Source organism: Vicia villosa, linkage group LG4, assembly GCF_029867415.1.
Source record: "Vicia villosa cultivar HV-30 ecotype Madison, WI linkage group LG4, Vvil1.0, whole genome shotgun sequence".
Taxonomy (NCBI): Eukaryota; Viridiplantae; Streptophyta; class Magnoliopsida; order Fabales; family Fabaceae; genus Vicia; species Vicia villosa.
In genome coordinates, this window is record NC_081183.1 from 20,769,410 (window position 1) to 20,834,726 (window position 65,317).

The following is a 65,317-nucleotide window of genomic DNA, read 5'->3' on the forward strand; positions in this document are numbered from 1 at the left end:
ATAGCGGAAAGCAACAAAAATTTTGGAAATATTTATCCGGGATTTATCGTGTCCACGGAGATGGTGAGAATGCCATTCAACAGTTTCTACGGTTTCGAGCTCGGGTTTGGATGACAAAAGTATAAGAATGTAAAAGTAAAATATATGAACATAAAAGAATTCATTCTTCGGAAAGATAAAACTTATCAAGCTTTGCATATGATCTACTTCTTACAAATTTAAACTTGTCGACCAGTTATACTCAACCCACGATATCTGCCTATGTTATAACGTATCTCTCACGTAAGTGTTCATCTCTGAAGCACCTACGAGACAATTCACAACTAAGGTTATCTCTAACGCAAAGTCGCGAGAACATCCGTATTCTCGCTGCTCAAACACCAAAGCATTAAGTACAGATACCCACAGTGATTGTTAGCTCCAAATTTATCTCTAGCGTTCAGAAACTAACATTTAATTATCCTATATAAGGATTCATGAAGTTTATCTCTAAAACAACCCAAATCCAAAGAACAAAGCAATAATCTAAGACAACAATCAACACAGATTTATAAAGCAAGTTTTATATAATGCCATGGGCGACAAATATACACGAGCTCAAAGTAAATACATACACAAAACCCAACTATAAAAGAAAACACAAAGAGGAAGAGAAATGAACCGAAAATATCCTGGTTTGTCAGTTCTGATCAATGATCAATCCACCTCCAGTCATCCAAATGCAAGCTCCTTAGTTGTTTTCTAACCTAATCTATCATAAGAATGAAGGTTTGGTGAGTTGGGAATAAATACCCCCAAAAAATCACCTAAACAATGTGATTTCCCCCTTTTAAACGGGTAGCAGAAAAAACCAAATTTTGTTTTCGCCATAACTTGAGAACTGTGACTCTGAATTGCGTCTGGTTCGAAGCGTTGGAAAGCTTATTCAATGCTCTTTCTAACAATGACTAAATAGAAACCAAATTGATGGTTTTTATCATCCTTATTTTGAGCCTTATTCTTTGATGAATTGGTAAAATTTGTATTCTTGAAGCTTAGCCTTTGGTCTTTATTACTCAATGTTTCAAATATGCATGAATACCTATAAAATGAATGGAAAACTATTAATTGGTATAAAAATTTATCAAAAAGACAAGCATGCACATATTTACACAAAAGTTAGGATTTTATTACAAAAACATAAGAATAGAATCGATAAGTGCCACAAATATATACTCAAAATATCGATATTTTGGCACTTATCACTAAGCAATTGATTATGCTTTTATGTAATATATAAATTAATAAAAAATATTTAAGCTTTAAAATAAATTTTCGTAATTAGTTGTTGATTACTTGAACAACTTTCATTACTTAAACCAAAGATGTATAGGGTGTGGTACCCCAATTTTGTTCCGCATAGAAAAATTTTCCTTCAAATGTGCACGCTTTGATTGCTTTAATATTCCAAATTTAATAAAAACTAAAATTAATAATTGAGTTCGAATAATTTAGATATTCTGTTAGTTAAGAGAAAATTCCAAAAAAAATGAGTAAATTATGTTATCACGTTTAAATAAGGAGACAAAATCTAAGAAAATATTTAGTTTAGGATTAATTTTAATTTCCTAAAAAATAATAATTGACACAAAGGTAGAATGGGTATGGGATCAAATTTTCAAAACTTAAATAACTATAACTAGTATCTGAGTGGATAATTGAGGAAAAAGGCAATGAAAAAAAAAGGAGGCGGATGTTTTAAAAAATATCATATCTTCCTTTTTTCACTTAAATTCATAAAACAAAAAATAGAGATTCATCCCCCTCTCTCTCTCTCTCTCTGAAACACCTCCGCAAGTCTCACTCTCTTTTCGCTTCTCACAACCAATCTCTTATCTATGTCTCTCTATTCATCGGCGGCCACCAAACAACAACCAGTGAACACCCTCCTTCCTTTAACCACACAAACTTTCACTAAAAGTCTTCCCTCCGCCAGCACTTCGACATCACCAAGTCAACCACTACTTCCATCTATTAGTCCTCACGTAAATCACCGCAAAATAGTTTGAAACACCACCAACCAACACGATTTCCTCCGCAACACAGGTGGTATATCAGTTTTTTCTTTTATGATTTTTGATTCATTTCTTTTTAGATTTTGATTCACTTGTTTGGTTTAAAAGAATTTCTGACTGTGGTGTTTGAAGAGTTGTATTGGTTTCGATTGTGATTATGTTGCATCATTTGTAAGGTTGTAAATATGCATGATATGGTGCTACTGATTTTGTTTCTTATTATGTTGAAATTGGTTCGAAATGTATTACGCACGTTCGACATTGTATGTTGGTTGTCGTGGGGTGTGTTGGTAAGCGACATTATGTTTCGCATGTTGTATTGCGTCGTGACGATATTGCGTGCATTATTCCAACTCTCGCATTATGTGAATTCGTGCGTGTTAAAAATATGCGCGTTACATGTTGTATGTTTTTTATTTGATTGTAATAAGCGCATTTTGCGTTAGCAATTTGCAGTTGATTTTTTTGTTTACGCGCGACATTTTGAATCCGTTGTCATCGCGTTTAACTCAAATATTTATATACTATTGGTAGTTTTGTATGGCATCAATTTGCATTTGCTTTTGCTATTATGTTTTTCGTCACGTGACATTGCTTTTCGTTATGATACGATACAATGCGTTTTGTTTTATTCGCATTTCAATTTGACTGTAATGATTGCTTTTTGCGCTTGTGGCTTGCTGTTGATTTGTGTTTACATGCAACATTTTAATTCCATCGCATTTAAATAGGATTTAAATTTTATGTTTACGACTTTGTATTTGTGCCCTCTCCCTACGTCAACTCAATTCACGTCCATGCGTAACGTGAACTCAATTCGCGTCCTCACGTTAACTCAATTTGCACGAAACGCCTTTGCGTACGTAAACCCACCATATGCGACTAACGTGTTGTGAATTTTTTCTATTCAATTGAGATAAATGCATGTTGGCTCTGATTATTTTGTATGCGTGTTTATTTTTCTAGTTGTTAGCTTGCAAGTTTGCATCAACATTGCCTTACTGACCACTAGAGATTTCATCACTTCGACCCCGATCTCTTCCAACACAGATTTGACCCAAATTTCTTGACATGCAGCATAGGATCTTTCTATATATTCAGCCTCATACAATGACAATGTCACCACAGGTTGCTTTCTCGAGCAGATGAGATTGGGGCACCAAAAGACTTGAAACCTTCATGTGTGACATCCTTTGTTCACTCATGTATCTTCTTAATAATCCAGCTCCAAAACCTATATCAACTCGACTTTTGCACACATACCTCAGAGATCCAAAAATTTGTTTAAACAAAGTTACATCAACTTTGTCTTCCTCTTCATGCTTCTCCAATTTCAAATTCGGTTTGACAGGCAAAGATGTAGGATTCAAATCATCCATCTTGAATCTGTTGAGTATCTCTTTGACATACTTCCTTTGATGTAGAAACATACCTTGCTTCGACATTTGAAATTCCATGCCTAAAAAATAAGATAACTTTCCTAGATCCAAAATTTCAAATTCTCTCATCATCATCTCTTTGAACTTCGACAAGTTCTCCAAGCTATTTCCAGTTACCAATAAGTTATTTACATACAAGCAAATGATTGTTATATCTTGTGCCACAACCTTAACATACACACCATACTCAGATTTTCATTTTAAGAATCCCAATTCTATTAAGTATGAGTCGATCTTCTTGTTCCATGCCCTAGGTGCCTATTTGAGGCCATAGAACGCTTTGTGCAACTTATACACCTTACTCGTTTCCTCCTGAATCACAAACCCATGAGGTTGTGTGACATAGACCTCTTCGTCTAAATGACCATTCAAAAATGCTGACTTCACATCTAAGGGAAATGTCGACTAGCCTTGCTTGCATGCCAAGGCGACAACCAATCTGACATTCTCCAATCTAACGACAATGTGCAAATACTTCAGATTAGTCGAGTCCTGCACTCTAAGGAAATCCACGAAATACAAATTCTTCCTTATGTCTTGCTATCGACCCATTATCATTGTGGTTCAACTTGAACACCCATTTCATATTGATAGCTCTAAATGTAATTTGGGTTATTTAAAGTGTGCTCTAAATGTTTAGTAGCTTTCATCATGACATCTATGACTAACATCGTTGTGTTTTATTTTTTTCATTTTATTTATCCTTTCTTGCCATGTAGGGCATCTGAGATAATATGCCACTCTACTTTATTTAATGATTGATACATATTGCATAATAAATCTGCAATGTTGAATTTTCTGTTTTCCAGGAAGAATTTCTACAGAGGCTTCAGAGTCGTATAAATGTTTCATATGATAGTTCTATCCCTGAACATTAGGTACCATTTCTATAAAAAAAACTTCAAGTCTAAGTGTTGTGAGTTATGATGTAAAATAAATATGAAGTCCATCATAGAATTCAAGCCGCGTGCCTATAGTTTTAGGTGTAACTTATGGCTTATTATCATATGTACAAACTTATTTTTCTTAGAGTCTTAAGAATATAACTTGGTGCTTTTTATGTATTATCCTAGGACTCCCTAAGGGCTTTATGGAATGCTTCATTTCCCGAATAAGAGCTCAAAGGCTCAATTTTATAGCAGTGAAAGACATGGGATGGAAACAGGAAGGGTTCACCAAGAAATTTTAGATAGACATTATTCTTGTCGATTTCATCCCTTGTCTTCATTCTAATTTTTTGTCAATAATGATTTCTATATCTGCATATCATTGGCAGGGGTGGTGGTTACATATCCACATACCACAAGTGCAGACAAAGGTTTTTTACCTAACTAAATATCATTTAATGGCTGGAATCATAGAATGAAGTTGATTTAGTTAGGGTGGATGAGGTAATTAGTTAATAAATTGTTTGAATTTGTAATTGTCTCAAGAATCAAATCATGATGTGGCCCCTCTTTTCTCTTAGGTCACATATAAATTGAAGGGTCATCATATCACGTATTACTGGTTTATTTTTCTCAACTCATCTAAACATCTTAGTTTCATCTTTAGTCGATGCTCATGTATGCTCAGGTACACCCATGCAAGCCATGTTATGTTGACTTTTGAAGTTTGAATATAGCGTCCGTCAGCCCCTGCTAAAAATAATTGGTTGACTTCTAAAGTTTGACTTTATCCCGGGTTTGGCACACACTGTTGTATTTTGTTGATTTTTGAAGTTTGACTCTAGTGTTGGACATCCCCCCGCTAAATATGATTTGTTCACTTCTTAAGTTTAACTTTAATGTGGGTGTTGCCCACGCTATTGTATTTTTTATTTTTTATTTTTGACTTTAGAATCGGTCAAGCCCCTGCTAAATAATTTGTTTACTTCTGAAGCTTGACTTTAGCGTGGGTTTGGCCAATACTATTGTACTTTTTTACTTTTGAAGTTTGACTTTAGCGTCGGATAACCCCTGCTAAACATGATTAGTTGACTTTTGAAGTTTGACTTTAGCGTTGGTTAGGCTCACACTAATAATTTTTTTTTACTTTTGGAATTTGTATTTTTAACGTTTTCTTCAGTTTAGCCTCGACATAGACTCAGGTTGGCCTTGGCTACCTTAGACACGACTCTTTTTGGTCGACGCTAAATTGATACCTCTGAGCCATTTAACCTTAGATACGATTTTTCTACTTATAGTGTCAAAAAACAGCCAACGGTAAATACTATTTTTTCTAATAACGAGACATAAAAATAGCACACAAGATACAATGGCTCAAAAAGTGCTCAACAATTTCTACTATTCATACAAGGTTGTAAGGAATTAACCTGACATAATAAAATAATACTCAACGACTATATTCCCAACAAATATCTGGTACAATAATTCAACCAATGGAATTACTTAAATCAAAGGATGACTCAAGGAAAAAAAATCAAATAGAATAATTCTTGAGAAAAATGTAAAATGTAGTTTTTAAACAAGCTTATGAAAACTAGTTCCACACAAATCAAAAAGAAAGAAAAAAAAAGTATTTTTAAAATCAAACGATTAATTAAAAAGGATAGATATTTTGAATGAATATAAGCTTTTTTTACATTATTTGTTTGAGAGTAAACCAAGTTGATCATGACGAAATCATAAGTGGGGTAATACGACCAAAATATTTTTTTAATAAAAACTGTTAAATTATTGTGTTTTTTATTTTATTTTTAATTTTTTGATTTTAATTAATTATAAAATTTGTTGCCGATTGTATCAGAATTTTCATACAGTTATTTGCAAATTTCAGAATAAATGCATTTATTCGTTGTTATCAGATTTTTTAAGAATCAATACTAAACTTTATCCAGTTTTCAAATATTCAATAATATATTGTATATTATTGAATATTTTTTTAATTGTCTGATTTACCTGAATAATTTTTTGCATATTGTATACAAAGTTCTGCAAGAAATACTTTACATGTAGTTTTAAAATATATGTATTTTTCATTTTTATCAAATTTTTAAAAGGTTGGTGGTACCTAATTAATTTTTGCATTTCTACCGATTTTTCTAAAATCTAGTAAAAAAAAATTTTTAAAAACAAAATTGACATTATGCATATTTTAATTGTTTGATTTAACTCATGCGAAATTTTTGCTGCAGATTGTAATTATATTCTGGAAAAAAAATGTTATTTGTGGATTTTTCTGATTTCTGAATAGATGTTGGAATGTAGACATAAACTGATAATCACTTTATCATTTCGATAAGGGTTAAATATGTTATTAGTCCCTATAAATATTTCAATTTTAACTTTTAGTCTCTATTAAAAATATTGATTTTTAGTCTCTATAAAATTACTTTTACATGCAATTTTAGTCTCTGTAAAGAAATTAAAACTGTGTAGAAAAATAATTTTATAAAAATTAAAAGTTAATATTTTTTTATAAGGATTAATAGTCAAATGTGATAATTTTATAATATTTAATCTTTCATTAATTATGATTTTCCCAAATGACTAAGTTATATCCATATTATTTAAGATGAAAGACTAAGATATATTTTCTTAATTGTGTGGGGAAATCTAAGGCACACGTAAATTTTGGCCTAGGAAATATCTTACTAAATTTTTAATCAGTTGAGTTATGGTAAAAGTCTCTCAAGCGTAAGAAGGTAACAATGAATTATAGGGTGAATTAAAATAATTATTTTCTATTATTTCTACTATCTCTCTCTAACAATTTTGTTAAAACTTATTTTTATATTAAACCAACGATTAAAAATGTTAAAAATAATTTCAACACCATTCAAACCATTTTTGTTCACACCTTTAATATGTATCATCATTTATTCTCTCCATCTCAGAAGGAGGAACAATTCTGGACACAACTTTATACATAGATTTACACACAACCAATTATATTTTTTATTAATTAAAAAACTAAAATAAAATTATTTCTCTCTATTAAACCAACCACCCTCCATGATAGTAATTAAAAACGGAAATAAATTTTTAATAAATATCAGTTTTCTCACTTTTAGTTAGTTATGTATAAAAATATGGATTTAGGTTCCTATCCATGCAAGTATTTCTCATTGAAGAAGTGTGTTGAAATTTTAATATAATATGATTAATTAGGATCCTTGGAAATTATGAAGGTATTGCAATCTAATTTTAATTAGAGAATTTCTTTGCCAACCTCCCTACCTTCTAGTCCACCTCTGGTGAAAACCCCATACTACCCCTGACTTCGGAAATGCATTTCTGAAATGTAAGAAAAAGGTGTTTTCGGAGATGCATCTCCGAAAACGCCTTTTTTTTTTTAAAAAAATTGTCTTATTTCGGAAGTTCATTTCTGAAAACAGCATTTCGGAAATGAACTTCCGAAATACTGCGCGTTCTGCAGATTTATCAAAACACTCCCCTTCCCCCATTCATTTACCCTAACTCAAATAAAAAACAAGCAAAGGCGAAAATTTGTGCAAACACACTTCCAAGGCTGCATCAAGGCTCCAATCACATTGATATACAACATTCAAAAGCCCACAAATCACTCAATTTGTAAGTTTTAAATTTGTTAGATTCATTATTCAAATGCATGTTATTTAGGGTTTCAATTGCATAAATGATATATGGACTGGTTGTTAGTAGTATTTAGGTTGTTTAGAAGCTTTTTGAATTGGTTTTATGTTTGATTTTGGGGTCTGCCATGGAAGTTTCAGAAAACCCCATCGCAGGGATGTTTCGGAAGTTCATTTCCGAAAACACCTCCATCCCAGTTTTCGGAAATGAACTTCCGAATTGTATCAGAAGTTCAAATTTTTTAGTTTTTTATTTTGTCTCGCATATTAATCGATTTCAATTATTTATAGGAACATGTCAGGCAACCAACCAGCACGCATCAGACAGGGTAGGGAGACCCAGACCGCGTCAATTACACAGGGTAGGGAGTGTCCGTTTTAATTTGCAAGTACTTTATTTTTAACACCTTTGTTTATTGTGCCTGTTTCTTTGAAGTTTGTGTGCATGCGTTCTGACTTCTTTGACGGCGTGTCGCTGGTTTCCAATGTCTTTGTTCTTTAATGAATTGTCCGTTTCCCAAGAGTTTTTGTCCCCTTTCTTCTTTTATAAAAAGAGGTCTCATGGACCTTTCTTTCTTCATTTTTACGCAGGAATGGGTGGCGCTAAGGGGAAAAAGGAGGTGAAGGAGAAGAAGAATGTTTCGACCGGCTCTACTTCGTGCTCTCGCGGAGTGAAGGAGGTGAAGGAGAAGAAGAAGGTTTCGACCGGCTCTACTTCTCGTTCCCAGGGGGCCCGGGACCCGGATGCTCAAGCTCAACTATCTGGCGTGAGAGTCGTGGTTGATGCTGATGGTTCTGAGACTGAGTGGGATGAGGATTGATATCAGTATCTTCATTCGGAGGAGTTCGCTCGTCTGGCAGAATAATGTGTTTTTGTTTTGTTTGATGTGTATTTTGTAACGCTCGTTGGGCAGAATAACGTGTTTTTAATTTGTTTGACGTGTTTTGTTTTGTTTTGATTTCGGATTGTATCTTTCGCACAGTGTTTTTGGATTTTATTTATCATATTAGTATTTTCTGTTTATATGTCGCTTATTTTATTTGCCGTTTGCGTTTAATTAAAATGCGAGACTGTTTAAGAAAAAACATAATAAAAAAACCAGTTTCTGCATAATTCGAAAGTTCATTTCCGAATTCACCCCCCATGAGGTGTTTTCGGAAGTTCATCTCCGAAGACACCCCCATGAGGTGTTTTCGGAGATGCACTTCCGAATTGTGGAAATTTTAAAAAAAAAATGCGCTTCAGAAGTTCATTTCTGAAGCAGGGGTATTTTGGAATTTTCGCTGGGGTGACCCCCATAGGGAGGTGGCTAAAGAAATTTTCTTTTAATTATACCTCTCAAAATTTGCTTGTTTCAAACGTTTCCTTTATAATAAAGATGTTTGTTTACGGTTAAGTCTTGTTATGATCGCTTCAAAACTTATCTCTCGGGCCCTCCTCTCAATGTAGGTTTGGTTAAAGAAGTGTCTTTTTTGTGGAATGTTAAAGCCCCCGCAAAAATTCTGTTTTTTGGTTGGCGTCTTATACATAATAGATTAGCAACTAAAGATCAACTCTTCAAAAGAGGTGTATTGGTGGATGCTAATGACTTGATATGTGTTTTGTGCATGAAAAAAGAGGAGAATTTACCTCACCTTGTTGGAGGTTGCGAGATAACTTCCGGAATTTGGAGAAGGGTGTTCAGTTGGATTGGTCATGGATTGGAATTATCTTTTGAAGATTTTGTTGGATTCTTTGCTTCTTGTGGTAAAGTGAAGAGTCTAACAAAGAGGACTATTGCGGCGGTGATATGGTTGGCAACCGCTTGGTGTTTATGGTTGAAGCGTAATGCTTGTCTTTTTAGAAAAGAGTCGTTTAGCTTTTCTGAGTGTATGTCGGAGATTATTCTCTCTTCTTGGAATTGGCTCTTAGCTTTCTATGAGTTAGGAGTATGTTGTAATTATCACACATGGAATATCCTTCCACTCAGTTGTTTCGAGTGTTAAGGAGTTTTCCGTTTGTAGTGGGCGGAGTATCCCTTATGCTCCTTTATTAATTCCATTGCTTATTAAAAAAAATAATAATAAAGATGTTTATATTCTGATGTAACAAAAAACTCAAGTTCAACCTTTGGTGCATGTGTAGTAAATTATGTAATTTTAAAATAGAACAAACAATTTCTTGTGCGTGTGAAAATATAGAAATTATGAGTTTAATTATAACAAGGAATAAGAGAGAAACTTGAAATAACGTAATCCTGAAATATTAGAATGAATTCTAACAACCATCAAGAGACATTTGAAGAAATGTAATTTTTCACAGTATAAAATAAATATATAAATGTATACTTCAAAATGCATAAGATCAGAGAACATATGGCACAAATTCTTAAGTTTGTTAGTGTCATAATTATTTTTCTTTTTGAATTCGTTGTTGTAATGGATGGTATCATTGTAACATATGGTAAATTCAATTTTTTAATTTATTTTCAAAAATTATTTTAATTTTTGGGTTAAATATGTTGGTAGTCCTCCTAAATATTTTATAATTTTTTTTAAGTCTTTTAAATTTTTTTTCAAAGATTGGTTCTCTTAAATATTTTCATCCATATTTTTAGCCGCTTCTGTAAATATTGTCGCTAATTCAGCCGTTAAATAATAAATTGTCACTAAACTATCGCTAAAATTGTCGTTAATTTTGTCAATAAGTTGTAAAAATTGTCATTAAATTGTAGGAGAGACTAAAAATATAGATGAAAAATTTTAAAAAGACTATTTTTCAAAAACTAAAACTAAAATATAAATATTTATGAGGACCACAAAATATTTAATCGTTAATTTCGTATACAATGTTTCATTATTTATTATTATTATTATTATTATTATTATTATTATTATTATTATTATTATTATTATTATTATTAATTTGACATCACACAGGAGCTGTTAAATGCTGGTCTGATGGAGAATGTCGTAAAGCAATGCCGGATTGCACTCTTCCTAAACGTCCAAGGTGTATATCAGGGATATGTGATTGTGTGTCATAGTAGGAATAAAGTTCAAAAATAATTTCAAAAAAAATGTGTAAATTAGGTTATCACATTTAAACAAGGAGACAAAATCTAAGAAAATATTTAGTTTAGGATTAATTTTAATTTCCTAATAAATAATAATTGACACAAAGGTGGAATGGGTATCGGATCAAATTTGCAAAACTTAAATAATTATAACTAGTATCTGAGTGGATAATTGAGGGAAAAGGCAATGAAAAAAAAAGGGAGGTGGTAGTTTAAAAAAATATCATATCTTCCTCTTTTTCACTTAAATTCATAAAACAAAAAATAGAGATTCATCCCTCTCTCTCTGAAACACCTCCGCTAGTCTCACTATCTTTTCGCTTCTCACAACCAATCTCTTATCTCTGTCTCTCTATTCATCGGCGGCTACCAAACAACAACCAGTGAACACCCTCCTTCCTTTAACCACACAAACTTTCACTGAAATTCTTCCCTTCGCCAGCACTTCGACATCACCAAGTCAACCACTACTTCCATTTATTAGTCCCAACGTAAATCACCACAAAATAGTTTGAAACACCACCAACCAACATGATTTCCTCCGCAACACGGGTGGTATATCAGTTTTTTCTTTTACGCTTTTTGATTCATTTCTTTTTAGATTTTGATTCACTTGTTTGGTTTAAAAGAATTTCTGACTGTGGTGTTTGAAGAGTTGTATTGGTTTCGATTGTGATTATGTTGCATCATTTGTAAGGTTGTAAATATGCATGGTATGATGCTACTGATTTTGTTTCTTATTATGTTGAAATTGGTTCGAAATGTATTATGCACGTTCGACATTGTATGTTGGTTGTCGTTGGGTTGTGTGTTGGTAAGCGATATTATGTTTCGCACGTTGTATTGCGTCGTGACGATATTGCGTGCATTATTCCAACTCTCGCATCACGTGAATTCGTGCGTGTTAAAAATATGTGCGTTACATGTTGTATGTTTTTTATTTGATTGTAATAAGCGCATTTTGCGTTAGCAATTTGCAGTTGATTTTTTTGTTTACGCGCGACATTTTGAATCTGTTGTCATCGCGTTTAACTCAAATAGTTATATATTATTGGTAGTTTTGTATGGCATCAATTTGCATTTGCTTTTGCTATTATGTTTTTTGTCACGTGACATTGCTTTTCGTTATGATACGATACACTGCGTTATGTTTTATTCGCATTTCAATTTGACTGTAATGATTGCATTTTGCGCTAGTGGCTTGCTGTTGATTTCTGTTTACATGCAACATTTTAATTCCACCGCATTTAAATAGGACTTAAATTTTATGTTTACGACTTTGTATTTGTGCCCTCTCCATACGTCAACTCAATTCTAGTCCATGTGTATCGTGAACTCAATTCGCGTCCTCACGTTAACTCAGTTTGCACGAAACGCCTTTGCGTACGTTAATTCACCATATGCGACTAACGTGTTGTGAATTTTTTCTATTCAATTGACATAAATGCATGTTGGCTCTGATTATTTTGTATGCGTGTTTATTTTTCTAGCTGTTAGCTTGCAAGTTTGCATCAACATTGCCTTACTGTGCACTAGAGATTTCATCACTTCGACCCCGATCTCTTCCATCACAGATTTGACCCAAATTTCTTGACATGCAGCATAGGATCTTTGTATATATTCAGCCTCATACAATGACAATGTCACCACAGGTTGCTTTCTCGAGCACATGAGATCGGGGCACCAAAGACTTGAAACCTTCATGTGTGACATCCTTTGTTCACTCATGTATCTTCTCAATAATCCAGCTCCAATACCTATATCAACTCGACTTTTGCACACATACCTTAGAGATCCAAAAATTTTTTTAAACAAAGTTACATCATTTTTGTCTTCCTCTGCATGCTTCTCCAATTTCAAATTTAGTTTGACAGGCAAAGATGTAGGATTCAAATCATCCATCTTGAACCTCTTGAGTATCTCTTTGACATAATTCCTTTGATGTAGAAACATACCTTGCTTCGACATTTGAAATTCCATGCCTAAAAAATAAGACAATTTTCCTAGATCCAAAATTTCAAATTCTCTCACCATCATCTCTTTGAACTTCGACAAGTTCTCCAAGCTATTTCCAGTTACCAATAAGTTATTTACATACAAGCAAATGATTGTTATATCTTGTGCCACAACCTTAACATAGACACCATACTCAAATTTTCATTTTAAGAATCCCAATTCTATTAAGTATGAGTCGATCTTCTTGTTCCATGCCCTAGGTGCCTATTTGAGGCCATAGAACGCTTTGTGCAAATTATACACCTTACTCGTTTCATCATGAATAACAAACCCATGAGGTTGTATGACATAGACCTCTTCGTCTAAATGACCATTCAAAAATGCTGACTTCACATCTAAGGGAAATGTCGACTAGCCTTGCTTGCATGCCAAGGCGACAACCAATCTGACATTCTCCAATCTAGCGACAATGTGCAAATACTTCAGATTAGTCGAGTCCTGCCCTCTAAGGAAATCCACGAAATACAAATCCTTCCTTATGTCTTGCTATCGACCCATTAGCATTGTGCTTCAACTTGAACACCCATTTCATATTGATAGCTCTAAATGTAATTTGGGTTATTTAAAGTGTGCTCTAAATGTTTAGTAGCTTTCATCATAACATCTATGACTAACATCATTGTGTTTTATTTTTTTCATTTTATTTATCCTTTCTTGCCATGTAGGGCATCTGAGATAATATGCCATTCTACTTTATTTAATGATTGATACATATTGCACAATAAATATGCAATGTTGAATTTTCTATTTTCCAGGAAGAATTTCTACAGAGGCTTCAGAGTCGTATAAATGTTTCATAAGATAGTTCTATCCCCAAACACTAGGTACCATTTCTATAAAAAAAACTTCAAGTCTAAGTGTTATGAGTTATGATGAAAAATAACTATAAAGTCCATCATAGAATTCAAGTCGCGTGCCTATAGTTTTAGGTGTAACTTATGGCTTATTATCATATGTACAAACTTATATTTCTTAGAGTCTTAAGAATATAACTTGGTGCTTTTTATGTATTATCCTAGGACTCCCTAAGGGCTTTATGGAATGCTTCATTTCCCGAATAAGAGCTCGAAGGCTCAATTTTATAGCAGTGAAAGACATGGGATGGAAACAGGAAGGGTTCACCAAGAAATTTTAGATAGACATTATTCTTGTCGATTTCATCCCTTGTCTTCATTCTAATTTTTTGTCAATAATGATTTCTATATCTGCATATCAGTGGCAGGGGTGGTGGTTACATATCCACATACCACAAGTGCAGACAAAGGTTTTTTACCTAACTAAATATCATTTAATGGCTGGAATCATAGAATGAAGTTGATTTAGTTAGGGTGGATGAGGTAATTAGTTAATAAATTGTTTGAATTTGTAATTGTCTCAAGAATCAGATCATGATGTGGCCCCTCTTTTCTCTTAGGTCACTTATAAATTGAAGGGTCATCATATCACGTATTACTGGTTTATTTTTCTCAACTCATCTAAACATCTTAGTTTCATCTTTAGTCGATGCTCATGTATGCTCAGGTACACCCATGCAAGCCATGTTATGTTGACTTTTGAAGTTTGAAATTAGCGTCGGTCAGACCCACTCTACACAATTTTGTTGACTTTTGAAGTTTGAATATAGCGTCTGTCATCCCCTGCTAAAAAATAATTGGTTGACTTCTAAAGTTTGACTTTATCACGGGTTTGGCACACACTGTTGTATTTTGTTGATTTTTGAAGTTTGACTCTAGTGTCGGACATCCCCCCGCTAAATATGATTTGTTCACTTCTTAAGTTTAACTTTAATGTGGGTGTTGCCCACGCTATTGTATTTTTTATTTTTTATTATTGACTTTAGAATCGGTCAAGCCCCTGCTAAATAATTTGTTTACTTCTGAAGTTTGACTTTAGCGTGGGTGTGGCCAATACTATTTTACTTTTTTACTTTTGAAGTTTGACTTTAGCGTCGGATAACCCCTGTTAAACATGATTAGTTGACTTTTGAAGTTTGACTTTAGCGTTGGTTAGGCCCACACTAATAATTTTTTTTTACTTTTGGAATTTGTATTTTTAACGTTTTCTTCAATTTAGCCTCGGCATAGACTCAGGCTGGCCTTGGCTACCTTAGACACAACTCTTTTTAGTCGACGCTAAATTGATACCTCTGAGCCATTTAACCTTAGACACGATTTTTCTACATATAGTGTCAAAAAACAGCCAACGGTAAATACTATTTTTTCTAATAGCGAGACATAAAAATAGCACACAAGATAAAATGGCTCAAAAAGTGCTCGACAATTTCTACTATTCATACAAGGTTGTAAGGGATTATCCTGACATAATAAAATAATACTTAACGACTATATTCCCAACAAATATTTGCTACAATAATTCAACCAATGGAATTACTTAAATCAAAGGATGACTCAAGGAAAAAAAAATCAAATAGAATAATTCTTGAGAAAAATGTAAAATGTAGTTTTTAAACAAGCTTATGAAAACTAGTTCCACACAAATCAAAAAGAAAGAAAAAAAAGTATTTTTAAAATCAAACGATTAATTAAAAATGATAGATATTTTGAATGAATATAAGCTTTTTTTACATTATTTGTTCGAGAGTAAACCAAGTTGATCATGACGAAATCATAAGTGGGGTAATACGACCAAAATATTCTTTTAATAAAAACTGTTAAATTATTGTGTTTTTTATTTTATTTTTAATTGTTTGATTTTAATTAATTATAAAATTTGTTGCCGATTGTACAACATTTTCATACAGTTATTTGCAGATTTCAGAATAAATGCATTTATTCGTTGTTATCAGATTTTTTAAGAATCAATACTAAACTTTATCCAGTTTTCAAATAATCAATAATATATTGTATATTATTGAATTTTTTTTAATTGTCTGATTTACCTGAATAATTTTTTGCATATTGTATACAAAGTTCTGCAAGAAATACTTTACATTTGAAAGCATAAAAAGAACGTTATGAAGAGAGAGAAAGGTTTACGCTCTCCCACCTCTCTCTAGCTTTTGATTTTGTTTTTTCGTTCAATGGAGTGGAAGAAGAAAAATAGGAAGATTTTCAGAGGGTTTTCCTCTAAATGGGACGTTTTCCCTTATGGAGGTAAGAAAGGCGCCACGGCGGAGATATTGGAAACAATTTTCTTTTCGGATTTTCCTGAAATAATCAGGGCAAAAGATGTATTCGGACTTTTCGGTTGTCATGGTAATGTGGCTGAGGTGATGATATCCCCAAGGAGGAATAAGTTTGGTAGGCGTTTTGGCTTCGCAAGATTCAAAGGAGCGGACGATGTTAGAATGTTGGCAGTCAGACTCGACAATATCTTGATAGATGGGAAGAAAATCCATGCAAACCCTCCCAGATATGAACGAAACGATACAACAGACAAGACAATGGCTAAACAGTTTAACTCCACAGGTGTTAACATTGAGAGGTTTCATTTCAAGAAGGGTGATGTAGGAGGTCCGGGGGCGGGTGTTGGAAGGCCGAAGAGCACCAGATCATATGCTGAATCAGTGGTTCTGGGGGCATCACGTGGGAACTCTGAGGCTCTAGCTTCGGTTAATTATTCTTCTAAACCTGAGGATAGAGATAGATGGAGTAAGGCGTACATCGGTGAAGTTCTGTTCCCAGGAGAGTCATACAACATCCAAACTCATTTTGAGATTGAGGGTTTTTTCTCAATAAAGGTTATCCCGCTGGGAGCGAATCTTTGCTTGTTAGAAGAAATGGAGGAGGGTGTGATTTCAGATTTGATGAGTGAAGGCAATACTTGGTGGAAACAATGGTTTAGAACCATTAAACCTTGGCAACAGGAAGCGGTTGATGCGGAACGAGTCACGTGGATACGGGTTCATGGCGTGCCTTGCCATGCATGGAACATCGACTTCTTTGAAGCTCTAGCCAACTCCTTTGGCTGCTTTGTCAACATGGACGAGAACTTCAAAGAGGGCAAGAACATGGATATAGCAAGGATTCTTATAAGGGTTCCTCTGTGTTTTTCTTTGGCAGAGAGAATATCGGTGAATATAGACGGGGAGCTTTTTAGTCTTGTACTCCGCGAAGATGCGTACGGGCCGTTTAGACTCATAATCAAGGAGGCTGCTACCAAGGCAAATAGTTGTTCTCTTTCCAGCTCTGAGGAGTCTTGGTCGGTGCCGGCAGGAAGCGAAGAAGGGGAGATGGACGGCGACAAGCTTTGGGAAGTGAACTCCACGGAGTCCATCAACAATGACGTTAGTAGTGTGGGGAGATGCAAAAATCCGGACAAAGGAAAGAACCATTGTGGAAACGTAGAATGTGGAAAGCTAGCTGAGGGTAGTAAAGATTTGGACCTTAATATTTGCTTCTCTTCTTTCGATGAAGCTTTACTGACAGCAAAAGGAACAAACAATAAAGAAACTGAAGGCGCTTTACATGAAAAGGTTTGTTTTGGAGCTGACTCTATATCCGACCCTATATCAGACTTTAACTCTTTGGGAACAAGAGTCAAAGATTCTTTTTATCAAACACCTGCTGGGCCCTTTAACGTGGTTTGTGGTCCCACTTTGGAAGTAAATGTAACACCCCAAATCTACCCGATAATTTATACAGAAAATCAGAGTATCTTAAAAAAAAAAATCATACGATGAAATAGGATGTCACATTCGTCATTTAATTCACTTACGGCAATTACGCCTCCACATAGATACGTAGCACTTAAACAAAAGCGGACAAATCATAACATTAATTTAATCCTCAAAAACACCTCATCAAATAATTTACTTCGCAGCGGAATCATCAAACTTCATAAATATTTAAATCAAGTCGTAGCATCTTTGCACGGTAACTTTAAGTTACAATTTAAATCAAAACTAAATAAAATTCAGCAATTAAAAACAATAATAAAAACAATCGTTTTATCCCCCCGAGTGCTACGTATCAGAGCGACAACCGACTCAACTCGCGACAGCTAATCCTTCACTCACTAGCATCACCTGCACGTTACCAGTATAAAGGCAACGGCGAAAACAAGCAAAGGGTGAGATATCAAACAATATAAATAAAGTCATGATAAAGAGTATATTACGGTTCAAGTCATAATATATATATCTCACGTCTCAATTTCAATCACAAACAATTCAAAAATCAAAATCATATAATCACGCACAACGTCACAATAAAGCACATGGATGAGACACGACTAATGCATCATGCATGTGGTACCCAGGGCTTCAGCCCCCATCGCCAATTGCCAGATAAAAGAGGCATCAAAAACAGGCATAGGCCTTCGTCGCTGTTTTGCCAATCCAGGCCGTCGCTACAACATGCAATTTATGAGACACTATGAAATGCAACAACCACAATCGATCACAAAACAACGTCGCATAAGGCATTTGCCTACGTCGCCAATATATATCAATCATTATTGATAATTACTCGTCACTTTAATTTCCTGCAACATCGCAAAATTCACAATATCTCAAAATATGCAACAAGTCAAAACATCCCCGAAAACGTCGCCCAAAAATACTCTACTGACAACTCTTACCTATAAGGGTAACTCTTATGAACCTAATTGACTAATGGTCTGACTCAAGTAATAATGAAACAATTCTAAAAGGTCAACTACCTTTAATTTTAATCTTTACAACTTATCAGATTTAACTCTAAACAATTCGAAAGTAACTCTAACAACCCTATTGACAACTCTAACAGGATTGAAAAGTAATTTAAATTAACTTTTATCTCTAATTCATATCTCTCAAATATTATTATTATTATTATTATTATTATTATTATTATTATTATTATTATTATTATTATTATTATTATTATTATTATTATTATTATTATTATTATTATTATTATTCATACTAACAGGGCCGTCTCAATTTTTTGGAGGCCCTGTGTAGGTTAGTCATGGTTCAACCACGACAAAATAATTATAGGCCCTATTTAACCATATTTTAATAGTGGCAAAGATTTATGAGGCCTATTTAGTAACAATTTAACCATAAAAAATTTGAGGTCCTGTGCGGTAGACCGTCTTGCAAGCCCTCAAAGACGGCCGTGCATACTAATAAAATACTTATAAAATGTTATAAATTAGTAAACTGAAATAAGATTTTTAATTTAAACGTGAGTTTATATAAGTGCCAAAACTATAAACATGATCCTATCCATTGTTATGTAAATGACGCTATAGTGTTTTACCAATTCCCATATCTATTAATTGTACTATCTACCCAATTGTTATGTCTAACAAAATATAGGCTGCTACAGTGTCAACTCGTTACATACCAATGGTTATATCTATTAAAACATGGGCGGTACAGTGCTAATAGAAAAATGATAATAGTACAACATATATATATTGATGAACTAAGAACATGATGTACCAATACTACCAATTGAAACGTGGTATAACTCATGTATTGCTACAGTATGCATATGAGGGTGTTCCCCTCGGCACTATGATAGGTGTTTCTCGTCATAGCAAGGGGACGGTCGTTCCTCTACGGCGTCTCAATTCCAGAAAATTATTATTACAACATCACAAATTTGTCCTCACCACAGAGAATATTCGTCAATCATAATTTCAATTCAGGCAAGGTAGTCACCGAACACTAACCAGCAATATCATTAAAACAGAGAAATTTCCAACCCAAGAACACAAAATTATTCATACATAGCAGACAAGTTTTCAATCAAAACACAGAGAATAAAATTCCCCAAATCCACATACAATCCATCATGTCCCTATTTATAGAGCAAGAACCCCACCCTTACCTTTGGATCGAAGGTTGCTCAAAATCGTCCCGATCGAAAATCCCCAAGATTCCTCTTCCTGAGTTCACTGCTATGCTCTCCTAATTTCTCCCTCTTTTGCTGGTTGTTCTTCTAATTGGTGTTATGACTCAATGTTTCTAAACCTAATATAATACTTCTCTAATATTCAATTTGGGCCACCTCTCAAAACACACGTGCACACTTACAGCCCAATAATTTTATTTTATTAAAACTCCAAATTTACTCGTTAACTCTTATTTTACGGTCTAATTTTATTTGCTCTGAAAATTTCCAAAATAATACTCGACACTCTAATAATATTTCTAATACTAAAAATATTAAAAATCTCGATTAATTGTCGAACCGCTATCCCGAACTAATACCGACTAAATTGTCCTAAAATACGAAAATTTCACTAAATACTCCAAACGTCTAAATTAAGCGAATAATCGAATTTTCGGGCGTTACAACTCTCCCCCACTTAAAAGATTTTCGTCCTCGAAAATTCATCCGATACCACCATCCTTAACTTCGTTCTAGTTTCCGACTCTCCGATTCCCAAATTGTGCTTGGCAACACTCTAACTACCATTCCTTCGAAACGAGGAAACTCAACAAGGTTTAAATCTAACATACTAATCATTCAACACAATTAGGAACATTGAAACAACTAGCAGCACCAATAATCAACGATAGTAATTAAAGTATTACTAATGAAATACGCACCTCCGGTATTCCTGTCCTCATTAGCTGTTTGAGTCCCAGCTAAAGCGAATACTTTTCCACTTCCTGGTTCCCTTTTCGGTTTCTGACACTTGCTACTAATATGCCCTTCTTCACCACAGTTGAAACAAATAACTTCCTTATGTCTACAATCAGTAGTTACGTGTCCTGTCTTACCACAACGGAAACATCTTTTCTCCCCAGCAGTACATACATCACTCTTGTGGCCAGGTTCTCCACATTTGAAGCAAATCACGCTAGCAGGAGCTCCTCCCCCACTAGTTCTCTTGCCATTAGCCACTTCTACTTTTCCCTTTCCAACTGGAGCATCATAAGGTGTGCTACGGTTCTGCTTACCTCTCCTATCCTTGACAAGCTTGTAATGTGCATTATGATCTTCTTCATAAATCCTGCAACTATCAACCAAATTAGGAAAGATACGAATCTTCGGATACCCAACAGCTTTCTTGATCTCAGAGCGTAATCCGTTCTCAAACTTAATGCACTTTGAAAACTCAGCACCCGCCCCATTATAATACGGGTAGAATTTAGCCAACTCAGTGAACTTTGCAGCATACTCTGTCACTGACATACTCCCCTGTTTCAGCTCAAGGAACTCAATCTCTTTCTTTCCCCAAACATCTTCAGGATAATACTTCCTCAGAAACTCTCTGCGGAACACATCCCAAGTGATCTCTTCACCCGCCACCTCCAATCTCTGACGAGTCTCTAGCCACCAGTCGTCAGCTTCGACTGCCAACATATGAGTTCCATACCGAACCTTCTGCACCTGAGTGCAGTCCATCACGCGGAAGATTCTCTCAATCTCCTTCAACCACTCCAATGCGCCGTCGGGGTCATGCTTGCCTTTGAAGACCGGCGGATTCTCCCTCTGAAAAGTCGCCAAACTGCGGGATCCAGCATTCTCATTAGCATTTGGCTGATTTGCCAAAGCCTGAGCCATAGCCTCCAAGGCGGCAGCAATCGCAGCATCGTTTCTCCCAGCCATCTTAACTTAGCACTACAACAGAAATAACAGTCAGATAAAAGTAATTAACAATACTCGATTGTTAACTAACTAGTAGCAGGAATTGTTATGAATATGTACTTAACCCCTAGGTACATGGTTCGATTCCTGCGGAAGGCAAAAACAATATTTCCTGGGCAGCCGATAAGCGGACCTAGGGGGGATTATTGATTAAGCTGGTGACATGCTTGGTAGGCCGGAAGCCCTGCGGGGTAAGCGGAAATCCAGGGTGTTACATTAAAAAGGCGCCTTTTTAATGTAACACCCTGGATTTCCGCTTACCCCGCAGGGCTTCCGGCCTACCAAGCATGTCACCAGCTTAATCAATAATCCCCCCTAGGTCCGCTTATCGGCTGCCCAGGAAATATTGTTTTTGCCTTCCGCAGGAATCGAACCATGTACCTAGGGGTTTAAGTACATATTCATAGCAATTCCTGCTACCACTTGACCATATGGTCAAGTGGTAGCAGGAATTGCTATGAATATGTACTTAAACCCCTAGGTACATGGTTCGATTCCTGCGGAAGGCAAAAACAATATTTCCTGGGCAGCCGATAAGCGGACCTAGGGGGGATTATTGATTAAGCTGGTGACATGCTTGGTAGGCCGGAAGCCCTGCGGGGTAAGCGGAAATCCAGGGTGTTACAGTAAATAAGGAGGCAGCTTTGAGTAACAGATTTAGAAGGAGGAAAGTGGTGGTATCCAAGTCTCTAAGGCATTTGTGTGGGCCAGTCTTTCCAAAGAAACCTAGGCCCAAGAAATTTGGTAATTTAACTCAGGCCCAAAATCCTGTTCATACGGATCATTTTCCCTCTGGCCTAGTTTTGAACGGTGGTAATTCTGCTTCAACGCCAGCACGGGAGACCGATATCGGCTATGCTCATGGAGAGATTTCTAGTGAGTCTAATATCATCCGTTGCAATAACAGGCTGAAACTTCATCTTCGTCCCCCATCGGAGGACAAAATGTTCAGTGCTCTAATCAATTTAGGAGTGGGAGCGGGCAGTATGGGAAAGGGCTTGAAGGAGATGCTTTCTGATCAGATTCAGGACCATCAGAGGATCGTGGTAGGAAGGAAGGCGACATCTCAAAATTCTTAATGATTATAGGAAGTCTAAACATCAGGGGAGGAGGCAGTAAGTTGAAGTGGAAACGGATTTGCAATATTATCAATAAGGGTCGTGCAGACATTTTTCTGATCCAAGAATCGAAATTAACGGAGATTTCGGAGTCGTTGGCCAATAGTTTATGGGGAGGACAGGACTTTGGTTACTCTTTTTCCCCATCGGTTGGTGCTGCGGGTGGTTTACTGATCCTGTGGAAATTGTCTACAGTTTCGGTCGAGTCGAGTTTTCGCGAATTCGGATACTTGGGGGTTAAGGTCAGTTGCCAGAATTTCTCTTTTTTTGTCGTGAATATTTATTCATCCTGTGCCTTGGCTGAGAAGAGGATTTTGTGGAGAGATTTGCTGAACCTGAAAAATAAACACACTGATGGTGAATGGTTATTTGGGGGAGACTTTAACACCGTGAAATCTAGAAATGAGAGGGTTGGAAGATCTGCTGCCAGCACCGATTCTGAGAGGAGATATTTTTCGGAGTTCATAGATAGTTCCGGCCTTAATGATGTTCCGTGTAAAGGTCGCAAATTTAGTTGGTATAGTGGGGATGGGAGATCAAAGAGCAGGATAGACAGGTTCCTAGTATCCGATACTTTAGTTTCTATGTGGGGAGTTGTTGGCCAATTCATCGGTTCCCGGGATATTTCCGACCATTGCCCGATTTGGTTAGAAGTCGATAAAGAGGATTGGGGGCCTAAACCTTTTAAGTTCAACACCGAATGGTTTTCAAACAAGAATTTCTTGCCGTTTGTCGAAAAGGAGTGGAAGGAGATGGAGGTGTTTGGAAGGGGAGATTTTGTCTTGAAAGAAAAAATCCGGCTTTTGAGAGATAAATTGAGATGGTGGAATAAAAATGTGTTTGGTAGGTTCGACTTGGCGGTGGAAGAGGGGTTAAGGAGTTAAATGAGATGGAGGATTTGGAGGATTTGAATGCGGAAGACTTGGCTAGGAGGAAAGAGGCTAGTAAAAACATTTGGATGAATCTTAGAATAAAAGAAAACATGCTTATTCAAAAGTCGAGATTGAAGTGGTTGAATGACGGCGATTCGAATAGTAGATTCTTCCATAAAGTTATGAAGGAGAAAAGGAGAAGGAATCACATTAGTAGCTTAGTCACTAGTAATGGGGTAGTGAGCTCGGTTTTAGAGGTAAAAGAAGCGGTGAAGAGGCACTTTGAAAGCAAATTTCATGAAAGTTTGAAAGATAGACCGATTTTGGAAAATGTCTCTTTCAATTGCTTAAATTCGGAGGCTAGTCAAGGTTTGGAAGAACCTTTCTCGGAGGAGGAAATAAAAGGCGCGATTTGGAGTTGCGATGGGGCGAAGAGTCCGGGACCGGATGGTATGTCTCTTCTCTTTTTCCAAAAGTGTTGGTCTTTTATCAAAAGGCATGTGTGAGCGTGCATTAAGGATTTTCATACCGGGGCTGTTTTGTCTAAATCCATAACTTCATCATTTCTTACCCTTATCCCGAAATTTTCTAATCCTTTGGGATTAGACGATTATAGACCCATTTGTTTGGTTGGTTGCATATACAAAATCTTGGCGAAGTTGTTGGCTAATAGGATCAAAAAGATAATGCCTTCTATTATTTCCTATAGTCAAACCGCTTTTATCCCGGGTAGGAATCTTGTGGATGGGGTTCTTGTGGCTAACGAATTGGTGGATTTTGCTTCTAAGGAGAGAAGGGAGTGTCTCCTTTTCAAAGTCGACTTTGAGAAGGCTTATGACAAAGTCAATTGGAATTTTCTAAGATTCATGATGAGGAGCATAGGATTTGGGGACAAATGGATGAGGTGGATGGAGGTTTTAATTTTTTCTAGCAAGATGTCGGTCTTGGTCAACGGTAGCCCAACGGGGGAATTTGAGGTGGAAAGAGGGTTACGTCAAGGAGATCCTATCTCCCCGTTTCTTTTCGTGATTGTGGCGGAAGGCCTTAAAATCTTGATTGATAAGGCGGTGGAAAATGGGGATTACGCGGGATTCAAAGTTCAAGGGAGTTGTTTTATTGATGTTCTTCAATTTGCCGACGACACCTTATTGGTTGGTGACGGTAGTTGGAATCACTTATGGGCCATCAAGACGGTGTTGAAAGGTTTCGAGATTGTTTCGGGTCTTAGCATCAATTACCATAAGAGCAAGCTTATAGGAATTAATGTTAATGATCGGTTCATGGAGTTGGCTACGGTTTTCCTTGGTTGTCGGGAGGAGTCGAAGCATTTCAAGTTTCTTGGCATTAACATAGGTTCCAATCCTCGTAGAATCATTTTTTGGAAGCCTTTGGTTGACGGAATGAGGAAGAAGTTATCTTCGTGGAAGAGTAGGTGGGTGAGTTTCGGCGGTAGAATAACTCTTATAAAATCGGTTTTGTCAAGCTTGGCTATATTTACTCTATCCTTCTATAAAGCTCCGGTGAAAGTCATAAGAGAAATGAACAAGATCCAAAGTAATTTTTTGTGGGGAGGAACGGAGGAAAGACGAAAGATGCATTGGGTCGGGTGGAATGAAGTTTGTTTACCGGTGGAAAATGGGGGTCTAGGAATCAAAAGATTGGATGTTTTCAACAAGGCTCTTCTATACAAATGGCGATGGAGGATATTAGAAGAATCTAATGCTCTTTGGTATCGTTTGTTGAAATCTCGATACGGAGATATTAATCTTGATGTCATTCATGGGAGACGTAATTTAAATCACAACCGTTCTTGTTCTGTTTGGTGGGCGGACATATGCTCGCTAGGAAATAACCATTCGGTAAATTTCTTTAATTAAAATTGCAGGTTCAGCTTGGGCAACGGATATTCAATCTCTTTTTGGCATTCATTGTGGCATAAGGGAGAACCTTTTTTATACCGTTATCCGGAGGCGTATGCAGCGTCTGGATTGAAGGAGGTATTCGTTGCTTGTATGGGGGGGGGAGGTTGGACGGTTTATGGAGTTGGGGCAGCTTCGGAATTTCGAACGCAGCTGTTGGTTCGGTTGCTGCAGAGATTGCAGGTCTGCGGAGGGAGCTGGAAACCGCTGTCCCAGCCATTCTTTCTGCTGCTGCTGTCCGCGACAGCACTGTCTCAGCTGAGGCTGTCCGCGACAGAATCGTTTGGTTGCCTTCGGGTGCGGCTGCATTCACCGTTTCGTCTTGCTATGCGGCCTTGTGCAAGATGCATATTCCGTATGGTCCACCGGGAGCTTTTGACGTTTCCTACAAGTCCATTTGGAGGGTGGATGTCCCCCTTAAAATTAGAGCTTTCGGTTGGCGGTGCTTTGCTAACGGAATTCCGTCTAAGGCCTTGCTCCTCAAAAGAGGTATCCTTTCTCCTAACTCTGATATCTCTTGTGTTTTTTGCGGTTGTAATCCCGAATCTTCTGTTCATTTGCTGTTGGAATGTCATGAAGTGGAGTTAGTTTGGAAGGAAATTGCAAATTGGTTGGGAACGATCAATTGTAAGGTTATTGATTTTAAGGAAAGTTTCTCTTCCTGGTACATCACTTGTAGAAAGCTGAACATTAAAAAGGGAAAGGCGGGAGGTATATGGTTGGCAATCATTTTGAGCCTTTGGTTGCGTAGGAACGAAATCATTTTTAAGAATGGTGTTTGGAATGTTAGAGACGTCGTTTGGGGGTGTAAAGCGCTCCTCTAGAGGTGGTCATTTATAGGGAATATTACTCAGCCCAATTGTAATTTCTATGAGTTTAGCAAAAACCCTTTGCTTTATCTAGCTTAGATACTATTTGGTGGGTAATTTTCCGCTGTTGTTTTTTCGGCTTCCGTTTGTATCTTGTAACACTTTTGTTCTGTTATTAATAAAATCTTGCTTACTGAAAAAAAAGAAATACTTTACATTACATGTAGTTTCAAAATATATGTATTTTTCATTTTTATCAAATTTTTAAAAGGTTGGTGGTACCTAATTAATTTTTGCATTTTTACCGAATTTTCTAAAATCTAGTAAAAAAAAATTTTTTTTTAAAAATTTGACATTATGCATATTTTAATTGTTTGATTTAACTCATGCGAAATTTTTGCTGCAGATTGTAAATAAATTCTGGAAAAAAAATGTTATTTGTGGATTTCTCTGATTTCTGAATAGATGTTGGAATGTAGACATAATCTGATAATCACTTTATTACTTTATCATTTCGATAAGGGTTAAATATGTTATTAGTCCCTATAAATATTTCAATTTTGACTTTTAGTCTCTATTAAAAATATTGATTTTTAGTCTATATAAAATTACTTTTACATGCAATTTTAGTCTCTGTAGAGAAATTAAAACTGCGTACAAAAATAATTTTATAAAAATTAAAAGTTAATATTTTTTATAAGGATTAAAAGTCAAATGTGGTAATTTTATAATATTTAATCTTTCATTAATTATGATTTTCCCAAATGACTAAGTTATATCCATATTATTTAAGAAGAAAGACTAAGATATATTTTCTTAATTGTGTGGGGAAATCTAAGGCACACGTAAATTTTGGCCTAGGAAATATCTTACTAAACTTTTAATCAGTTGAGTTATGGTAAAAGTCTCTCAAGCGTGAGAAGGTAACAATGAATTATATAGGGTGAATTAAAATAATTATTTTCTATTATTTCTACTATCTCTCTCTAACAATTTTGTTAAAACTTATTTTTATATTAAACCAACGATTAAAAATGTTAAAAATAATTTCAACACAATTCAAACCATTTTTGTTCACACCTTTAATATGTATCATCATTTATTCTCTCCATCTTGGAGTGTGTTGAAATTTTAATATTTAATATAATATGATTAATTAGGATCCTTGGAAATTATGAAGGTATTGCAATCTAATTTTAATTATACCTCTCAAAAATTGCTTGTTTCAAACGTTTCTTTTATAATAAAGATGTTTATATTCTCACGTAAGAAAAAACTCAAGTTCAACCTTTGGTGCATGTGTAGTAAAATTATGGAATTTTAAAATAGAACAAACAATTTCTAGTGTGTGTGAAAATATGGAAATTAAGAATTTAATTATAACAAGGAATAAGAGAGAAACTGAAATAATATATTATTGAAATATTAAATTCTAACAACCATCAACAGACATTTGAAGAAATGTAATTTTTCACAGTATAAAATATATATATAAATGAATACTTCGAAATGCAAAACGAGAGAACATATGGCACAAATTCTTAAGTTTGTTAGTCTCATAATTATTTTTCTTTTCAAATTCGTCATTGTAACACACGGTATCGTTGTAACTGATGGTAAGTTTAATTTTTTAATTTATTTTATTTGTAGAGTTATATATGTTTGTGTTCTTCTTAAATTTTTTTATTAGTCTCTCAAAATTTTTTTTTAAAGAATGGTTCTCATAAATATTTTCATTCATATTTTTGGTTCATTCTGTAAAAATTGTTGCTAATTTAATCGTTAAGTAGTAAATTGTCGCTAGACCGTCGTTAAAACCGTTGTTAATTCTGTCAATAAATTGTAAAAACCGTCACAAAGTTGCAGAAGGAATAAAAAAGTGTATAAATATGAAAACTATTTTTTAAAAGAAATTTTTTTAAAAACTAAAACTGAGTTATAAATGTTTACAAGGACCACAACCATATTTAAACTCATAGTTTCATGTATAATGTTTCATTATTTATTATTATTATTATTATTATTATTATTATTATTATTATTATTATTATTATTATTATTATTATTATTATTATTATTATTATTATTATTATTATTATTTATATTTAACTTGACATGACACAGGAGCTATTAAATGCTGGTCTAATAGAGAATGTCGTAAAGCAATGCCTGATTGCATTCGTCCTAAACTTCCAATGTGTGTATCAGGGATATGTGATTGCCTGTAATAGTAGGAATAAAGTTCAGAAATAATTTCATGTATTTGTAACTCTAATATTGATACTTTTGTTAGTATTGTGTTCTTCCGATTTTGAGCAGAATGAAATTTATTTTAAACCATAAATATTTGATCTTTTTTAGTTAAAATATGAATTTCATAAAAATGTAATCATTTGTTCAACAAAGAAGGAATTACACTAAAAAGAAAATAGTGCATGATATAAAAGATTGAAAAGGAAGCAAAACAATGTCTTGTTTCCTTTTCATTTTCTTATCATTGACAATTTTTTATTTGGATTGTAATATCCTCATGTTGGACCTAAAAACGCAAATACATATCAGACTAGAGAGAAATTCACAAAAGCTTTGTTCACGTAATTCAATCAAATTACCTACGTCTCTACTATAGAGCATATATACAGTAGAAACTCTTTAAATTAATAATATCAGGACTGGAGAAATTTATTAATTTAGAGAGTTATTAATTTATCGATAAATTAATAATTATTAATTTAAAGAGTTTTTAAGTAATTATATTGTACATACCAAACAAAAAGGCAAATTAGTCTATGCCTCTAAGAATTACGTTGCAGCGAACCTTGGGACTCAACGTAAATTAATAACTATTGTGTTCATATTCATTGGAAATCAATACTGACTTTTGAAGTACAGTAAATGTAAACAAGATGAACAAATGTGTTCAATGTATTCTTAAGCAAGTTTGACATATATAACTTACATGATTTTTAAGTTTCTATGAATTATTAAATTTATGATTTTCATGGGACTGAAAATTATAAAGGGATTTCCCGAAAAATTATTATCTTATTATTTTATCGAGTTTTTCAATTTTTTACATTGGCCCAAGTCGGGACTGGACAAATTTATTATTTTAGAGAGTTTATTAATTTACCGAGTATTAATTTAAAGAGTTTCTACTGTAATTTCATCTTATTAAATAGTTCTGAAATACAGAAATTAAGGTTTTAGTGTTACAAAAATATATTGGATACTAATTATCCATATTAGAATAATACCCCTAAACCGCTCCGCAGCCCCACCCCTTACCAGTTGATATTACTTATGAGTCAAACTCAACACTTCACTATATATGATGCAATTTCTTTTTTGCTAAGCAAATGATTATGCTTTTATGTAATATATAAATTAATAAAAAATGTTTATGCTTTAAAATATATTTCCTTCACTATATGATACATTTTTCATTTCGTTCAGCCTAAGATGTATAGTGTGTGGTACAGTGTGGTACTCTAATTTTATGCTTTAATCTTGCGTATTTAACAAAAACTAAAAATAATAATTGAGTTAGAATTATCTAGATATTTTGTTAGTTAAAGAGAAAATTCCAAAAAAATTAGTAAATCTGGTTATCACATTTAAATAAGGAGACAAAATATAAAAAAAATTTAGTTTATGATTAATGTTAATTTTTTAAAATAATAATCCAATTTTTAACAGTTATGCAAGTAAATGGCACAAGGGTAGAATGGGTATGCGACCAAATTTGCAAAACCTTTTTTAAAAAAAATGAAGATTAATATAAAAAAAGAATATTGTTATAAAAAGATAGGGGGACATCAACCAAAACCCTATCACGAACTGACAAACCTAAAGAATTGTAGCCCAGGTCATTCTTTACAAAATCTGTCCTTAGACTAACCGGAATGGAATCAGAGAAAGAATAATCAGTAAGATTAAGACCTATGTTAGCAAGCTCATCGGCACAACTATTACCCTCCCGAAAAATATGAGAGACCACAAAGTTCCAATTAGTGATTGAATTTATACAATTCACCCATCTATTTCTATTTATCCATGGAACCAAGTAAGGAGAATTAAAAGCCTTGACCACCGCCATGGAATCAGATTCTAACCAAAGCCTATGCCAATTTCTCTCTTGGACGAACTCAATAGCAAACATTGCATCGATAAGTTCGGCGATGAGCGAATTAGACACCTCCAAACCGACAGCAAAAGCCCCCAAAAATCACCATTACAATTTCTCGCAAAGCCATCGCAAGCGGAGTGACCGGAAGAAAATGCCCCATCATAATTGATTTTGGTCCAATACACCGGAGGAGGTTTCCAAATAACCTCGACAATATTAAGAGATTTGGGAGGACTGATAACTATTCGAAACCTTTTAAGAATTTCAAAGTCAAACATATCCAAAAACGAACCTTTCGTGTTACTAGCAGCCAAAGCAACAATGTCTAAAATTTACGCAATAGAAGAATTGAAACTATACTTGATATCATGAAATATGACCTGGTTCTGAGCGGATCAAATAAAATATAGAATATAAATAACTGCAGCAGTGATGGCAGCCTGACGCTGTCCTGAACTAGCAGTAGTGAGGATATTTTCTACGTCATCCCATCCAATGACAGGCCTATCCCTATTCAGCTGGTTTTTAAACTAGTGCTAAATTTGGGCAGCAACACTGCACTCAAAAAAAGATGTTGAACCGCTTCTTTTGCTACTCGACAAATATCACAACGAGATGGTAAAGAAAAACTATGTTGCTTCAATTGATCATCTGTGGACATCTTGTTAGTAAGCAGCTTCCACATAAAACACGAATTCGAGGGAGGAATTATTTTTTACCATATCCAACGCCACCAACTTTTACGATTACCTTTTGCCCTTTTGAATTCAAAACAATCTTTGGCAGACAAATCTCCATTTTGAGAATGATTTCAAATTCTCGTATCCGGACGGAGATCAAACAGAATATGATGAGTAGAATCCTACTCTTCAACGAAGAAGGAATAGGGATGCAAGAATTTGCAAAATCCCTCCTGAATCACAAACCTATGAGGTTGTGTGACATATACCTCTTCATCTAAAAGACCATTCATAAATGCTAACTTCACGTCTAAGTGAAATGTCGACTAACCTTGCTTGCATGCCAAGGCGAAAACAAATCTGACAGTCTCCAATCTTGCAAAATGTGCAAATACTTTAGAGTAGTAGAGTCCCTCCATCTGAGGAAGTCCTCGAGCTACCAATCTTTCCTTATGTCTTTCATTGATTCATTAGCATTGTGCTTCAACTTTTTCACCCATTTCATTGATTCATTCACATGTGTTGTTTCTTTCGATTGCCTCTAACTCTTCGACCATAGAAGTCTTCAATTTTTTATTCTTTAAAGCCTCACTATAGTTTATTTGTTCAACACCTGCGAGTAAGGAAAAATAAACTATATTTCCGTCAGGTGTGACTTCGTCTTCACTAGTCACTTCATAGTCTTGAAGTCTTATTAGACGAACTCTACTTCTTTGATGTATTTGGCTTGTTCCAGCCACACCCTTTTCGACTTCGACAGTGTCGAGAATTTCAGCAACTACGTCGACTTTAATAGGAATATCTATAATTTCTTCGACTTCAATTTCACCGGTTTCTTCGTCAAAGCCATGGCTCATCAATGACTTATTTATTGCACCACCAAAATTCAAATCCCAAGTAGAATTTTCATCAATCACAATATCTCGACTCATCATAATCTTCTCATTAATTAGATTGAACAGCCTGTATGCACCAGTTTTATGATATCCTACCAGAATTTTATGTTCACTCTTGTCATCAAGTATCCTTCTTCTCACATCAGGAACATGCTTGTAATAAATAAATTTCAAACACATTCAGATGACTCGCTGATGTTCGTTTTCCACTTCAGACTTCTTTGTGAACCGTTTTCTTCAATTTTTTGGTAGGGCACGTATTCATAATATAAACAACAGTGGAAACAGCTTCACCCTGTAAGGATCTTGGCAAATTCTTTTGCTTCAACATGTATCTCGCCATATCCAATATGGTCCTGTTTCTTCTTTATGCAATTCCATTATGTTGAGGTGTATAAGGAGTCGTTACCTCGTGATCGACGCCATGTTATGCACAAAACTCTTCAACTATCTTGGAAGTGTATTCTCTACCTCCATCCGTTCACCTAACTTTGATCTACTTATCAATCTGGTTTTCGAAAAGCTTTTAGAATCTCTTAAAGATTTCAAATACTTTGTCCTTTCGCTTGATCACATAGATCTAGAGCTTTCGACTGTACTCATCAATAAATGAGATGAAATACCTATTTCCACCAATGGTATGCTCCTCGAAAGGGACACATACATCTGAATGTACAACTTCAATTATGTAGGAGGATCTCATTGGCATAGTCAAAACAAAAGAATTTCTGGATTTCTTTTCGACTAAACAACCTTCACAGAGTTTGTTAGGCATCGCAAACCTTGGTATACCATTTATCATCTCTTGAGTAATCATTTGATTGAGTGACCTAAAATTGAAATGGCCAAACCTCGACACATTATCTTCTTAATTATCATCTTATCAGTTAGAGTTTCACCACAACCCTTCATGAGATGGACAAGATTCTGCACCTTCGACACATATCCTGCAATATTTTCATCTTCTCCCATATGCAGCAATTCATATTGTCGTCGCAAACTTTTCAATTTGACAATTTTGACTTTATCACCTCCTTCATAGTACTTGACAAGAATATCTCATGTCTCCTTCGCGAATTCAACATGAGAGATCTTGTCGAAAGTCGCGGAATCTATCGCCGATTGAATGCAATATGAAACTTTTCAATCTTTCTTCTCCGCCTCTTTGTGTGCAGTTTTATGCACGCCGGGTGCATTTTGAGCAAGCTCAACAACGTAGTTTTCGACCACTTCTAGGGTTTCATCAAAATCGAACAAGGACTTCATCTGCTTGCTCCATCGATTTTAATTTTTGTCATCAAGAATTGGAAGACAATTCAGAATTTTGTTAGTATCATACATCTTTGCAGCGATTGATTCACGTTCCCTAGAAACACAACCACTAATGTGAAGTTCTTGAAAACACGTTAATAACACAAACTAGAAGTTCTAGATACCAATTTGTTAGTGCGTGAGGCACTTTTATTAAGAGGGTATTAGTAGAGATAATAAGGAAAATAAGGATTGATATTATTGTATTAAATTTTATATATTGAGTTTCAAACTATGTCTATATTTATACAACTAACTTGTACACTAGTAGGCTAACAAACCCTAATTAAACTTGAACATGAATTACACAACTTGGATTATAATCTAATATCTAAATAATTATTTTATATAAAGAAGAAAAGAGAGCAATATAATAAAATTAAAGTACACATGAAAAATTATGCTTAATGAGACAATCAAGTTCACAATCTCTTTAAGTTATAAAATAAGTAGGAGTTACTAAATATTAAATATTACAATCAAGTGGAAGAATTGAATAGATTTTAAAATTGTTAGAAAAAATTGAATAGATTTTAAAATTGTTAGAAAAAATATAAAGAAGAGAATAGTAAAATATAGGGTTAAATACTATTTACCTTTGCCAAAGTAGCGAGAATCGGTTTTCCCCCTTATTAAAAAAAAATTTAGCCTTCGCCCCTTAGAAAACAAGATTCTGTTTTCTGACACCTCCTCTGGGAGAATCTTGCTGACTGGGTGCCTGAATTCCTTGTTTGGCTGACTGGGCGTATGACATGGCTGCAAAACTAGGATTTGAACCCAGGTGACCAAGGCTAATTTGCTACAAGCTTACCACCAGGCCATACATGTTTAGTTGCTTAGAATTGTAATGGAGTTCTATATATTATAAAATATAATTATAAAATACATGCCTGAATACAATAATTAAATACATTGCTGAATACAATTATAAAATATATTTTAATGCATTATTTTATAACATTTTTAAATGTATTTTATAATTATATAATTATATAAATGCATAGTTTTATAACGTTTTTTTAATAAAATATTTAAATGTATTTTAAAAACGTTTATTAAATAAAACATTTAAATAAAATCATATAAATGTTTTTTTAAAATTTTTTTTAATTAACGTTTTTTTATAATACATAAATGTGTTATTTAATAATTATATAATTATAAATAAAAACGTTAAAATATTTAAGATATATTTATATAATTATATAATTATAAAATATTTAAATAATTATTACAGTTTTTTAATTTAAATATTATTGAAAAATTATAACAGTTTTTTTAATTATGTATTATTTATTTATTTATTTACGTAATATATAAATAAATTAATTAATTACTTAATTAATTAATTAAGTAATAAATAAATATTAATAATATTAATAATAAATAATTAATACATAACTATTATTAATAATAAATAAATAAACTAATAAATAAATAAATAAAGTAATATATAAATATTAATAATAAATAAAATAAATAAATAAATAAATAAAGTTAATTAAAAAACTAAATAAAATTATTAGAAAAACGTTAATTAAAAAAATTTAAATAAAATTATTAAAAAACGTTTATATAAATTAAAAAAACTGAATAAAAATGTTTATGACGGTTTAGCCTTGGTGACCTGGGTTCGAATGCCAGTTTTGCAATTTATTAATTTGCAATTTTTCAAGCTTTCCAAATGCAGCAGCCACGTCAAACTTATGAAGGCTAAATTTTTTTTAATAAGGAGAAAAACCGAATCTCGCTACTTTGGCAGGGGGTGAATAGTATTTAACCCTAAAATATAATACATATGATTTCTAATGATGTCGAGTGAATTAGATTAGGTTGCATAAACATCATGATTCTGTATAAATATAATATAATATAATAATAGATTTCATTTTTTTTGCCACATTGCTTAACTTTTTCAACTTATGCTTCCTTGTCACGACATTGAGAATCCTTTGAAATTTTGATAGTGTCACAATCTAATGACAAATATTTATATTCTCAGGTAAGAAAAACCTCAAGCCTAACCTTTGGTGCATATTTAGTAACATTATGTGATTTTAAAAGTGGACAAATAATTTCTGTGTGTAAAAATTTAGACATCAAACCTTTAATTATAAGAAAGTAAGAGAGCTAGAGGAACTAAAATAATATTATTGAAATATTAGAATGAATTCTAACATCAAGAGACATTAACCAATAATTCTAATACAAAAAATGTAATTTTTCATACTATAAAAAAATTATACAAATATATAATTCAACATGCAAATGAGAGAACATAAGTTTATTTATTTCATAATAAATTTTCTTTTCATATTCATCATTGTATCCCATGGTAACGTTGTAACCAATAGTAAGTTCGATTCTCCAATTTATTTTCAAAATCTATTTTTAATTTTAAAAAATAATGTTGCATTTTTTATTTTATTAATTTTTTTATTTGACATCATGACAGGAGTTATCAAGTGCGTGTCTAATAGAGAATGTCGTAAAGCAATGATTGATTGCAAGCATCCTAAAACTCCAAGGTGTCTAGCAGGGAGATGTGATTGTATGTAATAGTAAAAATAAAGTTAAAAAATAATTCCAAGTATTTGCAACTATAATGATGGTTCTTTTATAATTTTCTCAAAAATATTTTCTCTGAACCTTCAGATAAATTTGATTCACCCAAATACATATAATTGAATTATGCCAGTGATGTTGCATTAATTCACTCTTAAAAATTAAAAAAAAGCCACTTTGTTATGATAAATTAAATTTGACTAAATAAATATCTTTATTATTTAGAAACAAATAATAAATAACAAAATAATTTTTGTATATTTTCTTATTCTATTTAACTTTGTTGTTTTAAATGAATACATTAAACCTTATTTACAATGAAGAAAAATACCACTCAATTGCAGTACTACAAAAATGAACTTTACTTCAATTGAAATAAGACTTTTGGCATATGTTGGATGGTGCAATGGAAATTACGCAACTTTTTTTCTACTGTAACTGATTGAAAAGTGACTTTTTCATGGGTTTTATTCCCAACAATATATAGCATTTTCAAGATCGCGCGTTAGACTTTTTCCTTCGGTTAGGAGTTCCACCCGATGTAAAATATAGTGTCACTTTTTTCCTTAATTGGGACGGTTATTCGAGGGCATAAGTGTAAGGGGATCATTTCTTTTTCGCTTGAAACTTTTACTCGAGGAGAAATCTAATGTATCTATTGTCACTAATGTGTTCTATCGAATTTAGGCTAAATAAAATTTCCTTTGAATCATAAGTATTTGTTATTTTGATTAAAATAATTATTTGTTCAACAAATAAGAAATTGCATCTCCAAGAAAAGATATTGCAACCTAAAAAAGAAAAAGAAATTTAAATAACATGGTTTAAAAAAAAATTACCAAAAAAATAAGTTTTTCAAAAAATTTACCAAAGTGTCTAGGTTTTGCAAGACCCTCTGGAGTATGCGCCAAATCAATTGGCGCATATACTAGGGGTCCCGCAAAACCTAGACATTTTGGTAAATTTTTGAAAAACTTATTTTTTTTAGTAATTTTTTTTAAACATTATTATTTAAATTTTTTCCCTAAAAAATGATGAATGATAAAAAAATTTGAAACGAAACAACACAATATGTTTCTTCCTTTTTATTTTCTAAGCATTCATCATTTAAGTTGCAATGTATTCATTTGATGGCACAATTTCTTCTTTGCGAAACGCATGATTATGCTTTTATAAAATATACAAATTAACTAAAAAAACAAAGGCTTATGTTTCAAAATAAATTTCCCTAATTAATTGATTGCTTAAATAATTTTTATTTCGGTCAGCCCAAGATGTATAGAGCATCGTAGAGTGACAAAAGTTACAACAAAGCCTCGATTAACATGAGGAATATACAAATCTAACAATTTATCTTATTATTCCACTATGTCATGTCTTTATGCTTCAATTTTTATTGAATACCAGATTCCCTCGTTCTTCATGTTGTTACTAATCAATATAAGGGTTATTTTGTAGGGAGTGAGAAATTTATTTGTGAGTTTAGATTGAAAAATGAAGAAAATTTCTTTACCCACCTCTCTATGGGGTCACCCCAGCGAAATCCCAAAATTACCCCTGCTTCAGAGATACATCTCCGAAGTTTTTTTTTTTTGAATTTTTTTTTACTTCGGAAATGCATCTCCGAAAACACTAAAAAAGTGGTGTTTTCGGAGATGCATTGTCTACATTGATGAGATGTCACTTTTTATGCACAAATATATCGATAACATCATTGATGTTGGAGGCGACGACAACTGTGGATATCGGGCCGTTGCGGGTTTGCTCGGTAAAGGGGAAAATAATCACACTTTAGTCCGACGGGAACTTATTGCGGAGTTGACTTCGTATCGGGACATCTACGGGCGACTATATGAAAATCAAAAAAAAGTTTGCGAAAATTCATGATTCACTTGTTCCATCACTTACCGGTATCGCTCCGGTTTCGAAGTGGATGTCATTCCCCGATATGGGTCATCTAATAGCAAGTGCATATGATATGGTATGTGTCGATTTGACGAGGTTTGGACTAAGTGAGACTTTCTTTCTACTTCATAGTCGACAATCATTGGACGCGTCGAGCCGGATCATATGCATCGGGTATCTACGATCGCGGCACTTCGTCCAAGTGTTTTTGAAATCGGGGTGTCCTATACCGGCTACTTCTTGTCAATGGACGGCGCATCATTCAAATGAGGCGGAGACTTGGCCGGATCCTTTCGTTTCAAGAATGGCGGAGTTTGAAGAAATGATGAGCCAAGAGCGCGAGCAAAATAGAGAGCGGTCGAAGAACATACCTATTTTGGACTTAGGATCCACCGATTGGTTCGGTGAATTTTAGTTTGTTCCGGATCGTTTTTTGTTTGTAATCACCATTTTTGTATGTATTGTTGATTATCATGTAAAATCGGACCGATTCAATACATATATAATATAAGTATGTTTTATGTCATCATTGGCTAATTTATGTGTATTTTGAATTCCTTTTGTATTTTTTACACAAAACACTAAGCAATCAACAAAATGCAAAATTTAGTTCTGTTTTCTGCATAATTCGGAAATGAACTTCCGAAATATGCTAGTCTGCCTCAAATTTTCGGAAGTTCATTTCCGAAAAGTCCACTGAAGCAGGATAAGGTTTGTTGGGCCATCATTGCTCCAATAAGTCTATAAATACAACACACTCTTCTTCATCCTCTTCACACCACAAAACACAAATGACACAAACCTACCCCCACCTAGCATTCGTATACTTCACCACCGGCTACCCGATGCCGTTCCAATTTCGCTTCTCGCGCGACACACCGTTTGCGGAGTTGATAACGTCGGTCAACACGCTTTTGCACTATCCCGAGAATCGAAAGGTTGTCAAGCTCGAGTACCGCTCGCCATCGCTTAACGACGAGGGAGACATTAAGTTCACACCTTTTGAGATCAAGAACGACGAAGATTTAGCGGTTTTATGGACAACGTTCGACCGATTTTCTTCGAAGGGCCCGATCGAGTTGGACGCGAAACTTCAAAGATCGGCGGACGACGTTATCAAAATGTTGACTCATCCCCACCTACCCGTGTTTAACAATATGTAACTTTAATCTTATGTAATGTGATCGATGTAATCTTTATCCGATTAAATAAAGCGAATCGTTCTTTTTTGTTATTTTTCTTCTGTCCAGACCTTCTTTTGGAAGTACATTTTCGAATTCCTCCAAGAGGGTGAATTCGGAGATGAACTTCTAAATACACCAATTTTCTGAAAAACAACTTTATTTCGGAGATGCATCTCCGAAATCAATATTTTATATTAAAAAAAACACCTTTTCGAATATACATTTCCGAAAACACCTTTTTTTTCAAAAAAAGTACGTTTTCGGAAATGAACTTCCGAAACAAGGGGTATTCTGGTAAATTCACCAGAGGTGACCAAGAAGGTTAGGAGGTGGGTAAAGAAATTTCCAAAATGAAAGCCTTTGATTTTGTCTTTCTTTCTGAAATACGAGAAAAAGAGATTTGGCTTGGTTGGTGTGTAATTGATTTCCATGGAATAAAAGAGTGAGACATTAGAATGAAGAAGAAGAAGCAGATGGAAAGGGAGAAAAGAATAGCGTAAGTGTATTGAGAGAGAAAAGGATTGAATGGCGTAAGGTTTTTTCTAGCTTGATAGTTTTTTTTTAAGGAAATAAATCAAGGAGGGGTGGCCATCTATAATCATCTTCTTTTTCTTTCTTTTTGTAAATTAGGGTTTTCAAATCCTTTTTGGGCCTAGGGACTTTGAGCATTGATCTTTTGCTTGATATCATTATCCATTTCACTACTTGCAACCTCTAGCTTTTATTTTAATGTTTGATTGTATTTTTCTTTCTTGATTAGATTTTAATTATTTTGTTTGATCTAAATGGATAAGTTTTCCACTTTTAATAATATGTGTTCTTTTAATTCCAAGAGCGAGCAACAAGCAATGTTTAACCGATCAATTCGATTCAATTATCACTCTCTAAAATTAATCAACAAATTCGCGGTTTTTTACCACGAACTATAGAGCTCTAATTTTCTCATTGCACTTGAGAATACGTAGGCACATGATTTTGAAATCTTAGCAAGCACAATAATAAAAAAACATTAAAAAAAATCTCTTCATTCTTTTTTCTCGCTTAATAATTAGAATATTGAAAATTAACATTCACACTAATACTCTTTTTGCAAAACTAACTAAATGGGTCTCGTTGAGTAATACAGATGTGAGAGGTGTTAATAACTTTTTGTTGCATAACTGACTCCCGAATCCTAATTTAGTTGCGACGACCATTGTAGTGGGAACAAAAGAGTAATGAGCTTTATCTTTTTGGCCGTACTGCTACCAAATGAAAACTCAAGAGTAACGTTTCGTTGGACATTTCATGCATTACATATCATTGCAGTAAGGATAAAAGATTCACGAGCTTGATCTTTTTTGGTTTTATTGCTACCAAATGAAAAGTCAAGAGTAATGTTTTATTTGGACATATCATTCATAATCATATGCATATCATTATATTGCATAAGAGGAAATTTTTTGGGTATGTTTGATATTTAAACTATCTTTCGCTATGATGATTTGAAGACAAGAGTTCTTCATAACCTCCAGTTAAATATGTTTAAATAGGGGCAGTTGTCATACCCTAAATTTTACCCTAAAGTTTTTCATCAGCATAGCATGATCATTCTATTTGATCATGAATTTCATCAATCGACAATCATTCATTAGGGTTTAGGTGAAAGTTAAGAGTTTTGGAATTTTATATGATCTTGATTTCGTTAATTCATCGGTGGAATGAGGAATCAAGAGTATTTTCTTAATCTCAGTGCATCCTCCATTCCATTGCATCATGTCTTAAAGGTTCAGATGGATGACACTCAACAATATTGATCTCATACGTTCCTTTGGAAGTTTTAACCGTCGTTGATGTTTGAGAAGTAAAAGTGAATAGTCAAACAGTTGTCTTCTTGCATTTAGTTCTCTATTTACATTTCCTCTACATGCATCAGTTTATTTTGGATTGAAGGTCAAAGTTAAGATGATTCTATTGGCTTTTGATTGCAAAATCTTGTTTGCATTCTCTCGAGGTTCTTTTCTTTTGTTTAGTTATTTAACTTTCATTTGGCATGAATAAGTCAAAGTCAAATCAATTTCATTTGAAATCCTTTTTTCTTTGTCTTTAAATTGAAATTATTTCAAGATTTTTTGTTTTGGATTTTTTTATTGATTGACTTCAAGTTAACTTCAAAGCCAAGTTTCTTTGGAATTTTCAAGCAATTTAGTTTTCAAGCCATTTTCCATGTCATTTTTAAAACCATTTTTTAAATGACATTTCATTACCCAAGTTTTAAGTTGCAAATTTTAATCCAATTTACATGATTCTTAAGTCAAATTCAAGTAGCCATTTGAGCAATGAAGCCAAAGAATTTTTTTACCACATACATACATGTTTCTACAACACAGTAAAACCAACATTGCATTTCAAAACACAAAATCACAACAAATTCACGAAATGCATTTCAATTTCAAATTTCAAATTTCAAAACAATTACACTTTCATTATAAAACTGTATTACAAGAAACACACATTTCATATAAATTACTATAGAATTTTATCTATATTTGATCTCCACCTCTTTTTCAACATTCATCAAGGGTCACAATTGAAAGATGACAAGGATCAAGCATGCATTACACATATTGCTCTCTATCTCCCTTCAAACTCAACAAACCTTTTTCCAATTTTCATCTCATCTTTCCCTCCATTTCATTAAATAATTTGCATCATTGCTCACCATAATTATGAGCCAAACTGAATTGCAAGGAGAGGAAGTAAAATCCATTGAAACAGAAGCACTGCAAACACCACGAATCGCCAAAAAAAACTACCTCTCTCTGCTGGTAGATCCTTAACTTTGCATCCTCCCTCGTCCATCACCCATTGTCAATTGCTGTTAGAACAAGATTTGGTTCTGCATTTAATCTCTAGTTTTGATAATAACAATGCATATATTTTAATATATAACAATTTGGTACTCTAATAGTTTCTTAAATGTGCAGATATTATATTTTGATTGATTATAGATAGTCATCTGGAAAAATCGTCAAAATCAGCACTGATACATCTCAGAAGAACTATTAATCAATTTCTAGAGAAACATCAACAGTTCTGAAGAATGTTGAATGTTTACTAAAAAGGATCTTCAAGTGTTTCTCAAGATAAACTACTCTTCCAGATCAGAAGTCAAGATTTCCAGCTTAGATAAGCTTTTGCTTCAAGCTCAGAAATCAATATTTGTTATTCAGATATGTTTTTGCGTTCATCTCTAAATACAAGGTTCTGACTCAAAAGACTCTGATATGCCTAGAATATTGAGGTTACTTGATCTCTTCTACACTTTCACTACTTCAAATTAGAAGTATATCCTTTAGAAGGAAATATCAGAAACTTGCACAAGAAGAATAATGGTACAACAGTATAGTACCCACTCCACCATTGTGAATACGTATGTACGACTAAAGAAATTGTGTGCTCTTTGTCTCCCATGTTTTACGTATAGCCGTTATGTCAACTGGCATAGAAAGCGGTGTTTTGTTCTTCTCAACGGTCTAATTTTTGGAGCTATAAATAGAAGCACCACTTCATCAAAGAAGTTTCTCATTCTCACCAATTCTTACTGAACTACGGTGCATTTTGAATCAATGTGAAAAAGAAACTAAGAGAAAGAAACTTGAGAGATACTATACATACACTCCAAAGATAGATATTTACTTAAAGAGAATCTCAAGAACACAAAGAGTTGTTGCTCATTATTTGTGTGTAAACATTTGCTCTTAAACTTTATTTCATTTGTTTATCTAGAAGCATTATTTGTAAACACTTTCTATTGTAAATATTTTGAAATTTGTTTTCCTCAAGTGACTAGGTTGTTAGTTTGTATAATTGAGAGGGAAAATGTGTCTTTCTAGACTCTCGGAGGTTGTTTGTATTCTTCCAAAATTAGTGGATTAAGTCCTTTTTAAAGGGGAAATCACATTTGCAGGTGAATTGTCCAATTCGAGGGACATTGCCAATCATGATGACGAATTTGGTCACTACATCAACGATGTTCAAAAAAGAAGGAATCCCAAGTCTTTTAGCAGCCAACTAATGGTATCTATTAGCATTGATAGGATAAGTATATCAAAGACTCGTACATGCTAATACATTAGATCCATGATGGTCACTTGAAATGACACATGACACAACATCACGATATCCCTGACACTCCATATCACGATGAATTCCAGCATCACTAGGGACATGATTAGTCACTTCACGGTATGTTTTAATAAAGTGACCGACATGTTCCCTCCTTTGACAGGAAGCCTCTATTTATGCCTCTATCAAGATAAGAGGAGGCATAGGTCTTTCGACAAGGTTTTCATGCCATTCAAACTTTTTTGGAAACTGAGTTTCTAAACGACCCATGGAAAGATCCTAGTATGAGAGAGATTGTCTAGACGACCCTTCAATTTTTGAATCATCACTCAAAAGGATGATATCTTGTTTTAAATCCCTACTAAGAGAGGGGAAATAACGTGATTCAGAATCCATTTCCATATTTTAAGACAAACAAACACTAATTTTGAGTCACTCTTGACGATAATAGTTTTACCATTCATCATAACAAAAGGAGATTAATACTTTATTAAAGCTAAGGTGAAGAAAAGGTTCCTTGAAATGTGAGGGAGAAATCTCTGAAGCAAGGAACAAGGCTAGAAAGTCGAAGCTTTAATGCATTGAAATTATGAACGTGCAACGACAGTTCCTTTAGAAGAAAAATGACCTCGATTAAGAAGGAATGACTCAAAGAGACAAGGGAAACTCAGTTACAAGATGGCTAAAAGATTTCTCCACGATCTCTTTCCATCTTTATATAGATAATAAAAATAAAATAGATCAGATCAAAGGCATGAAATAATTGTGAATGCACACTCATATTTCATCTTGGGAATGTAACCATTTTGAAGTGCACTGTAGTACATGGAAAGTCGCATCTTATCACTTTATGCCTTTTCAAGTCACACGTAAAAGAAAAATGGCAAAATGTTTCAATAATGGGATTGAATTTAATGCTCGCATCCCTAACACGCTTAATAAAAACCAAAGTGGTGCATGCCAACCAATGCCTTGATAAACATCCTTAAAGGTCGGCCATGAGCACTTGAAGACTCCCTCAGCATTAAACATGCCCGACAAGTCTTAAGGGAAACTATTCCATGTCGGCCAAAGGCCATGGATCTGTCATTCTACACCGTTCAAATGCTCAATAACATGAGGCTCATTATCCAACCTACCCCGTCACGTCCAAGGTATATGTACCTTAATAAAGGGTTTTCAGGTACACAATCTCTAATTTCAACTTTCACTATCACGATCTTGAACCCTATATTGATTTGGTCGTTGGAATGCTATACATGCTAGTACCCACAAGGTTCAACGTATTAGAGAAATCCAACATCGAGTAAGAGCATGTCATCAAGATCGATACCTATGGTTCAAGAAGCATTGTGATCAAAACATTTGATCCACGACTTCACACCACCGTAGTTCTCCAAAGCTTTAAGTTGTGGTAGTTTTCGTAAACCTTTCCATTCCTAGCGCCAGAATGGAACACCTAGCAATTTTTTTCATTATCCTCGCATAAAACCATATCTTTCCACTATAAATAGATTTCAGTTTGTGAGGAAAAGTAAGAGATCTTTTTAGAGTAAAAATATGATTAAAAATTTGAGAGAGAAAACATATTTTTTTATTGTGAGAGATAGCGGAAGAAATCATCGATTAGTCTTACAAATAACACCAACATCTTTCATCTCCAAAGGTTTCATTGTTGGTAACCTATGTTCTCACTTCTTGAATTTTTATCCGTTTATGTGTGATTGAGATATGATTATTATATTTTGCTATACTCTTAAATATGGTATGTTGTTTTTATTTATATTACTTTTTGGCGTTCACTTGTAAAAACTTCATAGCTACATGTTTACCATGATAACTAATGAAATAGAATGATCATAATTCAAAAACACGTTGTGCTTCCTGTAGAAATTGTTTTCATTCATTTCCTATTTTGTTTTTTTACTAGGACTAGCTAGCACTTTTGTTAGCGTTTATTTTCTATTGGTTCCACCTCAATCAGAGTTACAAATCTAAATATATTATAAGGTTACTGACATATGTCATGATGTATGTGTGCTATTATCGTATGTATGATGTATGTGTGTTATTCGTGATAATCGATTATATACCTTTATTGTTTAGTTTTATTAATTATTTTAACTAGCTAACTCTTTGTGTAAGTTTTTATTTTGCTGTTGGTCCCACATCAATTGGAGTTGCAAAACTCATGATATGATCAAATTATGTAAGATACGAAATTGATCATTTTATTACTTTTTTAGAGATACCAAATTTCAATTAAAAAGGAATACTTGAAATTACATGCTTTTTATCCTCAAGTGTATGGATACAACTCGTATTCCTTATTTTATTAATTATTTGTCTTCATGTCAAAAAATAAATAATTTTGATCGTTTTGAGTGCATTTTTATCGAATTAATTAAAGTATTAATTGGATATATATTTTTTCTTTATTGTTCAAAAACAAGTCGTAAAACTTGCTTATTTTAACGCTTGTCTTCCTTTAAGAGATTACAACTTGATTCGTGTTGAATACTTTCTTTTATGCACAAAATTGGATTAAAAACGAAATAATTAGATGTACATCACTTTTATTCTCAAGTATTTGGGCACAAGTCATACCTCTTGCTTGTTCTTAATCTGATATTCCTCCTAAAAACAATCACTACAATGAACAAACAATGTTTTTCTACTCTAATGCAGTCAATTTTTTTTCTATAAAATCAACCAACATACACGATTTTTCTATCAAGAACCACGTAGCTTTGAATTCTCCATCGCACTGGACGATACGTAGGTGCAATAGTCATATTTTTGTCAAGCACCTTGATAAATATGTTTTTCCCTTTTCTTGTAAAAATGCTTCATATCTTGTTTGATGATTACAAGAAAATCGATACAATAAGGCTAATAACATTGGTTTGAAAAATTAACTAGAAGTATTCGTTTTATTAAACGGATATCTAGGGTGATAATACATTCTCCACACATAAGTGACTCCCGAATTTAATTTTGATTGCGAAGACCATATATTAGTTCTTCAAGAGTTTTATAAATATTTGTAATTTTCAAATAAACTTTGACGTCGATTCGTTGATTTCGAAAATACAATGAGTATTTTTCGCATTGCGAAAAAATACTTTCCAAAGAAAGTCTTTAATATCCTCTAATCGACACCATGTAACAAAACTAATATTTTGATCCTGGATAAACATTTATAATAGAATCCTTTGATGGCCAATAAACTTATTTACATGAAATTATCTTCTAACGATTAAAGTTGTTTATTTCCCTGTGTTAGCTGAAGATTTCGTTTCATAAATATTGTCCTTCGAAGAAGTTGAGAATCGAAGAAAAGATGGTTACTGAGGACCATCCCTTAAAAAGTAAGAAAATGATTACTGATGGTCATGCTTCGAAGATAAAGACTTCTAAGTTCGTTGAAGATAGTGAACACTGAAAGACTAATAAAAGCATATGTCTTCGGGACTTAGACAAAATTTATAAAGTATGTATTTAAGTGTTACTACTTAGCGTGTTTTCATAGTGTTTTTTACACTGCCACACGTCGAAGACGGACTCAGGCGGGAAGATTTGAAATTCGAAGACGGTTTCGTAACTGTCCAAATACAGATGGCTTCGCTGGAAGTTCTGATGAGAAACGTGGCAGCAGATTAGTATAGGACCGTTAAGGTCGAAACTAGTATAAATAGGGGTCTTTATGTTAGGATTCCGTGTGTTCATTTTGTACAAATCACTCACATATTTACTCAAGTATCAAGTGTTACGAGAAAGAGTTCGCTGAGAAAATGTACGTATGACACCACCATTTTAATACATGTGTATTGTATTTCATTTTCGAATATATCTCTGAATTACTGCATTCCATTTATTTCTTGTCATTTACATTCCTGTATCTTTATTTTAAATCACTTACTTTCGAATTTACTTTCATGATCATTTACTTTCAAAGTCTTTAACGTTTATGCAGTTTAAGATTCTTTATGTTTTAACAATCTTTAAGTTTTGTATGTTATGTTATTTATCTTTCTTGTTGAAGTTATAATTACATATAACGAAGCAATTACCAAGATTCTTGAATCGAACAATACTCATCGAAGAGGACAAATTACGAATATGATTCAAATGAACATTGATAACAATCTTCTTGACTATGTGTCCTAGGATCAATCTAGTCGATCCTGCGAGTAACCAAATCATATTTATTATAGTTTGGAAGACTAGCGGTTGTTTACCGGAAATCACCGTAAACAAATTGGCACACCCGGTGGGACAGTGTCACGCGGATTGTTTTAATCAATTGTTTTGTTTTTGTCTAGACAATATCAAGACCTTGTATGAACCTTAGGAACGGTAAATTAAAGAACAGTGCACAACCGATTCCCAAACGAAGGTACAACAGGAAAATGGCTGTCACGGCCAGTGCAGGGGGTGATCAGGATCCCCCACAAGGTTCAGGATCAGGAGCGGCAAATTCGACTTCCAGTCAGGAAACACAGAATACGACGGGTCCAAATGGATCGAGACCTGCAGACAATTCCCAGACTGCGCCTGAAAATACTACAGGGCATTCAGGAACTGTTCCAGTTTCGGCATCGATAACCGCACCCTCATCCACAAGTGCAGATGATGTACTGTATCCTTGGACAAACGCTGCAAACAATTCGTTTGGTCAAGGCACAAGTTCTGGCATCGAATGGAGACCAAATAGTCCATATGGAATGCCATACCCATTTGGACCAGACGTATGAGGGGCAAGACCTATAAATGCCTCAACTAATAATACGACATTTTCGCCAAATGTTAGTTCAGTGGGTCGAAGTGGACGCAACACTAATTTTTCTACCCAAATACCCAATTTTACCACAAATAACCAAGCCGCATTTCGACAAGAAATGGATGCAAGCAACCATGATATGGTAGGGGTTTTGGCCAAAGAACTAACTTCAGTCTTGAATCCACTAATGGCAAATGTCACTACGACGAATAGAGAAAACGTAGAAATTTTCCAAAAGATATCATCTCAAATGAATCGAATGGCAGAATTCATGGGAGTACCACCACCTAAAAGGAAAGACAAACAGCCTGCGAATCAAGAAGAGAGGCCTATTTTGGAGCCTGTGCAAGATATGGTCCCCCCACCTAGGACGGCTCCTAGGGATATAGGCCCCTCACGAAGGATGGAGTCGTTCGAAAAGACTCCAGTAATTAACTTAGAGGATTCAAATCAAAGGACCGTCCCCTTTCGACAGGAAATGGAGGAAGAACGACCCAGATTGAGGATTTTGGGTAGGGACGAACATCCAGATGAGATTGTCCAAAGAGTTAGAAGAGAAAATCTGGCCACAGAAAATAATTTAACTGCCATGATAGAAAGGGTTATGGCCAATAATGGCCTTAGTACTGGACTCAGACGTCCAAATTATACATCCCCTATATCAGACTATATCATGCAGACAGAATTGCCTAGGGGAACTAAGGTTCCCAAATTCACAAAATTCTCTGGCGAAACTAATGAGTCAACCGTGGAACATATTGCTAGATATTTGACTGAAGCAGGAGATTTAGCGGGAAATGAGGATCTAAGGATTAAATATTTCCCTAGTTCGCTGATGTAATACGGTGAACTGACTTTTTATCGATCGAAATGTCGCGGTAAGCAAGAGTCGCCACCGACTTTTATTTTATCCAAACAGGTTCGGAAAGGCAAAAAGAAACAGAAAAAAACCTTTATAAGAAATCTAAGTTCGGGGGGTAATTTATGCAAAGGGAAGGTGTAAGGCACCCTTTGCATCCATGGTTTTCCATGGGCTCTTAATTACTTTGCTTGCTCGTTTGTTTAGAAAATGTAGATGAAAGAGATAGAGACTTTAGCTTGTGAATAAGCGTTGCCCTTTTGAAAAATTATGAGAAAGAATATAATAAAAAGGTTTGAGCATTGCAAGGCAATTAGGGGCAATTACCTTAAACTCAGATGATAGGTCTCTTTTTGCCTTTCAGAATGAAAGGGTCTATCCTTGCCATCAGAGGGCAGGAAGCCTTTCGTTTGGAGGTTGACGGGTCGTCGAAGCATCCTTTGCCATAAGACTGTCCCATGCCATAGAGGGGCAGGTAGTCTAAGGCAAGGATCAGAATAAGCCATTTCGTAGGCAGCCAGAAGATACCTCAGCCTTTTTCCGTAGGCAACATCCGAGGGTCGAGGTCATGTTAGTGTATCGAAGGCAGCATCATTTTTAGGGTCTCATAACCTTTATTCGAGGCAACATGGCTGAGGTATCTTCGAATTCGAGGGACATGGCTTATTCTGCAAAAACACAAAGGCAACAGGCAACAAGGCAACAGAGAGGGTTACCCCAAAAGGGTGCGTGTGTGCAACAATCACGTGATTATATTCAGATATTTATCTTTTAATTAGTTATTCTAATTCAGTTTAAGGCTTGCACTCCCTAAGATTACTAACCACGCAATAATATAAAGCAATAAAGGGGAAGGGGACAATGAAACCAGCGGATCCCCAATGGGGTTTGACACAAATAATAATAAAATAGAAAAAATATTTAAGATAGGGTTCAGGGTTACCAGACTCGTGGCTTTGGCAATTTGACAAACCCTGGAAAAGGCAAACAAAAATAGGGTGAGTGTATGGCTAATTCAGAGGCGAACGTTCTAACCCTAAAATAAGAAGATCGAGACAATAATTTGAAATTAATTAAATGAAGGGCACTTAGCTTTGAATTTGATCTGATATGGTTTGTTGGCGGGAAGCCTCGGGGGTAACCCTGAAAAAGGCAAGGCAGAAACAGTGAAGGCAAGACAAACCCCTTGATTTTAAAAGAAAATAAAATATGTTTTAAATATAAGATACTTAGCTCTGGTTTTTTGATCTGGCGCGTTATCGGAGTGAACCATGTTGATAACCCTGAAAAGGCATGGCAAAAGAATTCTCAGTGCAGAGTAAATCCTGGTTCAGATTCAAATGGAATATAATGATAAATCGATTTAATTAATTATTGATCTGGCGACCTAATTAATTAAATCGAGGCAAAAGACTAAATTGAGTGAAAAATAATTTTTTATGGAATTTTTAAAGCTATAATAGAATAAATAAGCCTTTTTAAATATAATTTGCATAAATTAAATGAATATATATAAATAATTACATAAATAAGTATATAAAAATAAATAATTATTATATAAAAAAGGTTTTTAAAACAAATAAATAATTTGCCATTATTAAAAAAAACATTGAAATTGATATATATATATATATATATATATATATATATATATATATATATATATGTAAGTAAAATAAATAAAAAAAAAAAACAAACCATGCTATATAATTAAAAATAAAAATAAAAAAAAATTAAGAAAAACTTAACTTTTGATTACGTGCTGCGCCTCTATGGTGGTTCACGGTAGACTGGCATGATCTGGCACGTTGAATTGGAGATGGGAGAGATCAGATGGCTGTGATGCGAAGGTATACAGTAGCGACGTGCTTCTTAATGCGCTGGATCCATGAGTTTGAAAAACTCTTTCGCGCGCCCTCCTCGGCCAATGGTGAGATGACACGACGTCATCTTCTTCATTGCAATCCTGCAACACAGCCCTTTTACACCGCTTCTTACCAAAACGCGCTGTAAAAGGGTTTTTTCCACACCTGCCAAAATAACGAATAGGACCTAGAGAGGCCATAAATTTTTCGCGATAGCATGGTCGAATTCGTATTGACCTCGCGAATCCAACCATGGCAATCACATGTCCCAATTTTACCTTGAGCAAAAACCCCCAAATTGAAGTTGCAAACCCTAACATGGCAACGCATCTATAACAGCATCATAATGTCCAAAACTTTCCAGAATTAATCAACACAATATAAGAAACACAAATATGCAATTGGTTTATGATATGAATGCTTAAAAATTTACAATCGAAGGAGTTTAGAATCGGACAAACCGTGGGTTTTTATGCAGCGTTCTTGATGCTTTTGCGCTCGAAAACGATCTGAAATCACTCAATGGTAGTCCAGGAACGTTCTTGGATTGATCAAATGCCTCGAATTGGCTTGTGGTCCAAAATCAAGTTTGAGATTTTTCTTGAATCTTTGCACTCGGGTTTGAAGCTTTTGGCTGCAAAAACGTGAACCCTTACACTCTGAATGTGTTTGGCACTTATAGGAGATGGATTAGGGTTGATAAACTTGGAGAAAATCAATTTGAATCTTTGACTTCCATGAATAAAATTTGATTGAAAATTTTGTTTTTAATGTTTCCAATTTTAGCCTAAACTCAATATTTTCTTCACCAATTGGTCTTGCACGAATTTTAAATGCAAATTGGAGTATTTTGGTGATTAATGATGATTGGAAATAAAAGTAAATCATATCTTTTGTATTTTCTCATAATTATTTGATTTAAATTATATTTAAATGAATAAAAATCCAAAAAATATAGAATAAAAATCAAATAATTATGGGAGTTTGTTTGGAGGCTCTTATGGGCTTGTGGATCAATATTGAACCAAAATAACTTAGGCCCATTTGCAAAATTATTCAAGTTCTTTCACACTTTTCCCTTCAAAATAGTCCAACTTCAGCAAGACCTATCTCTCTCAATTTTTGAGGTATGGAAGTGTTCTAAGACTTTTTAGAAACCTCAGAGAGTCCTCTAACCAATGTCTTTGGTCCCCTATCAAAATTCTTTTCCATTCTCATTTTATGACCTTTTGAAAAACATGTCTTTTTGTTGACTTTTGAAAAGGACCTGTAATGTATGAGGCCATAATTCTTAAACCATTGACCTGTGAGCTTTGATTCTTGGACCATTGGATAGAGGAATGAATTCTCTTTAAAATGAGCTTTGGTGGGAATTTTTCTGATGAAGTATGAATATTTGGTGAATTTTCAAAGTTTGGTTGACTTTTTCAGTTCATGCCCAAAATAGTAACTCTTGACTTTTGACTTCTCTGATCTTTCCTTGCATCATCATGATCAACCCTTGATCAAATGATGATTTTAGGGTTATGAGAATGTTGTTGACCAAATATCTTGAGTTTTGACTGTATAATGACTGTTTTGCCCTTGGGAGTCGACTGTTGACCTAATCAGGATTTGAGGGACTAAATTTGCTCTGTTTGACTTGAAACTTTGCACAGAGATTCTTTGGGATGTTGGTGACCCTATGGAGCCACCTTGAGCCATTGATTCAATGATTTCCTTTTGACTGACCTAAACCCTAGTTCAGAGCCTTGTATAGGGGAGTGTGTTTTAGGAGCATTGTGTTTTGATTTGGGTTTGTGCAGGAGAAGAGTATGGGCAAATTTTGGGGTATGACAGCTGCCCCTGTTCAATTATCTTAAACCTGAAGATGTAGAGTGGTTTGTATGCCAGTCGGTATCTGAAGGTGGAAGGTGATTGAACACTAGAATACCAAGAAATTTGCCCTAGTTGAAGTAGGGACTTTTGTCGGAGATGGGCTTTAAAGATGCCATCCGGTAGTTGAAGTTTGAGAAATGTCGTTTGCGCGTTGATCGTGTCATTACCGTTCGTAGTAAATGAATTAGATCTTTTGGAGAGATAATCGTGTCTACATCGTTCGTGATGATAGAATTAGACTCTCTTGTCGTGTCAGCACCGTTCGTAGTAACTGAATTAGACCGTGGACGTCAGTGATCGTGTCTACACCGTTCGTGATGATAGAATTAGACCTCTGAAATTTGATCGTGTCAGTACCGTTCGTAGTATCTGAATTAGATCTTCTGTCGTGTCAGTACCGTTCGTAGTAACTGAATTAGACTTTGAAAGTGATCGTGTCATTACCGTTCGTGGTAAATGAATTAGATCTTCTGAAATTTGATCGTGTCAGTACCGTTCGTAGTATCTGAATTAGATCTTCTGTCGTGTCAGTACTGTTCGTAGTAGCTGAATTAGACTTTGAAAGTGATCGTGTCATTACCGTTCGTGGTAAATGAATTAGATCTTCGAGCATTGATCGTGTCAGTACCATTCGTAGTAGCTGAATTAGATCTTGGAAAGTTGGAGATTTCGTTCATTTGTCGGTACCTGTATTCTGAAAAAGGTAAGGTTAATCTTTATGCAACGTCATGATGCATGGGTTATGTAATGAATCCCTCAAAATAAATGAGAGCTTTTGCATGTTATGTATGAGTTCATTATGAGGTAATGTATGCAGTGTATGAACATGTTTATGACATATGATATGTGAATATGATTTATGTTGTCTTTGATTAAGAAAGTAGATCTTTATGTCCTTGTAATTGTACTGTCTGATCTTGTCTTGAAGATGCTCAGCTGGGAATTTATGATTTCTGCTTGGAGATGATCAGTGACTTGATGTTCCCTGATTGGTGATAAAGATATTGATAAATCATGTTGGAGGAGAGCGACAGTGTTGAAGATGTAAACTCTGTTGGGCAGCCATGTCTCTATCGGGAGCGTTTGAAGATATCTTCTTAATGATTACTCTGTGGGGATATGATCTTGTGAACCCGGCTTTGTGGGGAGACATGGGTGAAAGTTGCCCCCAGTATTATAGTAACTACTGCTTGATTTAGGACACGTCACTTAAAATGTCAAACTGGACTTGTATAGATTTGCCCCCAGTTAGCAGGAACTTTGGAAAGATTCGCCTTGCGAGGCCTTTATAAGATGTGCACTCTAGGAGACATGCCCCTAGTAATCATAGGCTCAAGATAATGTCCCCACGTTTATTGGGGAGTAGCTTTAGATATTCTTGGATGCATGCCCCTGATTGTTCGAGCATCCATGAGAGATTCTCGGAATCTTGACTTGATTGCTCCAGATTGATTGGGAAATGCCTTTGACTTTTTGGTTTTTAAGAGATTCTTCGAATCTTGACTTAATTGCCCCCGATTGATTGGACAAAGCATGTCATGCCCCTTGTATACGTAGGAGACACTGCTTCTCGGAGTAGCCTCGTCTGTCGGACTAACTTTCAGTCATTAGTTGTACCCTGTGCAAGTTCTTTCAGTTGCTAACGTTTGAAATTATGTAGCAGAATTTGTTTAATAATGAATTCATGAGATGCACTGCATACGTTTGTCTTGAGTTTGTTGAAAAACATTAAAACTGGATATGCAGAAACATGATGTTTTATAAAAACGTGATGTTTGTAAAAATGAAGTGTCAACTCAGCATTTGTGGTAAACCTTAAGGAGTCAGGATACTTTTTTCGTGACAGTATGCTTTCGAACTAACCATGCTTCAGTTAGGACTTTTAAGGGTTGTAGCGTGGCTTGGTTCACGGTTTAAGAAACAACGGATAAAGGCTCAAAGTTTATTAGTACCCATCCCAATCTTCGTGATGTTCTTCAATCCTACGCTCAGTTAATTCAACTTATGCATTCATGTTCCAAGAGACTTTTGGATTTGCACCTTTGATAATGGTGATGGTTCACAGGCAAATAGAACTTTTGAGATGGCAGTCACTTCTTCCTTTTGGTAGTTACAACATTGTGTTGTTCAGGAACTTATTGACTTCTCTGTTTTCATCCTTTTGATATCCCTAACTTTTGCCTGAACTGTTTTTTCTTTTTTTTTTTTAGATTACAGTCAGCGGGATGCCCTGATTTTGCCTAAGTCGTTTTTTGATTTTTGACTTAACAGGCTTTGCTTTGTATATATATTTTTCATTTTTTCTTTTGAAGATATTGACTGTCTTGTTTGGATGATTGACGAACCATCATTGTCTTTTGATTGACATCTCCAACACTTCTTTGATGTGTGCGGATGACCGTTTGTGATTGAAACCTTTGTTGAAAGGTGTACTGAATGATTCTCTTAAACTAGAATGCACAGCCAAATTAACTGAGGACTACCCTGCCCCCCGGTTATGATCAAAGGTTTTAATTAGTACAAGAAAGAAACTTCTACTTCTTAGGCTCAAAGGGGTTGACGAGGGATTAACATCCTTATATCTCCACTGTTTAGGAATTGAAACAATGCCTGTACATCGTCAGCATAGTCCGCTCAAAAGCATACTGTATGAGGTTGCGGTATCGTTTTCGTCATCCTCCCTCAAAAGGCTTACAGCTTAGCAGAAGTTGAGTATCACAAAAACATATGCAGAATAAAGACATAATTTAAAATGAGTGGTAGCAAAATAATTAATTCAAGACAAACATATGCAATGCACTAATGATTATTATTAAGACAAATAATGTCTATCATAAGTCGAATGTTTAAACAAACAGATAGAAATTGCAAATGAAAGTAAAGCTAATGATTTAAAGTTCATCCACTCTGACATTAATCAGTCTTGTCGTGATTGTGCATGGGAGCAGTGATCACTATAGGAGTCTTGGGATGAGGGAATTCAATTTCACCAGCATCGATCATATCTTGGATCTTGTTCTTTAATGGCCAACAATCATTCGTATCATGCCCAGGGCTATTGGAGTGATACGCGCACCTCGCATTGGGTTTATAGCTAGGAGTGGAAGTGTTGGGCTTCACAGGAGGATCCCTTAAAGTAATTAGCCCTTTCTTCAGCAATTGTTGCAATGCTTCGGCCAGAGTCATGTTGATCTTTGTGAATTGACGCTTAGGTGCAACTACCTTGCGTCTTTGTTGTGGAACTGGTGTAGTGATCAGAACTGTCCCCACAGATTGGTTGGGTTCATTGCGACCTTTCCGATTGTACCCAGCATTAGCCATGTGAGGTTCCTCAGGTGAGTGGAAGTTAATGGTCTTGTCATCAATGAGGTCTTGGATCTTGTGTTTCAACGGTCCACAATCCTCTGTATCATGACCAGGACTATTTGAATGGTAAGCACATCTCGCATGATACTTATACCCAGGAGCGGGGTTAGTAGGAAGTGAATATGGAGGCAATAGAGTTATCAAGTTCTGATTGAGCAGTTGTTGCAGAGCTTGAGACAGCGGCATGGGTAACGGAGTGAATGACCGCTTAGGCTTGGACTTCCATTTATCTTGCACACCTTGCCCCCTTTGTTGGTCCTTCTCCTTCTCGGACAGAAGTGCCTTTAATTCTTCTTGCCCCTTGGCCAAGTGAAAGATTATTTTCTGGAACTGGTTGTTCTGAGCTTGGAGATTCTTTACAGATTGTTCGAGATTCATCTTTGTTACTGAAATAAACAGCACAAAGATGAGGCATTTGATTTTATGAAACCTGCGATGCGATGTTTATGAATGATATGATTATGCACATGCAATGTTCTCAAGGAGTTAAAGGCTTTTTAACACATTTAAAAGAAAAGAAAATAGAAGCAAAATAAATTAATTAAAAATAAAAACCAATGTATTGTTTATTATTTTGAAGTTACATCAAGGAAATACTATATAATAAATATAAAATAAAGAAGTCAATCTTCAAGTCGACGCTTTCTCTTCAATCCTCTGATTTCCTCTTTATGGGCTTTGACCATCTCGTTCTTTTCTTGAATAAGCCTATCAATCTCTAACTCCCATGATTGTATTTGTTCAGGAGAGATAAAATCTTCAATCTTCCACTTGCGAGAGAAATAGTCAAGCATACTATCTCGTTCTTTAGCATTAGCCACTAATACTGCTTTTTCTGCTTCAACCTCTTGCAGACGCTTCTCAAGATCAGCCTTTTCTTGTCTTAAATGAGCAATGGTGGCAGCAAGGTCTTCGTTTGGAGCGGGTACATAAGGCTCCAATTCTACGTGAACTTCGGGAGGAGTGATCCTTGGAACAACGGGTGTGTCAGATGGATGTGGTATGCCAAACTCGACGACTCGGTCATAAATCCATTTAAAGTAAAGATCTGAAGGAGTATCGATCCTTGTTCCCAATTCTCTTGCACCCACTTTTTTTACCTCATACCAAGCTTTAATGAAACGATTCTTCTTTCCAGTTGTATCTGAGCCATAGTCAAAACTTTCCGCACTAAGATATATGGAGCGGGGCTTATCTTTCAGAGCAAAACCAAACTGGTGTCGAGCAAGTATAGGATTATAGGTAATTCCTCCATGGATACCAAGAAGAGGCACATTAGGGAACTCTCCGCAGCGGTCATATAACTGAACTCCCTCGAATTTCTTTGGATACCAAATGATGTCGTCGTACGAAAGCTCCATAATCCTTTGAATCCAAGTCAAACCTTCTTCATTCTTTATTGAGGATCGTGTCGCGGGCGAAAAACCGTTTTTGTTCCTCTTTTTTGTGGGATGAGACACCTGATGCCTTCTTTGGGCTCGAGTGCTCATAAAAAATGATTTTTCTTTGTTCCGACCAAACTTTTTATTGTTTCCAAAGGAGGAAAAGGAAAAAAGCTGCAATAACCTAAAAGTGGGGGAGAGATTCCGGGTAAGAGGGTTGGTTATACGAAGGGAAGGTATTAGCACCCAACGTATCTATAGTACTCTATAGGTTTCTTTGTTTTGTTTATTCCATTCTTGTTGTGGTGGAGGTTTTTGTGAAATAGGTGGGACCTAAGGTGTTTGTTTGATTATGCTCGCAAAGATCATCGCGATCCTCTGCATACATATCCCCTAAAGGGAATCAGAGCATCTGTAGCTCGGGGTCTACGGGTGCTAAGGTTTGAATGGTTTTTTTTGTTTTGTTTTGCTCGCCAAGGATCGACCTTGTGCCTACGTATTCTCAAAGGGATGTTGAGAAAGTCAGAGCAATCGTAGTTCCCACTTATGCTAGTGGAAGCAAAGGAAAAGAGACAAATGTCGTCTAAATGCTAGATGTATCTAATCTATATCATCACATACATCTGTTTGATTTTGTTTGAAAATCTTTTCATTATAAGCCCGGGGCCATGCCACTTAGGGTGCTTAGAATGATAAAGATGTTTTTGTTTAACCAGCCTTGTGGCAAAAACTTTCAATGAAGTCAGCCTTGTGACAAAAAGTTTTAATTAATCAGCCAGCCTCGTGGCAAAAGTTTCAATGAAGTCAGCCTTGTGACAAAAACTTTGATTAATCATCCAGTACGGTGGTAAAACAGTTTGATTGATTAGCCAGCCTTGTGGCAAAAAGAAATTTGATTGATTAGCCAGCCTTGTGGCAAAAAAGTTTGATTGATTGATTGTTTGTGATGATATATAAGAGATACTCCTAGCATAGAGATGAAAAATGTCTAATCTCCTAGGGTATTTGTTTTGGATATTGGGGATGCTTATAAGAAGCCCGTGGGTCCTTGTACGAAGCCCAAGAGGAGGCTATCCGAGGGTCCTTGCATTGTAAGCCCAAGAGGAGGCTATGGGAGGGACAATCCGGGGTCCTTGCATTGTAAGCCCAAGAGGAGGCTATGGGAGGGTCACTCGTTTGTACAAAGCCCAAGGGGAGGCATGGTATAGTTGGTTTGAGTTCTTAGAGCGATTTCACCGGGAAACCATACTCTATGTCCTAACCTAAACTAGTGGAGATTCTTTGCACGAAGCCCAATAGGAGGCTATGGGGAACCTAGTGTTGTACTAAGTTGAACAAGCATATAACACAATCACAAGTATGAACAAGTACGAACAAATATGAACAAGTACATGAACAAATATGAACAGTTATACATATATGACAAAGTGTGTGTATATAATGGAGTTTATGAAGGAAATATACCTGTAAGCATGATCCATTTGTATACACAGGGGCTCGGGACTTACACTCGGGGAGAGGTCCACTTGAGTTTATTCAAAGCTATGTAAACAGGTATTTACAAAGGGCTTGGGGCTTATACCTACATGGAGGCCCATGGTATATTTTTGGGAAGATTTAAAGAAAACCTTCATTTTTGATTTGTTATTCAAAGTTAAAAACACGTTGATTGAGATATGTACAAAAGGCGTACAATGAAATACCTAATTTCATGTACATGAATGGGTATGTACAAAAGGGCTTGGGACTTATACCTACGTGGAGGCCCGTGTTTTATTTACAAAACATGGTTGATTGTTTATTTACAGACGCGAGGTTTCGCTTTTGAAAAACTGTTTGAAGATTTGTTTTGAAAGAGTTTTCTGTACAAAGAAAAACTGTATAAAGAAAAGGAAAGGGACTTATACTCTCTAATATTCGAGAGGCCCATGTTTTATTTTCATAAAACATGGTGGATGGTTTAAAAAAGAGTTGAAAGATTTGTTTGTTAAAAAAAACTGTTTGGAAGTTTATTTGGAAAAGAAGTTTTCTGTTAAAACAAAAACTGTACAAAGAAAGACGAAAGGGACTTATACTCTCTAATATTCGAGAGGCCCCACATCGTTTTGAAAATCAATTGATCAATTAAAAGATTTAATCAAAAGTTTCAAAAAGAAATGGTTCATTGTTTTTGAAAAGAACCGCGATCGCTCGTTTTAAAACGATTTGAATTTTGAAAGAAGTCAATTTAATCAAAAGATCATCCTCAATTAACACTTAGATGATTAGGGTTTGTTCAAAAAAAAAATTTACAAGTGATTAAGTTTGAAAATCAAATGAAAGTAGTATTTAAAAGTATTTAAAAACATTTAAAAACATGTCATTTTAAACCTATTTAAAAATGTATCAAATAAATATTTTTTGGTGATTTTTTTTGGTATTCATAAAATATGTATATTAAATAAGAAGTGTTCAAAAAATGAAGAAAAAATAAGTTGATTTGATTGGTTAAATGAATTGATGAAGTTGTGAAGAAATTGAAGGAAAAAAGTGATAAAAAAAATGGTTTTGTCTTCCAAAGGGCTTGAACCCACGCACCTTCTCTCACCAGCCAAAACAATGACCAACTGAGCTGCGCGCGCAGCTTGTAATACATACGCATCCAACTGATTATATTTCAAACTCATTTTTTCAAATTTCCTTCGCAAAAAATGGCGCCAAGAACACATGAACAATTTGAATTTGAAAATTCTCAAAACTGAATTGTTTGGAACAAGTGAATAGCCTATCTTGCTCGATTTTTCACAAGGAACATGATGGTACCATTTAATTTCATTTATTTTCACTCTAAGATCATTAATTTTCTGGAAATCGTGAAGAACCCTAATTCTATGATTCAATCTGAAATCGTGTATGTGCATGATAAGTTGCAATTGATTGAGGGCTAATGATCCATACATATGCAGAAACATGATGGCAAATCAATTTTTCATTTATGATGCATATATGATGGAGTTTGAAGTTCAAGAGAGCTTACCTTCAAAAACGGCCAACTGAGAATTGAATTCGTGCCTGGAGGAGTTACAGATGTTGTTTCTTGATCTGGACAGCATCAATGGACCTTATGGAACATGTCTGGATGCTTGGAGTGGATTAAAAACATCTGGATCATTCCATGGAACCCGATCTGCAGTAGAACCAAGTGTGAATCGAGCCTGATGATTCTGAAGTTTTTGATTGATGATGAGTGTTGGGATAGTTCATATGTGACATATATGAGGTGTTGGAAGTGTTAGTTTGGACAGAAATGATCTTGAATGGATTTTGGCATGATAAGGCTCAATTTTGGTTCATATGGAAGTGAGGTAGTGATTCTGAGATTTGAGTGTTTTTGGGGTGTGTGGATGGATCAAACACATCACATATGATGTTTAGAAGTTGTTAGAAACATCACTTTGGCCAGAAATTCAAAGGTTTGGAGGTTGAGTTTTCTACCTCACTTTGAAACACATGACTTGTAATTCAAGAAAGAAGAGAGAAAACCTATAATTGTGAGGTTTTGGTGTGATTTGAAGAGTGGAAATGACCTCTATTTATAGGCCAAGGATTCTGAATGAAGAGCTCTTGCAAGTTGATCAAGAATGATGACTTGGCTTAAGAGATAAAATAGCATCTTTTGCATTTAATGCATATGGTTAAAAATGTTAACCATGGTTAAAAATCTCAAGTGCTTCTTATCTCTTTCTATTCTGATCTCAAACCAGAAATATCTCACAATTATTGGTGGTTTATGTCATTGCTTGCATCATTAGGCAAAATGGCTTGAAACTTAGTGAAAATGGCTTGAAATTCAAGTGAAAATGATCACTAAATGCATAATTCAAAACCATAGCTACACTCCATATTTTTTCATGCTCTTGGACATTTTGGAAAGCTCATGTTACACACTTCAAAACCCTAGTTGAAAGTTTCTTCAAGATCCTTAAGGAAGTGGGTGAAAAAGATCCATGAACTTTGAGAAAAATGAAGTTTTAAGTGAAGTTTTCAAAAAGTACCAACTTTGAAGCACCATATCTCTTAAATGGTTGATCTTATGGAAAAAATTTATATGTGTCAAAGTTGTTTATTGGATCAAAATCTACAACTTTCATGTTGGAAGTTTTTTTCAGTTTGTAGGTGAAATTTTGAGTTATTCCCTTTCAAAGTTTGGAAAAAACCATGAAAAACACTTAGAAAAATTTTCTAAGTATGAAAGTCAAACTTTGACTTTTTGATTCTTGATTGATTTTCTTGATTTTTCTTGATCAAATGACTTCTCATGTCATATATTGATGATTTAAAACTTCAAAAGTCATGGTTGACCAAAATTCCCCAAAAGTCAATGGTGATCTTGTACAGTTGACTTTTTCAGACGAATCGCGTTTCTGGAGATTTCAAATGAAACAGGCTATCCTCACCATATGAATGGTATGAATGGATCACATTGAAGCATTAGAGGATATTGAGCCATGGTTTGAGTTGTGACACCATGTCCTGATTAAAAAGTCAGTTGTTCAGTGAATTAGGTCAAAAAACCCTAATTGTCGACCTGATGAAATTGATGACTGTAGGTCTTGAATTGAGATGCAATTTCCATGGGATATTGTCATAGGGATTATTTGAGGATGATTGAAACCTTTGATTGACTTCCTGGGGGTTTTTATGGTTTCCCAAATGTGATCCCTGATTTCAGTCCCTGATAGTTTAAAACCCTGATCTGAGGATTTGTCTGATCAATCTTTGTGTAGGAGATGTTATGAGCCAATGGATTAGGTCAAAATGATGCACTTGAGGTCTTGATATCATGTCCCAAGCCATTAGGTCAAATTCTGAGCAAAAGTCAAGAGTATGCTAGTCAAAACCCTAATTCAGTCGATTCAAAGTCTTTGAACTTGTTGAAATGAATCTCTGAGGACCAAATGTTAATTGTTGATGAAGATGATTCATTTGAAATGAAGGGAGAACAAAACCCTAATTGATTGTTACTTGTATTGATGAGTGATTTCCTGATTAAATCCTGCTGAGTCACAAGTAGCAAACACAAGCTATGCAGTTTGTTAGAGATGCAAATGATGCATATGCAGATGATATGAAGTGGTATCTTAGGTCAAAAATTGGGGTATGACAGATGCCCCTATTTAAGTTTCTTCAACCTGAGACATGAAGATTGAAAATCTTCATTTTGATAGGGTGGAAGAGACTTAAATATCAGAAGACGCGAATTTTGGACCTAAGATACCAAAATTGCGAATGATGCAAGGATATCTTTACCGAGGGGATATCAAGAACTGACTCCACTGGGGACAAGAGATTGGGAAGGATGTCTCAATCCTTTTTAGGAAGAGAATCCATTTTTGCTTTTCGGGAAAGCAAGTGTATGCTTTACCGGGGATTGATAGCTTTGTAAGAAAAGCTTACCTATCGACATTATCGACTATCATCACAGGGATAGACTTGTTTAATAATGCGAAGGTGAAAGTATGAAACTGCATTACCGACTATCAGCATGGTGATAGACTTGACAAGGTAAAAAGAGTTTCAAAGGTTCGGTTAATATTATCGACTATCAGCATTGAGATAGACATGTTTAATAATATAACCAGAACAAAAGGTTACCGACTACCAGCCTCGTGATAGCGGTTTTGAAGACATGATCAATTATCAGCCAAGTGATAAAATGATTCTGGAGACTTTGCTAGGGAAATTACTGGTTATTCAGCTTTGTGAATAGTAATAAGGCCCTGATTGTCAAAAGGTCTTCATGATTGATTTTCTAGAGAGGAAAAGTTTTTGAAAGAGACATAAACTGCTTAGATGATAAGGCTATTGCTTATTGTCTGTTTTTCACGACTCTGTTTGGGGAATCGGAATTTGAATTTTTTGGTAAAGACAAGGTTCTATTCATGAATGAATTGGAAAGAAACAGTCAAACAAGACTTTGCACCCAGTGAGGAATGAACTCGAATGGGTATTTTCTCCTTCGTTTTGAGAGGAGAAACTAAAGCAACCTTCTTCCACGAGGAATGATCTCAGTGGGGAACTGGAGAAAGAATATGTTTTTTCTGCTTATGGGTGACAACCTATTTGGAGAGATGACACGCCCATATTTGTTTCTTTTTCTTCTTTTTTTCTTTTTTTTTTTTCTTTTTTTCTTTCGTTTTTCTTTTTGAGGATAAATATATCCTGAATGAATGATTTCGAAGCAATCATTAAAAAATGCAAGAATGCATAAATGATGCAAATATGTATGAATGATGAATGTCATGAATGTCGCATGCATGTTGACAATGCTGACAGACAAAGAAGTATACTGGAGAGGGACCGACGTCGCGATACAACCAGATACTTGGTTAATGTTCTTCAATACGGTGTAGATAACACAGGTGATGAATGGTGTTGCGTGCTTTAAACTTCTCTGGGGAAGATGAGCATCTTTTCTCATTGAGATGAAAGAACCTCTTCACTGGAGATTGGAGATCTTCTTCATTGGGAATAAAAGACCTTCTTCACTGGGGATAGAAGAGCTTTTTTACCTCGAGGGGTAATTGCTTCAAGAATTCTTTTCTGGGACAAGAATACCGTTGTCACAACAATTTTTCCGGGAGAATCCTTTTTGTTCATCCTATGGAGACGACTGCTGATGTTCCTTCCGTTGTTCACAACTCAAAGGAAAATTTCGCTTTTATTTTGAAAAAGAAAAGTGAAGTAAATTCATTTAAAACTTATTTTTTTCTTTTTTTCCAAAAACGAATAACACAATTAAAGCGTCATTTTGCAAGCTAAAAGAAATTAGAGATTGCAAACAAATGGGCACAAGGCTCAAATTTATTTAATAGGATGGAAATCAGCTAAAGGCGTGATTCCATGGAGTATTTACAAAAGTTGGAAATGGTAATTATGCGGAAAAGGCTACATTGAAAACAATAACCACTATTCCCTCTAATAACTTTGAGTTCCAACTGTGCTTGTCGCTTCAGATTGATAATGATTTGATTGAAGATCCTTTGATGAAGTACAGACTCTTCAGGTGACGAAGTATAGACTAATGCAGTTACTTTGTCATAAATCCCTAATTTTTGCCTAGATTGCCCTTTCAGGTTTTCAATCTACCAGGATGAATTTTTTTCTGTTTATTGTCTCTAATTTTTGCCTGGACCGCCCTTTCGGGTTTTCAGTCCACCGAGACGCTCATTTTTGCCTAAGTCGCCCTTTGCGGGTTTTCGACTTACCGAGCTGTTCTTTTATTCTTTTTTAGACAAAGTATTTCTTGACTGCATCAGCATTCGCAGGATGTGGGAGTTCATCACCATCCATAGTTGCAAGAGTCATGGCGCCGCCAGAAAATGTTCTTTTGACAACATACGGGCCTTCGTAATTAGGAGACCATTTGCCCCTAGAATCTGGTTGAAAAGACAAGATCTTTTTAAGCACGAGGTCGCCTTCTTGAAATTCACGAGGTCGAACCTTTTTGTTGAAGGCTTGTTTCATCCTTGCTTGGTATAACTGTCCATGGCATAGAGCAGTCATACGTTTTTCTTCGATTAAGTTCAACTGATCGTATCTGCTTTGACACCATTCAGCCTCTGATAACTTAGTCTCCATGAGGACTCTCATTGATGGGATTTCAACTTCTACGGGGAGCACAGCTTCCATGCCGTATACTAGAGAAAAGGGAGTTGCCCCTGTTGAAGTACGCACTGAAGTACGGTACCCATGTAAAGCAAATGGCAGCATTTCGTGCCAGTCTTTGTAAGTGACGACCATTTTCTGAACGATCTTCTTAATGTTCTTGTTAGCGGCTTCAACGGCGCCGTTCATTTTTGGTCTGTAAGGAGAAGAGTTATGATGCTCAATCTTGAATTCCTCACATAATTCTTTCATCATCTTGTTATTCAAGTTTGAACCATTGTCAGTAATGATCTTGCTGGGAATACCATATCGGCAAATGATGTTATTCTTGATAAACCTCACAACCACTTGTCTTGTAACATTGGCGTAA

The 65,317-nt window shown here is 34.9% G+C and overlaps 1 protein-coding gene and 2 long non-coding RNA genes across 3 annotated transcripts; 2 read left to right on the plus strand and 1 right to left on the minus strand.

The window, feature by feature from the left end:
• Positions 1-10,291: 10,291 nt before the first annotated feature.
• On the plus strand, positions 10,292-14,259 carry LOC131598950 (uncharacterized). Its single transcript, XR_009282451.1, has 3 exons — positions 10,292-10,491; positions 10,968-13,944; positions 14,140-14,259. It is a non-coding gene; the product is annotated as an uncharacterized LOC131598950 (long non-coding RNA).
• A 6,312-nt stretch (positions 14,260-20,571) lies between these two features.
• On the minus strand, positions 20,572-21,633 carry LOC131596863 (uncharacterized). The gene has a single exon (XM_058869599.1). It carries the CDS (start codon positions 21,631-21,633, stop codon positions 20,572-20,574), a length of 1,062 nt encoding a protein of 353 aa, XP_058725582.1.
• Positions 21,634-27,389: 5,756 nt separating this feature from the next.
• Positions 27,390-28,757, plus strand: LOC131598951 (uncharacterized). The gene is made up of 2 exons (XR_009282452.1): positions 27,390-28,006; positions 28,515-28,757. It is a non-coding gene; the product is annotated as an uncharacterized LOC131598951 (long non-coding RNA).
• Positions 28,758-65,317: the final 36,560 nt, after the last annotated feature.

Bases quoted from the DNA above. Each gene is read 5' to 3' on its own strand.
- LOC131596863 (XM_058869599.1), bottom strand. From the start codon at position 21,633: ATGGCTGGGAGAAACGATGCTGCGATTGCTGCCGCCTTGGAGGCTATG.